The following is a 56,128-nucleotide window of genomic DNA, read 5'->3' as shown; positions in this document are numbered from 1 at the left end:
GAAGGGTTCAGATCAGGACATTGGGCAATGGGTTGAGGTGGATCAAATCGGGACTTTGAGGAACCGCTTAAGGAGAATTTGATCAGGACACTTGGCGAATGGGTTAAGGGGGATTTGATCAGGATGTTGGGGAACAGATAAAGGGGAGATCAGATTGGGACATTGGGAAATAGGTTAAGGGTAGATGGGACATTGGGGAACGGATTAAGGAGATTAGATGGGGATATTAGGGGATGGCTTAAAGGGATCGTTGGGGAATGTGTTAAGACCAAAAGACAGGACCAGAATTAGGTAATTTGGCCTATCGAGTCTGCTCCGCCATTCAATCATGGCTGATCCTTTTTTTCTCCTCCTCAGCCACACTCCCCGGCCTTCTCCCCATAATCTTTGATGTGTCCAATCAAGAACCAGTCAAGCTCTGCTTTAAATACACCCAATGACCTAGCCTGTGTTAATAAATTCAACAAATTCCCTATCCTCTTGCAAAAGAAATTTCTTTGCATCTCTGTTTTAAATAGATGCCCCTCTATCCAAAGGCTGTGCTCTTTTGTCCTAGATTCCCCCACCATGGGGAAGCATCCTTTCCATTTCTGCTCTGTCTAGGCCTTTCAAAATTCAAAGGGTTTCAATGAGATCCCCCCTCATTTTAGACATAAAGAAAATTGGGAAAGGTGAATGTGTAGCAACATTGCTAAACTTGAACTAAAAGAACTACTGATCGGTCAGTGTTCTGCTTTAATGAATTAACAAGTGGCACAAAAAAGCAGGAATAACAGGAGATGCAAACCTATTCTAAGTATTTTCTAGAGTGCACTTTGACTGTTCAGTGCAAGTCTCAACTCTTCCCCTCACCTTCTCAACTGTTTCCCTATTTGTTTCACTACACCTTTAACTATCTACCTTAGGGGTTCCTACCTAGGTCTATGGACACCTTGGTTAATGGTAGGGATTGTTGTTGTTCCTTTTTGCGCTTTGTGGTATATCGGCCATTTCCATAGCATTTCACTCTTCGTTAGAAGAGGCCCAGTTGCTAGCTCAATGCTCAACCCAGCATGGTTGGAAAGTGTACAAAGAGCCAGCTGGATTTGAACTCGGGACCATTTACTTCAAAGTCCGGTGCTGATGCCACTATCAGCCGGCTAAGTGATCCATGGCATAAAAAAGGATGGGAACTCCTGATCTGCAACAGCATGTTCTTGAATGTAATTAACTTTGCTTCCATAGCTGTCTTGGATAGAGTATCTTAAAGGTTCACAATTCTCTCAGAAGAAATTTTTCATTTTATTCTTAAATATGTGACTCCTTATTCAGAAACAATGCTCCCTTATTCTACATGTCCCCAATAGAGAAAAATTTGATCACATCTGTCTGAAATTGCCTTCCAGTTGGTTGTTTGTGATTCTAAGTTTTATTCCAAATCTGTGATGCCTATCGACATGGAGAAGCGAAGCAGGTCAGTGGCAGAACCACCGTCTTGAAGTTCTCGTCCAAGTCAAGCACCATTCCATATGAAATGCTTCATTTTAAAAATCATCACATGGTATAAATTTTGGACTGTTGTAACCAAAAGCCTGGTAGGAGAGATAACAAATAGCAACTGATCTAGTGGCTCCGAGGGAGATAAAAGACAGGCAATAAATGTTGATGATACTAGTGATACCCTTATCGTATAAAAAGTGTATGATAAAAATTCACTAGACAAATCTTTTTCTTACTGACCTCCTTCAACCAACTAACCAAACCAGGTCACAAGAATCAGTCTAGTAGAACTGCACTTGAAAGTGTGTATATTCTTTCTCAAATAAAGTCAGATCTGTTCATAATACTTTAGAAGTGATTTCAAAGTTCAGTTGTATCAAGATCTCCATACTTTACCATGAACAGTATCCACCATGGAGTAAAGTTTATGTAGCAGAGTTTATATATTTAGATATACAAAGGTATGAACACTTTTAGTAGTTGCACCCCAGCTGCAACTCTCAGGATCTCTGAGACATTAGGATAAGATCAGGGGAAGGAACAATCTAGACAGGATCTAAACAAAATAATAGCCAATATCCTTGTGGATACAGAACATAGAAGATAACAGCACAGTACAGACCCTTCAGCCCAAACTTTTAAACTACTCTAAGATCTATCTTCGCCTTTCCTCCTGAAAACCCCATGAGATTCTGCAGATACTGGAAATGCAGAGTAACACATACAAAATGCTGAAGGAACACAGGACTAATGAATGCTCTTGGCCCAAAATGTTGACTGTTGTTCCTTTCCATTGATGCTACCTGATCTGCTGAGGTCCTCCAGCACTATGTATGTGTTATTCTGAAATTGCCTTCCTCTTTTTGTCAGTGTGCCAAAGCACTTTATAAATGCCCTCTACCACCATCCCTGGCTGTGTGTTCCACATACTCACAACACTCTGTGTAAAGAGTCAATAATCAGCTCCTTGGTTTTGCTGACATTCAGTAGCTTGTTGTTTTGGCACCACTCAACAGATTTTCAATCTCCCTCCTAAATGCTAATGCATCACCACGTTTGATTTGGCTTACAACTGTGGTGTTGTCAGTAAATTTAAATATGACAATGGAGCTGTGGTTAGCCACAGTCAGAAGTGTAAAGTGGGTAGAGCATGGGGCTAAACACACAGCATTGTGGTGCACCTGTGCTGATGGAGATTGTGGAGATCAACAAGATTTTCAAAAGAGATTGCAGAATATAAAAGGAAATGGGATGGCTCGCAAAGTTGGGTGAAACTACAAAGATAGCTGTGAGAAAAGATGATATGTTAGTATCATCAAATGCAGTTTTACTGGACTGAGAAGTGATTTGACAAAAGGAGACTGGAAACAACTGTATTTGAAGTACAGCTTTCAGAGTAATGAGAGGCAACAAAGGAGAGTCGGGAGATGCAGGGTAAACTTTGCCATCAGAAGAAGGGTTCGGCTAGCAAGTTAACATGGACACCTATCGACGTGGACAAGAAAAAGCAGGTGCATGGCAGTACTGCCATCTTCTGGTCCTCATCCAAATAGCACTATTCCATTTGAAAGTATCCTTTTTTTCGTTATCACATGGTATAAATTTTGGAACATTGTACCCAATAACTGAAAGGAGACCTAACAAATGATAACTGTTCAAGCAGCTCAGTTTTACCACTTCAAGGGCAAAAAACGTAAGTGATAGTAGTGATACCCGCATCCTACAAAAAAGAGTAAACTACAGAAAAATTTTCAACATTTTCTGCATAAGACGACTCAATTTCTTCGCTTCTCCCACTGCAACCAACCAAATTTGGTCACAAGAATCGGTCCGGTGGACCTGTATTGAAGGTATGTATAAAAGGCTCTATCACATTATCCAAACAGTCTGAGGGAGATTGAACTACCAAATTTGTAGGCAAATATCTGGCAAGTTGAAAAGCATAGGGACAGTAATAGCATATTTCAATTATGCAGTATATTATACAGTACATATTATCATTATTATACAGTCATATAAAAATATGAAGGGCAGAGAATTTCTAAAATATATTGAAACTGTTTATAGCTGATAAGTTGAAAGCCCAACCGGAAGATTGGGGCAAGTTTCGATTTAGTTTGAGAGAGGCTGGAAAGAATATTAATGAGGGAGCATTTTGTGGTATTGTTCACTATTTTTGGACAGAACAGTAACAGAAAAAGTATAAAGAAACAAAGCAAAGGTTCAAATCTGAAGGCCAGTTTTACTGGACTGAGAAGTGATTTGACAAAAGTACTTGTATTTCTATTTAAAGTACAACTTTCTTAGAGTAATGAGAGGCAACAAAGGAGACTCAGGGAATGCAAGGTAAAAATACCTCTAATAATTTTATACACCTCAGAAGATCACCCCTTATTATCCTACTCTTTAAAGGAAAATATCCCAACCTACTCAATCTCTTTCCAGAATTCAGGCCTTCAAGTCTTTACAGCATCCTTGTAAATCTCCTCTGCATCCTTCCCAGTTTAATGGCACCTTTTCTTTAGAAATGTGATCAAAACTGAATCTAATATTCTAAGTATGGCCTCACTAGTAGTTTATACATTTGCAACATTACATTCTAATAACTAATCTTAGTGTCCTGACTGATGAAGGCCAGCTTGCAGAAGCATTCTTCAGCACCTGCCTACCTGTGGTACTACTTTCAGGAACCATGACTTTTCTCCCAGGTCCCTCTATGCCACATCATTACCCAGGATCTAACTATTCACTGTGAAAGTCCTCGTCTGATTTGTGTTCCCAAATTGCAATAAATATTAATTACATGAGAGGAGGAGTTCTTGGAAGTGAGATCATAGATTGAGGGAACAGTTAAGTGATGGGGTAAGTGAAATTGAGGAAGTTATCCCCTCTGGTTCAAGAGCCTATTGTCAAGATATAATAACTGTTCCTGAATCTGGTGGTGTAAGTCCTGAGGCACCAGTACCACATTCTTGATGGCAGCAGTGAGAAGAGAACATGACTGGGTGGTTGGGGGTTTAGGGTTCCTGATGATGGATGCTGCTTTTCTGCAACAAGGCTCAGCAAAGATGTGCTCAATGGTGGGGAGGGCTTTACTCATGATAGACTATGCCATATCCTTTACTTATTGTACGATTTTCTGTTCAAGGGCATTGGTGTCTCTATACCAGGCTGTGATGCAGCCAGTCAATATACTCTCCATCGCACATCTATAGAGGCTCATCAGAAAAAGGGTAGGACTACCAAAGCTAGAGCCACTTGCTGGCATTATGTGCAGAGGAAAAGGCAAACGAAATTGAACTGTAAATGACAAAAGCAAAAATCATCAGAGATCCCAGAAAATGCAGGAGAGAAAAATTAATGGGGAAATTGGAAGGCAAAAAGGGTGCGAGAAATATTTGATAGTAAAGTCAAACAATTCAGAGAACACATTTTCAATATGTAAGGAGCAAATGGATGACTGGGGTATGAGTAGACAGGATGGACCAAAATGGTAGGCTGTTTGTGGAGGAGGGCATTTATGGAGTGACGTTCAGACAACACAGCTAGAGGCTTCTTGGCCCACCATGTCCAAGTTGACTATTGTATCCCAAACTATACTAGATCCATTTATCTACATTACCCGGGACCTTACTATTCACTGTGAAAGTCCTGGCCTGATTTGTGTTCCCAAATTGCAACAACTCACACATATTAAAATTAATTCCATTTGCCATTCCTCGGTCCACTTATACAGCTGATCAAGTTACCTCCATTAAATTGTGATAACCATCTTCACTGTCACTGATCCCAATTATTTTAATGTCACCTTTAAACTAACATACCATGTCTAGAATAGTCTCATCTAAATCATTAATCTAGTTGACATGGATGACTAGGACAAATGGGTTAGTAAGTTTGCAAAGCTTGGTGGTGCTTTGGACAGTGTACAAGATTGCCAAAAGATATTGTTGTATATATCAGTTCCAGATATAGATGAAGAAATGACAAATGGAGTTTAAACTAGTAACATGTGAGGTGTGTAAGAGATAAAATGTAAGGCAATGGTACACAGACTTTTAACTGTGTTGACGTACAGAGGGATCTTGGGGTCCAAGTTGTTAGCTCCCTGAAAGTAGCTGCACTAATTGATAGAGTGGTAAAGAAGACATAGCCAAGACACTGACAACTCAAGAATCAGGGGGTTCTGCTGTAGCTTCATCAGATTCTGGTTAGGATGACAGTATTGTATTCAGTTTGGGTTGCCCCATTATAAGAAGGATATAGGAGCTGTGGAGAGGGTGCAGAAGAGTATTAGGAACTTTAGAAGGACACTACCTGAATTGGAGTTCAATTGCTACAAGGAGAGGCTGGCCAGCTTGGGTTGTTTTCTCTGGAGCCACAGAGGCCAAGAGCAGATCTGATGGATGTTTATAAGATTATGAAGGCACAGTGCTGATGGACAGTATCTTTTTCCCAGTGTTGACATGTCAAACACTTGGGCTTGCATTTCAAGTGAGGTGGATCAATTTCAAGAGATGAGCAGGGCATGTTTTAGTTTACATAGAGGGTGGTAGGTATCTGGAACGTGGGTGTTAGTGGAGGCAAATGTAATAGAAGTGTTTAAATGTTCCTTGGTCACATGAATGAGCAGAGAATGGAGGGATATGCACCTTGAGTTGGCTGAAGGGATTAGTTTATTTAGGCATTTAGTTACTGGTTTAATTCGTTCAACACAACATTGAGGGTCAACTTTTTTACAATTGGTCTCCAGTAAAATTGATATAGATTGTAAATGCCAGTCGCCTTCAACTAAACTTATTTTAACTTACTCCCAGTCACACCAATGTACTGCTTACTTTTAGGCCCTACTTTGTTCAGAAACCTATTCTCAGAAATCCAAATCTGAATTTCTATCTGGCTTGCTCGTTGCATCTTTAATAAATTATAATCTACTGAAACATAACTCTTTTTCATATAACTAAGCTAATTGCCTAATTTGGGTCCCGAAAAACAAAGTATACAAACAGTAATATGATTCTGAAATTATGCTACGCTTTCATAAATATTCGACCATTTCATCTATTAATGATTGGCAATATTTTTCCAGCCATTGATGTTCATTTACAATTCCTCGTTTCTGATTCTTTTCTTGAATTTCCTGTTCCGCAATCACTCTGAGTATTTTTCACCTTCACTCTATTGCCCCGTTCCGCTGTTGCTCCCGCCTTTGGCCCCCTTCTTCACTCACTTTTTTTGTCTCCCCCCCTCTCACACTCGTCTTTCTATCCTTTTCTCCCCCTCTTTGACTTTGCGTCACTCCCTCACTTTCTTCACTACCGTCTACTTTTTCCCCACCTTCATCCTTCCTGGTGTTACGACATTCCTCCCTTTGCCAAACCTCGATTCCCTTTCTAAATCATTTCCGTCCAATTCACAGTCTCCACTTACTGATTTTTTTAATCTCTCTTCCACCCCAGCCCACATGATTCGGGCTATTTTACTGAGTGCCCCAAATCTCTCTCTCTCTCTTGCTGTTCATTTCAATCCCCTTGGCACCGTTGTTTTCTCCCATTCTCACGCTTTCCCGCTGTTGATTGACGGATGATTCCACCTTGTGCTATGATTTGATTGGTTAGAATGTACGTGGGCGGACCTAACGTCGGCCAGACGGAGCGCGGCTCTGTGAAACGGATGTCCTGCCTCCGATTGTCCGGCCCGAACGGAGAGGAGGTGAGTTTACGTCGAGGTCCTGTATCTTGTTTTACGGCGGTTGGCATCCAGCTTAATGGTGCATTACCGCCACTCGTCGAGGTCCTTATCACCTCCTCCCGGTTACATCCCAAAGACCCGACCACTCCATCCTATGAACTCCTCCATTAGCATCTGCTCCCGCATCGGTCACTGTTACCCTGTGGACAGCCGCAACCCCAGCTGACCCTCATTCTCATCTTCGCATCCCACCACGCTTCCAAAACCCCACATACCCCCATCAACAACTCTTGCATTATCACAACGACCCCTCCGCAACCACCACCCCAGCATCAGCACCCCGTGTACTATCCCAACGACCTTTACCCCAGGCACATCTCCCATCATCAACTCTCAGTGCAGTGATCCAGTGCTCCCTTAGCGACCCCTTTAATCCATCCTCCAATTTCCACCGATGCCTACCCACCTCTTAATCTCTTCGCTTCACTTTCTCATCACCTTTGCACCTCTTCCCCTTACAATCCCTCAGATCCACGTCCATTTACTCTCATCCTGCCTCCTCTACCACAGAACATAGGAACTGGCTCATTGACCCTCCTCGTCCATGCTGACTAAATTGTCTACATTAGCTGGTCCCATTTGCCTGTATTGAGCCCGTAACCGTTTTCTACAGTACACCTGTCTAAATTTCTTCTCAACTTTGCATATGTACCTGTCTCTACCACTTACATAGCAGCTCGTTCAATATGGCACCACCATCATCACAAATGTGTTACCACACACATCATCACAAGTTTGGAAAACCTGCCTACCAAATCCTCTTTAAATCTTTTTCCTCTCACTTTAAACATTTGTCCTCCAGTTTTAGACTCCCCCACCCTGGGAAAAAGACTGTGACCATCCAACTTACCTATGCTTCATGATTTTATAAACCTCTCAACCTCATTCACCCTAGGGAAGACAGTCTTATAACTTGCCTCATCTTATAACTCAAGCCCTCCAGTCTGACAATGTTCTTGTGAATCTTTCCTGCATTCTCCATAGCTTAAATCACATCAGTTTTTATGGCTAAACTGCCCAGCACTGCTCACAGTATTCAGGGCATAGCTTATCATTGTCTTATAGAGCTGTAAGATGACTGTACTTTTACCCTGAGGTCTCTCTGTTCAACAGCACTCCACAGGGAGCTATCATTTACTCTATTTGTCCTACCCTGCACGAATTTCCCAAAATATTTACTTTGCACTTATCTGGGTTAAATTCTATCCTCCATTCTTTGCCTACATTCTCAGGAGATTGAGATTGTGTTGTCACCACCTTCACTTTTAAAAAACCTCCTGTGTGACTTTCCCAATCATCCTATGTTCCTGTTGAATACCATCAAAATTAACCTTGCACCAAGTTAGGACTTTAAATTATAGAGCAGACCTATCATTTTCCTTAACTATATTAAAACTAATAGTATTATGGCCGCTGCTGCCCCAGTGACAACCTCTTTTCCCATTGAAAAAGCTGTATCTTATCCTCTGTCTTGTAGGGTCATCCATCTACTGCTTGAGAAATCTTTCCTGGCCACACTCTGCTCCATCCAGTTCTTCAGCACAATGGCAGTCCCATCAATTTTAGAAGAGTTCAAGTCACCTGGTATCACAACCCTATTATTTCTACAGCTACCTGCAATGTTCTTGGATATTAACTTTTCTAACTCCCACTTGCTATAATTCCACTTTAGAGGGGTCTATAGTACAATCTCACCTTATTTCTATGCACTTGACTCAACTGGATCTCACCAGTTTTGTGGATTTGGCAACTAATCATGCTCTGAAGGACCGATGCAGGGGACAAGGATTCAGCTTATTGGATCATTGTGATCTCTTCAGGGGTAGTGGTGACGTGCATGGGAGGAGGGAACCAAGATCCTCACGGGGAAACTTGCTTTTGCCACCATGGAGAGTTTAAACTGGATCAGAAGGGAGTGGGACTGGAGATAGCAAAGTTTGTGAGAAGCAGCAAGAATGTAATCCTAGCAGCAAGGATAGTCATAGCAGATAGGACTACCATTCTAAGTTAAAATGCACGTAGCTGAACAAGGAGGGTGGGCAAATTCTACAGAATGGAATACTGTGACCATAACAGGAAATGTGGTTGTGAGAAAGGCAGGACTGGCAGCTCAGTGTTCTGGGATATTGAAGCTTTAGGTCTGAGAGAGGAACAAGTAAGGGTTGCCTTCTGATAAGGGTGGGCAGGAGAACAGTGCTTAAAGAGGCCATTCTTAAGACTGTTGGGGTAGACCTTACAAATAAGAAGGGAGTGTTCCCTTTGGTAGGGTTATATGGACCCCTCAGCAATCAGTGGAAACTGGAATAGTTACTGTGTCTGTGAAATGGCACAGAGTTGTTAGGATAGCAAGGTAGTGTGAGTGCAAGACTTCAATTTTCCCTGAACTGGCTGGGCCACCCAGAGTTCAAAGGGCCTGGATGGGGCAGAATTTGTGGAATACATCCAGGACAGTTTCCTCATACAATAGATATAGGAACCAATTGCTCAGGATGAAAGTACATCAAGTAGAGGGGACCCTAGCTGACAAGAGGTATCGAGGATGCTTAAGGGAAAAAAAGATCAGACATCAAGTATAGGCAGCTGGGGAAAATGAATACTTCAATGAATATAAAGACCTTAAGACCAGATTTAAGAGAGAAACCATGAGGACAAAAATAGGTATGATATGGATATGATGAGATGAAATATTTAGAAATAATCCTAACAGCTTTTTCAATGGTATGAACAGTAAAGGAAAGACTGGGGAGAGATAGTTCCTTATAATGCCAACAGAACTGTCTGTGTGGAACAACAGGAGTTGGCTGAGATTAGTGATGTTGTCTGTCGGTGTTTACCAAAGAGAATATCATGGATGGCAAAGAGATAAGGGGAATAAGCAGTGAGGTCTTGGATCATATGCATTTGATGGGGAAGAGGATGTCCACAGCCATGAAGTATATTAAGGTGAGCAAATGCTTTGCATCTACCGGAGTGCATCCCCAAAACTTATAGACGAGGAATGAAATCACAGTGGACCTTGATCCTTCCAGAGATATTTTCTTTGTCATTACCCAGTGGGGATATTCCAGAAAACTGGAAGCTGACTGATATTGGCTCATTGTTGAAGAGAAAACCCTCTTTCCCCACAGCTCCCCTTACCCGTCCCTTCACCTGTCCCCTCCCCCTCCAATCTCCTCTCTCCTCTTCAACTTCCTCCTCTCCCTCCTTCTTTCTCCATCCTCTCTCCTTGACCCTCCCCTTGACTTCCCACTCCCTTTACCTTCCCCTCTTGTCCCCTCCCCCTGCACTCTCCTCCCTCCTCCCTCTCCCTTCACCCTCCCCTTCCCCCACTGCTCCCCTCCCCTCCTCTCCCCAACCCCACCTCTCCCCTACCCCTTCCTCTTCCCCTCCCCTTTCCCCTACATTCTTCTCTCCACTCCCATCCCCTTCCACTTCCCCTTCCCCCTCACCTTTCCCCACACCCTCCCCTTCCCTTCACACTTCCCCATACCCTCCCCACCCTTTCCACATCCCCTTCCCTTTTCCCTTCCCCCACCCCTTCACCTCCCTCGCACCTTTCCCTTTGCCTTCCCACTCCTCTCCCCTTCCCACTCCTCTCCCCTTCCCTACCCCCTCCTCTCCCTACCCCCTCCTCTCCCTACTCCCTCCCCTTCCCCTTCCTCCTCCCCTTTCCCTTCCTCTTCTCCTCCCCTTTCCTATACACCCTTCTCCCCTCCCATCCCCATCCCCATCCCCTTCCCCCTTCCCCACTCTCACCCCTTCCCGCTCCACTCCCTGACACCCCCTCCCCAACCCCCTTCCCCTTCCTCTTCCTCCATGCTTTGCCCTTCCTCTTCCCCTCCCCTTTCCCCTACACCCTTCTCTCCCCTGCCATCCCCATCCACTTCCCCTCCCCCTCCCCACCCCTTCCTCTTCTCCCTCCCCACCCCTTCCTCTTCTCCCTCCCCACCCCTTCCTCTTCTCCCTCCCATCCCCTTGCCCTCCCCCTCCCCACCCCTTCCTCTTCTCCCTCCCATCCCCTTCCCCTCCTGTTCCCCACCCCACCCCTTCCTCTTCTCCCTCCCATCCCCTTCCCCCTTCCCCCTCTGCACTGCTTCCCCTTCTCCCTCCCATCCCATCCCCTTCCCCTCCCCCTCACCTTCCCCTTCCTCTTCCCCCATTTCCCCTTCCCCTGTCCCTTCCCCCTTCCCTTCCCATCCCCCACCCTCCCCTTCCTCTACCCCCTCCCCTCCCCTTCCCAATTCCATCCCTTTTCACTTTCCCTTCCCCCACCCTCTCCACCTCCCTTTCCCCTCCCCTTACCCTCCTCTACCCCTCCCCTTCTCTTCCCTTTCCCCTCTCTTCTTCCCTCCTGCTCGCTCCTTCCCTCTCCTCTCCTGTTCCCTCTTCCTCTTTCCTTCCCTATTCCTTTCCCTTTTCGTCCCATTCCACTTTGCTTTCCTACTTCCCCTTCCCCCTACTCTCCCCTATTCCCTTTCCCCTTCCCTCTTCCTCTCTCCTCTTCTTCCCTTCCCTTCTCCTTTCCCCTTCCCTTCTCCTTTCCCCTTCCATTCTCCTTTCCCCTTCCATTCCCCTTCCCCTTCCCCTTCCCCTTCCCCTTCCCCTTCCCCTTCCCCTTCCCCTTCCCCTTCCCCTTCCCCTTCCCCTTCCCCCTTCCCCTTCCCCCTTCCCCTTTCCCCTTCCCCTTTCCCCCTCCCCTTTCCCCCTCCCCTTTCCCCCTCCCCTTTCCCCCTCCCCTTTCCCCCTCCCCTTTCCCCCTCCCCTTTCCCCCCCCTTTCCCCCTCCCCTTTCCCCCTCCCCTTTCCCCCTCCCCTTTCCCCCTTCCCCCTTCCCCCTTCCCCCTTCCCCCTTCCCCCTTCCCCCTTCCCCTTTCCCTTCCCCTTTCCCTTCCCCTTTCCCTTCCCCCTTTCCCTTCCCCTTCCCCTTCCCCTTCCCCTTCCCCTTCCCCTTCCCCTTCCCCTTTCCCTTTCCCTTTCCCTTTCCCTTTCCCTTTCCCTTTCCCTTTCCCTTTCCCTTTCCCTTTCCCTTTCCCTTTCCCTTTCCCTTTCCCTTCCCCCCTTCCCTCCCCCTTCCCCCTCCCCCTCCTCCCCTCCCCCTCCTCCCCTCCTCCCTCCTCCCCTCCTCCTCCTCCCTCCTCTCTTCCCCTTCCCCCTTCCCCCTTCCCCCTTCCCCCTTCCCCCTCCCCTTCCCCCTCCCCTTCCCCCTCCCCTTCCCCCTCCCCTTCCCCCTCCCCTTCCCCCTCCCCCTTCCCCCTCCCCCTTCCCCCCTCCCCTTCCCCCCTCCCCTTCCCCCTCCCCCTTCCCCCATTCCCATTCCCCCCTTCCCCCTTCCCCCCTCCTCCCCTTCCCTATTCCTCTTTCCTTACATCTTCCTTTCCCCTTTCCCTTCTATTCTGCTTCCCTTTCCTCTCCTTTTCCTCTCCCTTTCCCCTTCCTCCTTTCTCCCCTTTTCCCTCCACTCCCCTTACCCTTCCCCATCGCCCTCCTTCCATCTTCTCTTCTCTTCCCCTTCCTCCTCCTCTCCTCATTCCCATTCTCCCTCCTCTCCATGACATTACCCCTTCCGTCTCCTTCCTTCTCCGCAACCCTCTACCCTCCCTTTCCCCTTCCATCTCCCCCCACTTTCCTTCCTCCCTCTCTTCCCATCCCCTTCATGTACCCCTTCCCCCTTCCCCCCTTCCCCACTCTCTTCCCTTCCCCCTCCAGTCCCCGACACCCCCTCCCCAACGCCCCCTCTCCCCTTCCTCTTCCTCCACGCTTTGCCCTTCCTCTTTCTCTCCCCTTTCCCCTACAAACTTCTCTCCCCTGCCATCCCCATCCACTTCCCCTCCCCCTCCCCACCCCTTCCTCTTCTCCCTCCCATCCCATCCCCTTCCCCTCCCCCTCACCTTCCCCTTCTCTCTTCCCCTTCCCCCATTTCCCCTTCCCCGTCCCTTCCCCCTCCCCTTCCCATCCCCCACCCTCCCCTTCCTCTATCCCCTCCCCTTCCCAATCCCATCCCTTTTCACTTCCCCTTCCCCCACCCTCTCCACCTCCCCTTGCCCTCCTCTACACCTCCCCTTCTCTTCCCTTTCCCCTCTCTTCTTCCCTCCTGCTCTCTCCTTCCCTCCCCTCTCCTGTTCCCTCTTCCTCTTTCCTTCCCTATTCCTTTCTCTTTTCCCTCCCATTCCACTTTCCTTTCCTACTTCCCCTTCCCCCGACTCTCCCCTGTTCTCTTTCCCTTTCCCTCTTCCTCTCTCCTCTTCTTCCCTTCACTTCCCCTTCACCCTTCACCCTTCACCCTTCCCCTTCCCCTTCCCCTTCCCCTTCCCCTTCCCCTTCCCCTTCCCCTTCCCCTTCCCCCTTCCCCTTCCCCTTCCCCTTCCCCTTCCCCCTTCCCCTTCCCCTTCCCCTTCCCCTTCCCCTTCCCCTTCCCCTTCCCCTTCCCCTTCCCCTTCCCCTTCCCCTTCCCCTTCCCCTTCCCCTTCCCCTTCCCCCTTCCCCCTTCCCCTTCCCCCTTCCCCCTTCCCCTTCCCCTTCCCCCTTCCCCTTCCCCCTTCCCCTTCCCCCTTCCCCTTCCCCCTTCCCCTTCCCCCTTCCCTTTCCCCTTCCCCTTCCCCTTCCCCCTCCTCCCCTTCCCCTTCCCCTTCCCCCTCCTCCCCTTCCCCCTCCTCCCCTTCCCCCTCCTCCCCTTCCCCCTCCTCCCCTTCCCCCTCCTCCCCTTCCCCCTCCTCCCCTTCCCCCTCCTCTCTCGTTCCCTATTCCTCTTTCCTTCCATCTTCCTTTCCCCTTTCCCTTCTATTCCGCTTCCCTTTCCTCTCCTTTTCCTCTCCCTTTCCCCTTCCTCCTTTCTCCCCTTTTCCCTCCACTCCCCTTACCCTTCCCCATCACCCTCCTTCCATCTTCTCTTCTCTTCCCCTTCCTCCTCCTCTCCTCATTCCCATTCTCCCTCCTCTCCATGACATTACCCCTTCCGTCTCCTTCCTTCTCCGCAACCCTCTACCCTCCCTTTCCCCTTCCATCTCCCCCCACTTTCCTTCCTCCCTCTCTTCTCATCCCCTTCCTGTTCCCCTTCACCCTCCCCCTTGTTCCCTTCCACCTTCCCTTCAATTCCCCTTACCTTCCCCATGCCCCTCACTCTTTTGTTCCCACTCCCCCTCTCTTATTTTCCCGCTGCCCCTCACTGTTTCACTCCCGCTGCCTCTCACTCGGCTGTTACCCCCCTTGCTCCACCATTCCCTGCTCCTTTCACTTCCAGTATCCACTGTCTGCTCACTGCAGCTCCCTCTTACATTCTTGCTGTTGCCTCCTCTCACTTTCACATTCCCAGTTGCACCACTCATTTACTTCCCCCTCCCCCTTCCCCCCTCCCCCTTCCCCCCTCCCCTTCCCCCCTCCCCTTCCCCCCTCCCCTTCCCCCCTCCCCTTCCCCCCTCCCCTTCCCCCCTCCCCCTTCCCCCCTCCCCCTTCCCCCTTCCCCCCTCCCCCTTCCCCCCTCCCCCTTCCCCCCTCCCCCCTCCCCCTTCCCCCCTCCCCTTCCCCCTCTCCTTCTCCTCCTCCTCTCTCCCTCTGCTAACCCCTTCTACCTCCCTCCACCTTTTATCCCCCCTTTTGTTGCCTCTCCCTTTGCATACTCTCTCCAGCTCCACTCACTCTTGCTTTCTCACACTCATACCCTCTTGCTTTCTTGATCTCTCTTTTTCTTCCTGATGCACACTTTTTTTTGTATAGTTTTACACATCTGTCTACCCTCTCTTGCTCCCTCAATACTCACGTTGCTCCTCTCTCATGCCTTTTCTCTTGCTCCACATGTTGTCTCACACCAAAGCCTGTTTGCTCCATTGTTTCCAGATCCCCTCAGTACCGCATTCATAGTCCCGCTCGCTCTCCTACTCTTCACATCCTATCATTGCAACACTTTCTCACTTTCAACATTCTTGATTTCTCATGCAATCTGAGCCCCTTTTGCTGTCCTAGTCTGTCGTTCTCACCTCTCTCTCAGTGCCGCTCACTCCCACACTCTTGTGTTGCCTCTTCGTCTCAGATTCTCCCTGTAGCTTCCTCGCGAATTCTTGCTCTAGCTTCCTCTTACTCCCCTTGCCAGATGCACTCACTCTCCAACACTCTTCTCTCACACTCGGGGTTACTCTTTGCTTCTCTCATTGCCCAGTAGTCATGCTGTGCAGGCAGAGCAGCTCACGCTTGCATTTGTGTTCCATCTCCCTCCTTTATTGCCATTCAGTTTCACTCTTGTATCTGCCCCATGCTCTCTTCCACTCCCTCCCCAAAAGTCTCTCTGGAATACAACTTATAATTCCTTAAAATTGGCATCGAAGATAGGTAGATAGCTTATGGTACATTGGTCTTCATGAATCAGAGTATTGAGTATATGAATTGGGATGTTATGTTGAACTTGAATAAGACATTGGTGAGGCCAAATTTGGAGTACTGTGTGTATTTTTGGTCACCTATCTACAGGAAAGATATCAATGAGGTTGAAAAAGTATAGAGAACATTTACAATCTTGCCAAAACTTGAGGCCCTGAGATAGGGAAAGGCTGAATAGGTTAGAAATTTATTCCATGGATTTAGGAGAATGAGGGGAGATTTATTAGAGGTATACAAAATTATGAGTGTTTTTGATGGGGCAAATACCAGCAGGCTTTTTAACTGAGATTGAGTTAAGACTAGAACTAGAGGTCATAGGTTAAGAGTGAAATATGAAATATCTATTAAGAGTGAAATATGAAATATCTATGGGGAACCTGAGGGCAATCTCTGCTCAGATGACAGTGAGACTGTCGAATGAGCTGTTAGAAGTGGTGGATACAGGTTTGATTGTAACACAGACAGACATAGAACAGTACAGCACAGGAACAGGCTATTTGGCCCAGAGTTGTGCCTAACCAGCTAAAAAGTAAATCAGAAACACCCAAACACTAATCCCTCCTGCCTACACCATGCCCATATCCCTCCCTCTTCCTCACATCCATGTACCGATCCAAATATCTCTTGAAAGCCTCTAATGTATTTGCTTCTACCATCATACCAGTCAGTGCATTCCAGGCATCCATGACTCTCTGAGTAAAAAACTTATCCTTCACATCCCCCTTAAACCTATTCCCTCCCACTTTAAATGCATTCCCTCCGGTATTAGACATGTCAACCCTGGGAAACAGATACTATCTGTCCACTCTATTTATGGCTCTCATAATCTTGTAAACCCCTATCAGATCTCCCCTCAGCCTCCAAGACTTCAGATAAAACAACTCAAGTTTATCTAGCCTCTTGTGATTGCACATGCCCTGTAAACCAGGCAGCATCTTGGTAAATCTCTTCTGCACTCTCTTCAAAGCCTCAATATAGCGGGGCAATCAGAAATGTATGCAATACTCCAGATATCAGAACTGTATGCAATACTCCAGACATTTAAGCAACACACGCACAAAATGCTGGAGGAACTCAGCGTGCCAGGCAGCATCTATGGAAAAGAGTAACGTTAACATTTTGGGCTGAGACCCTTCACCAGGAATGGAGACAAAAAGATGAGGAGTTAGAGTTAGAAGGTAAGGGGAGGGGAGGAAGAAACACCAGGTGGTAAGTAAAACCAGGAGGGGAGAGGAGTGAAGTGACGAGCTGGGAAGTTGATTGGTGAAAGAGATACAGGGCTGGAGAAGGAGGAATCCGAAAGGAGAGGTCAGAAGGCCGTGGAAGAAAGAAAAGGGGGCAGAAGCAGAAGAGGGAGGTGATGGGCAGGTCAGGAGATAAGGTGAGAGTGGGTAAAGGGAATGGGCAATAGTGAAGGGGGTGGGGCATTACCGGAAGTTCAAGAAATCGATGTTCATGCCATCATGTTGGAGGCTCCATCAGGTGTTGCTCCTCCAACCTGAGTGTGGCCTCATCGCGACACTAGAGGAGGCCATGGACTGACATCTCAGAATGGGAATGGGAAGTAGAATTAAAATGGGTGGCCATTGGGAGATCCTGCTTTTTCTGGTTGACGAAGCGTAGGGACTCTGAATCTATGTTGGGTTTCATCGATATTCAGGATACCACACCAGGAGCAGCGGATACAGTAGATGACCCCCAACAGACTCCCAGGTGGTGTTGCCTCACCTGGAAGGACTGTTTAAGACCCTGAATCATTATGAGGGAGGTCATGTAGGGGCAGCTGTAGCACATTCCACTTGCAAGAATAGGTGCCAGGAGGGAGATCAGTGGGGAGGGATGAATGGACAAGGGAGTCGCATTGGGAGCGATCTCTGCGGAAAGCAGAAAGTGTGGGGGGTGGGGTACGGAAAGATGTGCTTGGTGGTGGGACCCCTTTGGAAATGGTGGAAATTATGGAGAATTATTATCTCCTTCACCATTCCCCATTACCTTTTACCTCTCTCACCTTATCTCCTTACCTGCCCATCACCTCCCTATAGTGCTCCTCCCACTTTCTTCCATGGACTTCTGTGTGTGTTGCTTGGATTTCCAGCATCTGCAGATTTTCTTTTGTTTGTCTCCAGACATTTAGGGAGAAGTTTGGATAAGTGTGGAGGCCAATGGTCCAGGTTCAGGTCAGTAGGACTAGGCAGAATAATAGTTTGGCATCGACTACGTAGGTTGAACGGCATCTATCTGTGCTGTGGTACTCTATGACTCTATGGTACCACTCTCTATCCCAATCTGTGTCTCCCCCCCCCCCCCATCTTCATAGTCCTACTCTCCCACACTCCCAACAACTCTGTTGTCCCATTCACTTTCCCAACCTGTGATGCTGTTCTCCCTCAGTTATTCCCTCTCCCACATTTGCTGCTGCTCCCTCACGAGTCAGTCGATGTCACTTGCTTAGATTGTTCTTTAATTTGACAAGTAACTTTGACTTGTTAACCAGCCTCTCACAGCTGGTTAACAAGATAAGAGCCCATGTTATTACAGGAAAGATGCTAGCATGCATAGAAGATTGGTTGATTGGCAAGAGGAAAAGAGTCGGAATAAAGGTGACCTGTTCTTGTTGGCTGCTGATACTCCGGGACATCACCAGTGCCTAAGGATGTTTTAAATACCCTTGCAATTTCTGTACTAGCCTCCCACAGGGTTGGAGGGAACACCTTGTCAGGCCCTGGGGATTCATTCACTCTAATTTGCCTCAAGACAGCAAACACCTCCTCCTGTGTAATCTGTATAGGGTTATTGACCTCGCTGCTGTTTGCCTCAATAGATTCTGTGACCATCTCCTGAGCAAATACAGGTGCAAGATACCCAACACACATCAAAGTTGCTGGTGAACGCAGCAGGCCACGCAGCATCTCTAGGAAGAAGAAGCCTGACGAAGGGTCTCGGCCCGATACGTCGACTGTACCTCTTCCTAGAGATGCTGCCTGGCCTGCTGTGTTCACCAGCAACTTTGATGTGTGTTGCTTGAATTTCCAGCATCTGCAGAATTCCTCGTGTTTGCAAAATACCCATCTCTTTTGGCTCCATGTATAGATTGCCACTCTGATCTTTCAGAGGATGAATTTTGTGCTTTGCTCTGGGCCTGTACTCACTAGAACGCAGAAGAATGAGGGGGAAATTGCATTGAAAGGCCTAGATAGAGTGGATGTGGAGAGGATGTTTTCTCTTGTGGGTGAATCTAGAACCAGCAGGCACAGTGTCAGAATAGGGGGACGTCCATTTAGAGCAGAAATAAGGAGGAATTTCTTTAGCCAGAGGGTGGTGAATCTGTGAAATTTATTGCCACTGTTTGCTGTGGACCAAAATCATTCAGTATATTTAAAATGATTGATAGGTTTTTGATTAGTCAGGGCATCAAAGGTTAAAGGGAGAAGACTGGAGAATGGGGTTTAGAGGAATAATAAATCAGTCATGATAGAATGGTGGAGCAGACTTGATGGGCTAAAAGGCCTAATCCTCCTCCTATGTCTGATGGTCTCACGATCTAATTGGTTGTCAGGCGTGACTTGGGCAAAAAAAACATCCATTCTCACAATCAAATTGCATGTCATTATTGTACTCATGGCAATGCTCTCTCGCTCCCTTGTGTGTCTGTCCAATTTGCCCTCAGTCTCTCATTCCCGAACCCACTCATTCTCCCATTGTGTCTCTTATTCCCTCAATTTTATTGTCTCTCTTTTCCCTGCCCCATCTTTGACTGCTCTCTGAATCTTAATGCTTCTTCTTTCTCATTCTCACCTCCTCCCCATCCCACTCCTCTGACACTTCCTTTATCCCACACTTGTTCCCAGTTCCTCTTGTTTTCTCATTGCAGCTTATACTCGCACTTTTAGAATCCACTTTTTTGTCCCACTTTCTGTGGACTCATGTTTGAACTCCCACATGCACTATTTACAGCTCCATAACACTCTCTCATTCCTGGTTTCTCATGTGCTCTCATGGTAACCTCCCTGCACTCTCTCGTCCCATTGTTTGGCCCAATCTGTGGTCCAACACTGTCACATTCCAACAGTCCAGCTTTGCAGATCTTCCCAGTACTGCTGCCATTCGATCATGGGTCCTTCCCACCAGCTCCCTTGGTGTTCTCCTTGCATCTCCTTCATGTGCTCTCCTCACAGCTTCCCTTCCCCTCACTCTTTCATCCCCCTGGTTCAGTCCCTTCCGTCGTGTGCTCTGGATGTTTTCAATGCTTTCAGGTTCCCTGGTCCCCATCATCTTATTTTTACTACGGATGTCCAGTCCCCATACACCTCCATCCCCCACCAGGAAGGCCTCAAAGTTCTTTGTTTCCTTCTAGACACCAGACGCAACCAGTTCCGCTCCACCACTACCCTCCTCCGCCTAGCGGAACTTGTCCTCACTCTTAATAATTTCTCATTTGGTTCCTCCCACTTCCTTCAAACAGAAGGTGTAGCCATGGGCTCTTTGAATGGTCCCAACTATGCCTGCCTGTTTGTCAGCTACGTGGAACAGTCATGGAACGTGCTACACTGGTGACCGTCTCACACTTTTCCTATGTGACATCGTTGACTGCATTGGTACTGCTTGCTGCACCCATGTGCAACTTGTCGACTTCATCCACTTTACCTCCAGTTTCTACCTTGCCCTCAAATTTATCTGGTCCATTTCCAATACCATCCACCCCTTTCTCAATCTTTCTACTCTGTCTCTGGAGACAGCTTATCTACTGATGTCTATTACAAACCCACAGATTCTACAGCTACCTGAACTGTACCTCTTCCCACCCTGTTACTTGTAAGAACACTACTCCTTCTCTCAAATCCTCTGTCTCTGCTGCATCTGCTCTCAGGATGAGGCTTCTCATTTCAGAATGAAGGAGATGTCCTCCTTCTTCAAAGAAAGGGGCTTCCCTTCCTCCACCATCAGCGCTGCCCTCAATTCACGAATTTCCCATTTCACGCACGTCTGCTCTCACCCCATCCTCCAGCCACCCTACCAGGGATAAGGATTCTCTTGTCCTCACCTACCACCTCAATAGCCTCTGCATCCAGCACATAATTCTCCACAACTTCCGCCATCTTCAATGGGATCCCACCACCAAGCACATTTCTGCAGAGATCGCTCCCTACGTGACTCCCTTGTCCATTCGTCCCTCCCCACTGATCTCCCTCCTAGTACTTATCCTTGCAAGCGGAACAAGTACTACACCTGCCTCTACACCTCCTTCCTCAGTGCCATTCAGGGGCCCAAACAGTGCTTCCAGGTGAGACAACACTTCACCTCTGAGTCTGTTGGGGTCATATACTGTGTCCGGTGCTCCCAGTGTGGCCTCCTGTATATCAGTGAGATCCAACATGGAGTGGGAGACCGCCTTACTGAGCACCTGTGCTCTGTCTGCCAGAAAATGTGGAATCTCCCACTGGCCACCCATTTTAATTCTACTTCCCATTCCCATTCTGATATGTCTATCCATGGCCTCCTCCACTGTCATGATGAGGCCATACTTGGTTGGAGGAACAACACCTTATATTCTGTCTGGGTAGCCTCCAACCTGATGGAACAATGATTTCTCGAACTTCTGGTAATGCTCCCACCCCTCTCTTCAACATTCCCGATGCCCTTTTTCCTCTCTCACCTGATCTCCTTGCCTACCATTCACCTCCCTCTGGTGCTCCTCCTCCCCTTTTCTTTCTTCCATGGCCTTCTGTCTTCTCTCAGCCTCCCCGTGCTCCAGCCCTGTAACTTTTTTACCAATCAACTTTCCAGCTCTTTACTACATCCCCTCCCTCTACAGGTTTCACCTATCCCTTGTGTTTTTCTCTCCCCTTCCTTCCCCCACCTACTCCTCAGCATTTTTTTCTCCAGTCCTGCTGAAGGGTCTTAGCCCGAAACATCAACTGTACTCTTTTCCATAGATGCTGCCTGGCCTGCTGAGTTCCTCCAACATTTTGTGAGTGTTGCTTGGATTTCCAGCAACTGCAGATTTTCTCTTGTCTCTCATTCCCAATCCCATTTGCTCTCTGCTCTCACTCCTGCTTTCTTACACTCTCTTTCTTTTAATGAATTCCACGGACTCACCACCCTCTGGCTAAAGAAATTCTTCCTCATTTTTGTTCTGAATAGACATCCCTCTTTCTTTCTTGTTCTGTCTTTTATTCTGTATCCCACCCTTGCACACCCTGTGGTCCCACTCTTGGTCTACTGTCTCACTCCCACACTCGCTGCAGCTCCTTCTCTTACCCTCATCCAAGCTCTCCCTCACTCTCCAATTCACATTCCTATACTCGCTCTCCTACTCCCACTGTTTTCACTCATCAATGTCACTCTTTTCCCACACACGGCCATTCATTCTTGCTCTCCCATGCAGCCTCCTACTATCTTGTGGGTCTTGTTCCGCTGTTCTCTTTTACTTATTGTCCACTGTCTCTCATACCGTGCAGTCCCATCCTCTCTACAATCTGTAATCCCACTCAATCTCAATGAACCCACTCTCTTGCACTCCTATTCCTGCTCCCTCTCACACTCTGATTGCCTGTCCCTCTTGCACTCTCTCTCCAGTTGTCAGAATAAAAGGCAAGAATCACAGGTTAAGGGAAGCTCGGTTTTTGAGAGATATTGAGGTCCTGGTTAAGTAAAAAAAGGCAGTGCATAGCAGGTATAAGCAGGTAGGAACAAATAAGGTACTTCAGGAATATAAGAAATGCAAGAGAACACTTAAAGAAGGAAGGTTAAAGAAGAGATGAGATTGCTGCAGCAGACAAAGTGAAAGAGATTTCTAAGTGCTTCTAAAGATATATTAAGAGCAAAAAGATAGCAAAGGACCAAACAGGTCTTCTGGCAGATCAGAGTGGTATTCTATGCATGGAGCCATAAGAGGTAGGGATATCTTAAATGGATATTTTGCATCTACATTTACTTGAGAGAATGTCACAGAGTCTATAGATGTGAGACAAGGCAGCAGCAAGATCGGGGACCCTGTACAGGTGACAGAGGAGGAGTGGTTTGCTGTCTTGATGCACATTAGGCTGGATAAATCCCCAGGGCCTGACAAGGTGCTCCCTCAGACCCTGTGGGAGGCTGTGCAGAAATTACAGGGGCCTTAGCAGAGGTATTGTAAACATCCTTAGCCATGGTTGAAGTCCTGGAGGATTGGAGGATAGCTGATACTGTTCCACTGTTTAAGACTCTGAAAATAAGCCAGGAAATTATAGGCCAGTAAGTCTGACAACAATAGTGGGAAATTTCTTGGAAGGTATTCTAAGTGGCCAGACATATACTATTTGAATAGACATGGACTGATTAGGGATAATCAAAATGACTTTGTGCTTGGTAGGATGTGTCTAACCAAACTTGTATAGTTATTAAAAGAACTTACCAGGAAAGTTGGTGAAGTAAGACTGTGGATGTTATCCACATAGACTTTAGCAAGCTTTTTGACAAGATTCTGCATGGGTGGTTGGTCAAAGACTTCAGTCACTTGGCACTTCAGCTGAGGTAGTAAATTGGATTAGAGATTGGCTTCATGGGAGAAGCAAGAGAGTGGTATTGGATGGTTGCCTCTCTGACTGGAGGCCTAAGACTAGTGGTGTGCCACAGGGGCTGGTGCTGCGTCGGTTGTTGTTTGTCGTCTTTATCAATAACCTGGATGATAATGAGATAAACTAGATCAGCAAATTTGAAAATAGCACCAAGAATGAGGGTGCAATGGCAGTGAAAAAGACTTTTAGAGTTTGCAGGAGGACCTGGACCAGCTGGAAAAATGGGCAGATTGGATTTAATGCAGACAACTGTGAGATGTTGCACTTTGGGAGGACCAACCAGGGTAGGTCTTACACAGTGAATGGTAGGGCACTGAGGAGTGTGGTGGAACAAAAGAACCTGGAAATACAGGTCCATAATTCATTGAAAGTGTCATCACAGCTGCTTTTGGCACATTGACCTTCATAAATCAATGTATTGAGAATAAGGGTTTGAGTGTTATTTTAAAATTATTTAAAATGTTGGTGAGCCCTAATTTGGAGTATTATGTCCAGTTTTGGCCACTTACCTATTGGGAAGTTGTAAATATGATTAAGGAAATGTAGAAAAAATCTATGAGGATGTTGCCAGTACTTGAGGACCTAAGTTACAAAGAAAGGTTGAATAGGTTAGGACTTGTTCTCTTGAGTTTAGAACATTGAGAGGAAATTTGATAGAGGTACGCAAAATTATCAGGGGTACAGAGAAGGTAAATGCAAGTAGGGTTTTTCCACTGAGGTTGGATGAAGCTACAACTAGGGGTCATGGAATAAGGGTGAAAGGTGAAATGTTTAAGGGAAACATGAGAGGGAAATTTCTTCACAGGGTAATGGGAGTGCTTAACGAGCTGCCAGTGCAGGTGGTGGATGTGGAGTCGATTTCAACATTTAAGACAAAATGGATTGCAAGGGACAACATTGGTCCTCTGAAAGATTAGAATGGTGACCTATCTGTGGAGCCAAAAGAAATGGGGGAGATCTTAAATGGAATTTTTTGCATCTGTTTTTACTCAGAAGGCAGGCACATGGTCAATAGAAATGATGCAGAGCAGCAGCGAGGTTACAGACCTATACAGAGTACAGAGGAGGAGATGTTTGCTGTCTTAAGGCAAATTAGGGTGAATAAATCCCCAGGGCCTGACAAGGTATTCCTCAGATTCTGTGGGAGGCAAGTACAGAAATTGAAGGGACCCTAGCAAAGATATTTAAGTCATTCTTAGTGACCAGATGATTAAAAGATAGCTAATGTCGTTCCGCTGTTTAAGAAAGGCTGTTAGAATAAACAAGGAAATTATAGGCTGATGTGCCTGACATTCATAGTGGGAAAGTTATTGGAAGGTGTTCTAAGGGAGTGGATATATGAGCATTTGGATAGACGGACAATCCAAATAGTCTGCACAGCTTTGTCTATGATAGGACCTCAAGGGTGGCGTTCTCAGGATTGCTGCCAGTGCTACGTGACAGTGATGGTGAGAATTGGAGGAGGTGGCAGTTGAATGTGTGGCTGAGGAGTTGGTGCAGGGAGCAGGGTTTTAGATTTTTAGATCATTGGGATCTCTTCTGGGGCAGGTGGGACCTGTACAGATTGGATGGGTTGCACCTGAACTCGAGGGGGAGCAATATCCTTGCAGGTAGGTTTGCCAGCATGGTTCGGGAGGGTTTAAACTAATTTGGGAGGGGGATAGGACCCAGAGCAATAGAGCAGTGAAAGAAGTGCATGGAGCAAAGCCAGATCTAACATACAGAGAGGCTTTGAGGAAAGAGAAGCAGAATAAACGGTGTAAAGACAGTAAGGTAGAAGGGCTGAAATGTGTGTACCTCAATGCAAGAAGCATCAGGAATGAAGGTGATGAACTGAGAGCTTAGATACATTCATGGAATTATGATGTAGTGGCCATTACAGAGACTTGGCTGGCACCAGGGCAGGAATGGATTCTCAATATTCCTGGATTTCAGTGCTTTAAGAGGGATAGAGAGTGTGGAAAAAGGGGAGGACGGGTGGCATTACTGGTCAGGGATACTATTACAGCTACAGAAAGGGTGGGTAATGTAGCAGGATCCTCTTTTGAGTCAATATGGGCAGAAGTCAGGAACAGGAAGGGAGCAGTTACTCTGTTGGGGGTATTCTATAGGTCCCCTGGTAGCAGCAGGATGTCGAGGAGCAGATTGGGAGGCAGATTTTGGAAAGGTGCAAAAATAACGGGGTTGTTATCATGGGTGACTTTAACTTCCCTGATATTGATGGGCACCTGATTAGTTCCAAGAGTTTAGATGGGGCAGAGTTTGTTAAGTGTGTCCAGGACGGATTCCTGTCACAGTATGTGGACAGGCCGACCGGGGGAATGCCATACTAGATCTAGTACTAGGTAATGAACTGGGTCAGGTCACAGATCTCTCAGTGGGTGAGCATCTGGGGGACAGTGACCACCGCTCCCTGGCCTTTAGCATTATCATGGAAAAGGATAGAATCGGAGAGGACAGGAAAATTTTTAATTGGGGAAGGGCAAATTATGAGGCTATAAGGCTAGAACTTGCGGCTGTGAATTGGGATGATGTTTTTGCAGGGAGATGTACTATGGACGTGGTAGATGTTTAGAGATCTCTTGCGGGATGTTAGGGATAAATCTGTCCCGGTGAGGAAGATAAAGAATGGTAGGGTGAAGGAACCATGGGTGACAAATGAGGTGGAAAATCTAGTCAGGTGGAAGAAGGCAGCATGCATGAGGTTTAGGAAGCAAGTATGAGATGGGTCTATTGAGGAATATAGGTAAGCAAGAAAGGCGCTTAAGAAGGGGCTGAGAAGAGCAAGAGGGGGGCATGAGAAGGCCTTGGCGAGTAGGGTAAAGGAAAACCCCAAGGCATTCTACAATTATGTGAAGAAAAAAAGGATGACAGGAGTGAAGGTAGGATCGATTAGAGATAAATGTGGGAAGATGTGCCTGAAGGCTGTGGAAGTGAGCGAGGTCCTCAATGAATACTTCTCTTCGGTATTCACCAATGAGAGGGAACTTGATGATGGTGAGGACAATATGAGTGAGGTTGATGTTCTGGAGCATGTTGATATTAAGGGAGAGGAGGTGTTGGAGTTGTTAAAATACATTAGGACAGGTAAGTCCCCGGGGCCTGATGGAATATTTCCCAGGCTGCTCCACGAGGTGAGAGAAGAGATTGCTGAGCCTCTGGCTAGGATCTTTATGTCCTCTTTGTCCACGGGAATGGTACCGGAGGATTGGAGGGAGGCGAATGTTGTCCCCTTGTTCAAAAAAGGTAATAGGGATAGTCCGGGTAATTATAGACCAGTGAGCTCTACGTCTGTGGTGGGAAAGCTGTTGGAAAAGATTCTTAGAGATAGGATCTATAGGCATTTAGAGAATCATGGTCTGATCAGGGATAGTCAGCATGGCTTTGTGAAGGGCAGATCGTGTCTAACAAGCCTGATAGAGTTCTTTGAGGAGGTGACCAGGCATATAGATGAGGGTAGTGCAGTGGATGTGATCTATATGGATTTTTGTAAGGCATTTGTCAAGGTTCCACGTGGTAGGCTTATTCAGAAAGTTAGAAGGCATGGGATCCAGGGAAGTTTGGCTGGGTAGATTCAGAATTGGCTTGCCTGCAGAAGGCAGAGGGTGGTGGTGGAGGGAGTACATTCAGATTGGAGGATTGTGACTAGTGGTGTCCCACAAGGATCTGTTCTGGGACCTCTACTTTTCGTGATTTTTATTAATGACCTGGATGTCGGGGTAGAAGGGTGGGTTGGCAAGTTTGCAGATGACACAAAGGTTGGTGGTGTTGTAGATAGTGTAGAGGATTGTCAAAGATCGCAGGGAGACATTGATAGGATGCAGGAGTGGGCTGAGAAGTGGCAGATGGAGTTCAACCCGGAGAAGTGAGGTGGTACACTTTGGAAGGACAAACTCCAAGGCAGAGTATAAAGTAAATGGCAGGATACTTGGTAGTGTGGAGGAGCAGGGGGATCTCGGGGTACATGTCCACAGATCCCTGAAAGTTGCCTCACAGGTGGATAGGGTAGTTAAGAAAGCTTGTGGGGTGTTAGCTTTCATAAGTCAAAGGATAGTGTTTAAGAGTCGCGATGTAATGATGCAGCTCTTTAAAACTCTGGTTAGGCCACACTTGGAGTACTGTGTCCAGTTCTGGTCGCCTCACTATAGGAAGGATGTGGAAGCATTGGAAAGGGTACAGAGGAGATTTACCAGGATGCTGTCTGGTTTAGAAAGTATGCATTATGATCAGAGATTAAGGGAGCTAGGGCTTTACTCTTTGGAGAGAAGGAGGATGAGAGGAGACATGATAAAGGTGTACAAGATAATAAGAGGAATAGATAGAGTGGATAGCCAGCGCTTCTTCCCCAGGGCACCACTGCTCAATACAAGAGGACATGGCTTTAAGGTAAGGGGTGGGAAGTTCAAGGGGGATATTAGAGGAAAGTTTTCGACTCAGAGAGTGGTTGGTGCGTGGAATGCACTGCCTGAGTCAGTGGTGGAGGCAGATACACTAGTGAAGTTTAAGAGACTACTAGATAGGTGTATGGAGGAATTTAAGGTGGGGGCTTATATGGGAGGCAGGGTTTGAGGGTCGGCACAACATTGTGGGCCGAAGGGCCTGTACTGTGCTGTCCTATTCTACGTTCTATGTTTATGTCCTAACTAATCTTAGAGAGTTTTTCGAGGAGGTTACCAGGAAAGTTGCTGAAGAAAAGACAGTGGATGTTGTTTGCATGGACTTCAGCAAGACATTTGACAAAGTCCTTCATGGGAGGGTGGTCAGGAAGGTTCAGTTGTTTGGCATTTAAGATGAGGTAGTAAATTGGATAAGCCAGAGAGTGGGGTAGTAGATGGTTGCCTCTGACTGGAGGTCTGTGACTGAGGGTGTGCTGCAGGGGTCAGTGTTGGAACCATTGTTGTCTGTCATCTTTATAAATGAACAGAATGATTATGTGGTTAACTCAATAAGCAAAGTTTTGGATAGCATCCGAAAATTTGAGGGGTTTGTGGACAGTGAGGAAGGCTATCATGGCCTATAGAGGGATCTGCATCAGCTGGAAAAATGGGATGACAAATTGCAGATGGGATTTAATGCCGACAAGTGTGAGGCGTTGCGATTCGGTTAGATCAACCACGGGATGTTTTACACAGCGAAAGGTAGGGCACCGAGGAGTGTGGTAGAACAAAGGGATCTGGGAATGTAGGTCGATAGTTCATTGAAAATGGCAGCACAGGTAGATAGGGTCGTAAAGAAAGCTTTTGGTGCATTGGCCTTCGTAAATCAAAGTAGTGAGTGCAGGAGATGGGATGTTATGTTGAAGTTGCATAAGGCATTGGTGAGGCGTAATTTGAAGTATTATGTGCAGTTATGGTCACCTACCTGCAGGAAAGATGCAAATAAAGTTGAAAGAGTGCAGAGAAAATTTTCAAGCATGTTGCTAGGACTGGAAGACCTGAGTTATAAGGAAAGATTGAATAGGTTTGTGTTTTATTTCTTGGAACATAGAAGATTAAAAGGAGATTCAATAGAGGTATACAAAATTATGAGAGGTATAGATTGGGTAAATTCAAACAGACTTTTTCAACTGAGGTTGGATGCGACCACAATTGAAGGTCATGGACGGGGGGGGTGAAAGGTGAAATGTTTAAGGGGAACATGAGGGGAAACATCTTCACCTAGATGGCTGTGAGAGTGTGAAATTAGATGCCAGCGCAAGTGATGCTTAAGAGATCAATTTCAATGTTTAAAAGAAGTTTAGATAGATGCATGGATGGGAGGGGTATGGAGGGCGATGGCTGGGGTGCAGGTCGATGGGACTCGCGAGTTTAAATGGCTCAGCATGTACTAGATGGGCTGAATAGCCGGTTTCCGTGCAGTACTTTTCTATGATTATGACTACATGGATGGGAGGGGAATGGAAGGCCACAGTCTAGGTGCAGGTCACTGGTACTAGGCAGATTAATGGTTTGCCATGGTTGAGATGGGCTGTGCCGTAGTGTCCTACATTCCCAGTTCCCCTCACTCTCGGTCACACTCTCTCTCCCTGTTATACCAAACTACTCTCTCACAATCTTATTCCTGCTCCACTCCTTCTGCCTTTTTCTTTGTCTCATTCTGTTTTGCACACATTTGCAGTCTCTGTCTCATTCCCTCTCACACTCTCTCCGGCACCACGCGTCGTCTCACTACCAGGCTCACTCACTCATTGGCCTACTGTCACTCCCCACACTTCCTTGTGACCACACTTTGCTTCTGGTGATGCCCTTCACTCCTGCTCTTTTTTGCTCACTTTTTCCATTCCTGCCCACTCCCTCTATCCCAGTCCCCCGCGCTCCCTCTATCCCAGTCCCGCGCGCTCCCTCTATCCCAGTCCCGCGCGCTCCCTCTATCCCAGTCCCCCGCGCTCCCTCTATCCCAGTCCCCCGCGCTCCCTCTTTCCCAGTCCCCCGCGCTCCCTCTTTCCCAGTCCCCCGCGCTCCCTCTTTCCCAGTCCCCCGCGCTCCCTCTTTCCCAGTCCCCCGCGCTCCCTCTTCCCTAAACCCATTGGCCCTCTTGTGGCCTCTTCCTTCTCAGAATCTCATTTTTGCTTTCTCATGATCAAACTCTCTCACTTTCTCATTCTGCTTCACCTTTTCTCTCTGTCCCATTCTAGTTTGCACTTTCTGCCCTGCTCTTCCTCGCTCTCTCTGTCCCATTCTCTCATGGTTACCTGACAGTCTTGCACACTCCAAATCCAGGCATTGTCTCCCTCTCAGTCCTGCTTACACGTTCATTCTGCCTTTCTCTTCCTCTGTGTCTCACTCTTATTTCACACCCTCTCTTGCATCTTCCATCCTGCTTTCTCACACTTTCTGCCTCACTCTCACACCCATACTCTATTGCAGTCTCTGTGCCATTTCATCTCGTTCTCTCAGTCACACTCATTCTCCTATCCTCTGGGTACCTTTCTCTGCTCCTGTCCCTGGCTCTACTCGCGCTCGCTCTCTTGTTTCCCTCTCTCTCACTTTATCATTTTCCACTCTCTCACGCCTTCATTTCCCACTTTTTCTCTGGTTGTGAAGCATTGCGGGGGTGGGGTGGGGATTCAACAGATTGGAGAAGTATAGATAAAGTAAAAGAGAAAAGTGTGGATAAAGATAAAGTAAAAGCAAAAGTTTAAAAAAAGTAAGGAGGAGTGCAGAAAAGTTAAGTGCATCAGAAACAAAGATTATTAGATTTTAAAGGCACAATGAGTGTAAAGTCACTTTATCTGAATGCCCGTAGTATTCGTAACAAGGTCAATGAACTTGTGGCTCAAATCATTATAAAGGGGTGTGATTTAGTTGCCATTACAGAAATGTGGTTGCAGGATGGAGAGGATTGGGAATTAAATATCCAAGGATATCAGGTAATGTGGAAGGATAGACAGGGAGGTGGGGTAGTGCTCTTAATTAAGGATGAGATCAGGGTGATAGTAAGACACCATATAATATTTAAGGAGCAGAATGTTGAATTCATCTGGGTAGAGATTTGGAATAGTAAAGAGAAAAAGTCACTGAGGGAGTTGTCTATCGGCTACCAAATAATAACACTACAGAGGCACAGGCAATAAACTGAGGAATACCTGAGGCATGTAAGAATGGAACAGCAGTTATTGTGGGGGATTTGAACTTGCACATAGATTGGGTGAATCAAGTTGGTCGAGGCAGTCTTGAGGATGACTTCATAGAGTGCATATGCCACAGCTATCTTGAATGGCATGTTACTGAACCTATAAGGGAGCAGACTCTCTTGGATCTAGTCCTTTGCAATGAGAGAGATAAAATTAGCAATCTTGTAGTTAGGGATCCTCTTGGAAAGAGTGATCACAGTACGATTGAGCTTCTCGTACAAATGAAGGGTGGAAAAGTTTGATCTAAAACCAGTGTATTATGCCTAAACGATGGAGACTACAATGGGATGAGGGAGGAATTGGATAGGGTAGACTGGGAACACAGGCTATATGGTGGGACGGTTGAGGATCAGTGGAGATTCAAAGAGATTTCTCACGGTGCTCAACTAAAGTATATTCTAGTTAAAAGCAAGGACAGTAAGGGTGGGGAGAGCCAGCCTTGGATAACTGAGGAAATAAAGGAAGGCATGAGGCTAAAAGCTCGTGCGTACAAAGTCACCAAGAGTAGTGGTAAACTGAAAGATTAGCAAAACTTTAAAAAGCAACAAAGAGCCACTAAGTGAGCAATAAAGAAAGGAAGATGGATTATAAAAATAAACTAGCACAAAATGGATAGTAAAAGTTTTTATGATTATATAAAGTGGAAAAGCATGGCCAAACTGAACATAGATCCCTTGGAGGATGAGAAAGGGGAATTGATATTGGATAATGAGAAAGTGTCCGAATGACTATTTTGTGTCCATCTTCATGGTGGAGGACACGTCTAACATGCCAAAGAGAGATGATACAGTTGTGATGGGAGGTGAGGACCTCGATACAATAGCTATCATTAAAGAGGTAATTTTGAGCAAACTTGTGGGCCTAAAGACAGACAAGTCCCCTGGTCCTGATGGAATGCATCTCAGGGTACTGAAAGAAATGGCAGAGGTTATAGTAGAGGCTTTGGTGATAATTTACCAAAATTCTCTAGACACTGGGCAGGTCCCAGTGGATTGGAAGAAGGCAAATGTCATGCCACTGTTTCAAAAAGGATGTAGGAAAAAGGCAGTTAACTGTAGGCCAGTTAGTTTAACATCTGTAGTTGGGAAAATGTTTGAAGCTATCATTACAGAAGAAATAGTGAGGCATCTGGAAAGAAATGGATCCATCATGCAGACATAGAACAGATTCCGGAAAGAATCCATTCATTCAAAAGTTTGTTTGACAAACTTACTGGAGCTCTTTGAGTATACAACAAGCGCAGTAGGTAGAGGGGAACAGATGGATATTACTTACTTAAATTACCAGAAGATGTTCGTAAGATGCCATATAAAAAGACTTGCACGTTAGAGTTGGGGGTAATATATTCGCATGGATAGAGGATTGGATAACCAATAGAGGGCAGAGAGTTGGGATATATGAGTGTTTCTCTAGTTGGCAATCAGTGGTGACAGGTATGCTACAGGGGTCAGGCTGGGCCTGCAACTGTTCACGATATAGTGTATCTTAGTTTGTCGATGATACTAAATTGGGTGGAAAAACAAATTGTGGAGAGTCTGCAGAGAGATAGAGATAGGTTAAGTGAGGGGCAAGGATCTGGCAGATAGAGTACGATGTTGGCAAATGCAAGGTCATCCACTTTGGAAGGAAAAATGGAAGATCACATTATTATTTAAATGGTAAGAAATTGCATCATGCTGCTGTGCAGAGGGAATTTGGAGTGCTTGTGCATGAATCACAAAAGGTTGGTTTGTAGGCTATCAAGAAGGCAGATGGAATACAGTATTGGCCTTCATTACTAGAGGGATTGAATTCAAGAGCAGGGAGGTCATGCTGCAACTGTACAGGGCACTGGTGAGGCTGCACCTGGAGTAATGCATGCAGTTTCGGTCTCCTTACTTGAGGAAGGATAGATTGGCTTTGGAGGTGGTGCAGAGGAGGTTCATCAGGTTGATTCCAGAGATGAGGCGATTAGACTATGAGGAAAGATTTAGTCTCCTGGGACTGCACTCACTGTAAATCTGAAGGATGAGAGGAAATCTTATCGAAACATAAAATTATGAAAGGGATAAATAATATAGAGGCAGGAAGGTTGTTTCCACTGATAGGTGAGACCAGAACTAGGAACATAGCCTCAACTTTCAGGGGAGTAAATTTAGGACAGAGATGAGGAGGAACTGCTTTCCCCAAGAGTGGTGAATCTGTGGAATTCTCTGCCCAATGAAGCAGTGGAGGCTACCTCAGTAAATATATTTAAGACAAGTTTGGATAGATTTTTGCATAGTAGGGGATTAAGGGTTATGGGGAAAAGGCGGGTAGGTATAGATGAGTCGATGGTCAGATCAGCCATGATCTTATTAAATGGCGGAGCAGGCTCAACGGCCCAGATGGCCTACTCTTGCTTCTATTTCTTAAGTTCTTATTCATGCTGTTGGGTTTTGCTTTGTATGAAACCCATTCTCACTCTTCCTTTCTCATTCCCACTCAGTCTTTCTCTTTCATTCCCACTCTATCACTTTCTTTTCCTGCTCTCTCACTCTCATTTCTATCTCGCACTTATCTCCCACTCTCTTGCTTTTTCGTTTTCCCTCTCTCTTGCTGTCTCATTTCCCAATCTCTCTCTTAATTCCCATTCTCTTGCTCTTGCATTTCCCAGTCTCTCTCTCTCTCTCTCTCTCATCTCCCACACTCTTTTCCCACTCCCTCTCTCTCATCCCTTGCTCTCATTTCCCACTCCCTCTCACTCTCTTTCTCAACTCTCTTGCTCTCCTATTTCCCTGTCTCTCACTCTCATCTCCCTCTCTCTTTCTTTCATTTCCCTTTCTTTCTCTTATTTCCCATTCTCTCGCTCTTGCATTTCCTGTCTCTCTCTCTCTCTCATCTCCCACACTCTTTTCCCACTCTCTCTCATTTCTCACTCTCTCACTCTCCCCTACTCTCTCCCCCTCATTTCCCTCTCTCTTGCTGTCTCATTTCTCATTTCATCTCACTCTCTTTCTCAAATCTCTCTCTCTTCCCACTCTTCCTCATTTCCTCTCTCATTTCCCATACTCTCACGCACTCATTTCCCACTCTCGCTCACTCATTTTCATCTCTTGCTCTCTCATTTTACACTCCCTCTCTTCCCCCTCTCTATCTTTCATTTCCCACTCTCTGACTCTCTTATTTCTCACTACCCCTCACTCTCTTTCTCAACTCTCTCGCTCTCTTTTCCCACTGTCTCTCCCTAATTTTCCACTCCCTCTCATTTCTCATTCTCACGCTCTCATTTTCCACTACCTCATTTATCTCTTTCTCACTCTCTCATTTCTCTCTTGCTCACTTCCACCTCTTTCTCTCTCATTGTGCACTCTCTTTTCCCTCTCTCTATCTTTCATTTCCACTCTGACACTCTCATTTTCCACTCACTTTCACTCTCCCTTTCTCAACTCTCTCTCGCTCTCTTTTCCCACTCTGTCCCTCATTTTCCACTCTCTCACTTATCTCTCTCTCACTCTCTCATTTTGCACTCTCTTTTCCCTATATCTCTCATTTCCCACACTCTCACTCCTTCATTTCCTATTCACTCTCATTTCCCTGTCCTTCACTCTCTCATTTCCCACTGCCTTACTCACTCATTTTCCACACTCTCTCACTTATTTCCCACTGTCCGTCACTCTTACATTTCCCACTCCCTTGCTTTCTCATTTCTAGTCTCGCTCTCATTTCTCACTCCTTCACTCTCATTTCCCACTCTATCTTTCTCACACTTTGTCTTATTTCCCATTCACTCTTTTCCCAATCTCTCTTATTTCCCGCACTCTGTCGCATTTGCCCCTCTTGCTCTCTCATTTCCCCATCCTTCACTTTCTCTTTTCCTCACTCTCATTTCCTAGTCTTCCTCTCTTTCTGAGTTCCCACTTTTTCTTTCTCATTTCCCTCTTGTATCCCACTCGCTTGCGCTCTCTCATTTCCCACTACCTCTCACTCTCATTTCCCTTTGTCTGTCTGAATTCCCACTCTTTCTTTTCCTACTCTCTCTCACTCTCTCATTTCCCACTGTCCCTTATTTTTATTTCTCACTCTCTCATTTCCCACTCTCTTGCTCCGATTTGCCACTTCCTCTTATATCCTGGTCTTATTTCCCACTCTCTTACTCATTTCCCCCTTCCTCACTCTCTTATTTGCCACTCCCTCAATTCTAGTCTCACATTCTCTCTCATTTCCCACACTTTCCTGCTCTCTTATTTCTCTCTTGCTCTCTTATCTCTTTCTCTGCTCTCTAATTTCTCCCTCTTATTCTCCTATTTCCTCTCGCTCTCTCTCACTCATTTCCCACTGATTTTCCACTTTCTCGCTCTCTCTCACAGTTCCCACTCAATCTTTCTCATTTTCTACAGTCTCTCACTCATTTCCCATTTTCTCTCTCAAAATTCTCATTCTTTCCCACTCTTCTCTCTCATTCCCCACCACTCTTTCTTATTTCCTATTCTCTGTTGCTCTCTCACTTCCCACTATCTCTCACTCTCTCATTTCCCAATCTCCCTCTCTCATTTCTCTCTTGCTCTCTCATTACCCTCTCCTTCACTCTCTCATTTCCCACTCTATCCTTCCCTCTCATTTCCAACACTCCGTCTTAATTCCTATTCTCTCCTCATCTCCTGCTCTCTTTCCCAATCTTTCATTTCCTACACACTCTCTCTCGTTTTTGCTCTCTCATTTCCCTCTCCTTCGCTCTCTGTTTTCCCACTCTCTCTCGCTCTCTCATTTACCACTCCTTGGCTTTCTCATTTGTCACTCTCTCTCACACTTATTTCCTACTCTCTCTCTCACTCTCTCATTTCCCACTTATGCACATGCTCACATTTCCCTTCCTCTCTGTCACAATTTCCACTCTGTCTTTTCCCACTCACTCTTCTTTCCCATTCTCTCTCGTTCTCTTATTCCCATTCTCTCTGTCTCTCTCTTGTTTCCCACTCTCTCTTGCTCTCTTGTTTCCCAATCTCTCTTATTTTGCACTTTCACTTGCTCTCGCACTCTCTCATTTCTCACCATCTCTATCTCTGTCATCTCCCATGCTCTCTTGCAGTCTCTTTTCTCACTCTCTCTCATTTTCTACTCTTTCTCCTCCTACTCTCTCTCTCTCTCTCTCTCTGTCATTTCCCACTTCCCCTCTGACTCTCATTTCCTTTCTCACTCTCTTTCTCACGCTTTCTCTCTCATTTCCCACTATCACTCACTCATTTCTCCCTCTCTCTCTTTCCCCACTCTCTCTTTACAAACTCTCTTGCTCTCTTTTTTTCACCCTCTCTTGCTGTCTTTTCCCACTCTCTCTTCTCTCTCATACACTGTCTCATTTCCCACTCCTTTTTACTGTCTCTTCTCCATTCTCCTTTGCTCTTGTTTCCCACACTCTCTCTCATTTCCAACTCTCACAATCTCATTTCCCATTCTCTCTCATTCTCTCATTTCCCACTGTGTCTCTCGCCCTCCCATTTCCCATTTCCCTTGCTCTCTTATTTTCCTACTCCTTTCCCATTCTCTCTCACTCTCTCATTTCTCACTCACACACTCACTTGAATTCCCCATTCCCTCTCTTTTGCTTATTTTGCATGCTCCCTTGCTCTCTCATTTAGCACTCTGTGTCTTTTCCTGGTCTCCCCCCCACCTCTCTCTCTTTCTACTCTCTGTTTCCTCTCTCACTCCCCCATTTCCCTCTTTCTCACTGTTTTCTTTCCTATACTGTTGGTGTCTCATTTCTGTGTCTCTTGCTCTCTCTATTCCCTCTCCCTCTCTCATTCCCCACTCTCTGTGACTCTCCATCTCTATTTCCCACTCTCTCTCTCTCTCATTTCCCTCTGCCTCATTCATTTCCCTATGCCTCACTCACTCATTTCCCTCTGTCTCACCTCCATATTTCCCTCTCTTTCACTGTCTCTCATTTACTTCTCTCTCGCTCTCATTTCTCTGTCTCACTCTCTCATTTCCCTCTCTTTTGCTCTTTCATTTTTTCACTCATTTCCCATCTGTCACTCTAATTTTTCCACTCTCTCTCACTGTCTTATTTCCCACACTCTCACTCTCATTTCTCACTCTCTGTTTCATCTTTTTCTCCCTCATTTCTCTGTCTTGCTCTAGCATTTTGCTCTCCCTCACTCTCTGATTTCCTTCTCTCACTCTGTCATTTCTCTCCCTTCATCTGTCATTTCCCTCTGTTTCGCTCTCTCATTTCCCATTGTCTCTCATTTTTCACTCTCTTGCTCTCATACTTCCCACTTTCCCTTGCTCTCTTATTTTCCCACCCATTTCCCTTCTCTCTCATTCTATTTCCCACTCTCTCCCTCTCATTTCCCACCCTCTCTCACTCTGATTTCCCTCTCTCTCTGTCTCTCTTATTTCACGCTCTCTCATTTGGCACTCTCTCACCTTTTCCTGTCTGTTTTCCCACTCTATCATTTTCCTCTCTCCCTCCTTCTCATTTCTCCTTCTCTTGTGCTCTCATTTTTTTCCTTTGTCGCTTTGTCAATTCCCTCTCTTTCACTATTTTTATTTCCAACACTCTCATTTCTCTCCCACCCTCTCTCTCTCTCACTCTCTCATTTCCAGCTTTCTCTCATCCTTAGTTCCCACTCTTTGTTTATCTTATTTTCCACTTTCACTCACTCACATTTCCCAGTCTCTCTCTCAATCTCATTTCCCACTCTCTCACACTTTGTCATTACCCACTCTCTCCCTCACTCATTCCCAAATCTGTCTCATTTCTCAATCTCTCTAATTTCCTACTCTCTTGTTCTCTTATTTTCCATTCTCTCTCTCTCTCAGATTCCCTCCTCTCTTTCATTTCCCTGTCTCTCACTCTCTCATTTACCACTCCCTCATTTCCTTTTCTCTCATTTCCCACTCTTTCTTGCTCTCTTTTTCCCAATCTCTCTATCTCTCATTTTCCATTTTTGTTCTCTCATTTCCTATTCTCTCCCATTTTTATTTCCACTCTCACCCTCTCATTTTCCTGCTCTCTCATTTAACTCTCTATCACTTTCTGATTTTTCTCTCTCTCACTCTCATTTCCCACTCTCTCAGTTCCCTCTCTTTCACGCTCTGAGTTCCCACTCTCTCTTTGTCATTTACCTCTCTCTTGCTCTCTCATTTCTGTCTTGATCTCATTCCCACTGTCTCTCTTTTCTCAGTCTTTTGCTATCTCATTGCTGCACTCTCTCTCTCTCAGTTTCCACTCTCTTTCAATTACTCTTTTCCCACTTTCCCTCACTCTCATTTCCCACTCTTCCTATTCTCTATCATTCTCTCATTTCCCACTCTCATTCTCTCTGAGTTCCCACTTTCTCTCTCTTTCATTTCCCACTCACTCACTCTGATTTCCCACACCCTCTCCCTCTTGCTCTCTCTGTCTTATATTTCACACTTCTCATTTGGCACTCTCTCTCTTTTCTGTTTTCTCTCTCTTTTCCCACTCTCAATTTCCTATCTCTCACTCGCCCATTTTCCATTCTCTTGTTCCCTCATTTCCCTCTCTTGCACTCTCGTTTCTCTTTCTCTCACTCTCTCATTTTTCTCTCTGTCACTGTCATTTCCTTCTCCTTCGCTTTTATTTCCTACACTCCCCCTCATTTCTCTGTCTCTCGCTCTCTATTCCCACTCTCACTCATTCTCTCATTTCCCGCTGTCTCTCATTCTATTTTCCACTCTCTTGCTCCCTTATTTCATACTCTAATTTCTCTGTCTCCTGCTCTCACATTTCTCATCTCTCATTTTCCACTTTTTCTCTCCCTCATTTCCCAATCTCTGTCTCATTTCCAACTCTCTTGCTCTCTCATTTTACACTCACTCTCCTTTGGATTTCCTACTCTTTCAATCTCTCATTTCCCTGTTTCTCACTCTCTCATTTACCACTCTATCATTTCCTTCTGTCACTCATTTCCCTGTCACAACTGTCTCATTTCCCACTCTTTTTTATTTCCCACTATCTCTTTTCCCAAACTTTTATTTCCCAGTCTCTAACTTCCCACTCTCTTTTACTGTCTCATTTCTTTCTCTCTTGCTCTCTCATTTGCTCCTCTCTCACTCTCATTTCGGTCTTGCACTCTCATTTCTCTCCCTTTGTCATCTCCCTCTGTTTCACTCTTTCTCTCTCACTCTCATTTCCCACTCTCTCTGGTTCCTCTTTCCCCATTCTCCCTTGCTCTCGTTTCCCACACTCACTCTCATTTCCAACTCTCACAATCACTTATTTCCCACTCCTCTCTCTCTCACACACATATTTCTCACTCTGCCACACTCATTTCCCACTCTTTCTCTCCCACTCTCTATTTCCCACTCTCACTCTCTTATTTCTCCATTCTCTCTCACTTGCTCTTTCATTCCCCACTCATTCTCTAATTTCCCACTCTCTCACTCTCTCATTTCCCCATTTCACTCTCTCGTTCCCACTCTCACTCTCATTTCCCATTCTCCCCCACTCTCTCTCTCCCACTCTTTCTCTATCTCTGACATTTTCCACTCTTTTCCATTCTCTGATTTCCCAATATCTCTCCCTCTCTCTCTCATTTACCTCTCACTCTCTCATTTCTGTCTCACTCTCTCATATCCCTTTGCCTCACACTCAATTCCCTCCCTGTTGCTGTCTCATTTCCCACTGTTGTTCTACTACTCTCTCTCTCTCTCTCTCTCACCCTAATGTCCCATTCGCTAGCCCTCTGATTTTGCACTCTCCCTCTTTTCCCACTTTATCTCACTGTCTCATTTCCCACTTTCTCATTGACCTCTCTCTCGCTCTCTGATTTCTGTTTCGCTCTCTCATTTCGATCTCATATCCCACTCTCTCTCACTTTCCACTCTCTCCATCTATTTCCAAATCTCTTGTCCCATTTGCCACTTCTCTCTCACTCTCATTTCCCACTCTCACGCTTATTTCACACTCAATCTCTCTTTTCCCACTCTCTGTTGCATTACCATTTCTCTTTTTCGCTCTCATTTCCATCACATTTTCCACTCTCTCACTGTTTCATTTCCCACATTCTCTTTTTCTTTTCCCACTCTCCCTCATTCCCCATACTTTGCTCTGTTATTTCTGTCTTGCTCTGTCCTTTCCCTCTCCCTCACTCTCCCATTTCCCTCTGTTTTGCTCTTATTTCCCCCCTCTCTCTCTCTCTCTCTCATTTCCCACTGTCTCATTACCTATTTCCTCTGTCTCTTGTTTTCCACTCTCATTTGCTACTATCCCCCTCTCTGTCTCTTTCATTTTGAACTCACTCTCACTCTCTTATTTTTGACACATTCTCTCTCTCTCTCTCTCTCATTTCCCTGTCACTCGCTGTCTCATTTCCCACTTTCTCCCTTTCTCCCATTTCCCACTCTCCTTTGCTCTCACTTCTGTTTCCCTCACTGTCTCATTTTCCTCTCTCACTGTCATTTCCCACTCACACTCTCATTTCTCCCTCCCTTGCTCTCTTATTTCCAACTCTCTCTCTCTCTCTGATTTCCCTCTCTCTTACTCCCTCATTTCTCTCTCGGTCCCTCATTTCCTTCTCCCTCGCTCTGTCATTTCTCTTACACACACTGTCATTTCTCTCTCACTCTGTCATTTCCCTCTCTTTCACTCTCATTTACTTCTCTCTCTCATTTCACTGTCTGTTGCTCAATTCCTTCTGTCTCACTCTCATTTCCCACTCTTGCCCTCATTTCTCTCTCTCTCACATTTCCCACTCAGCTTTTGAATCTCATTTCTCACTCTTTTGCTCTCTCATTTCCCTCTGTCTTACTCGTTCATTTCTCCCTCAGTCCCTCATTTCCCTCTCCCTCACTCAGTTCCCTCTGTCTCACTCATTTTCTTCTCTCTCATACTTTCTATGCTCTCTTTTAATCTTATTTCCCACTCTCTCACTGACTCCCATTGCCCATTATTTTGCTCTCTCATTTCCCTCTCTCATACTCCCTCATTTCTCTCTCTCGCTCTGTCATTTCCCTATCTCTCACTCTCATTTTTCACTCTCTCTCTCTATTTCCCTCTGTCATTTCCCAGTCTCTTGCTCTCTCATTTCTCTGTCTCTCTCGCTCTCTCATTACCCACTCTCTCACTCCCTCATTTCCCTCTCACTTGCTCTCTCATTTCTCTCTCTCGCTGTGTGATTTCCCTCTTTCGCTCTCTCATTTTCTTCTCTCTCTCATTTCCTACTCTCTCTCTTTCTCTCACTTCCCCCTCTGTCCCTCTCTCATTTCCCTCTCTATTTCCCACTCTCTCTTGCTCTCTTACTCTCCCCTCTCATTTCTCTCGCTCTCTCATTTCCCCCTCTCTCACTGTCTCATTTCCCATTTTCTCTTGCTGTCTCATTACCCAGTCTCGCCCTCTCATTTCTTGATCTCTTACTTCCTCATTTCCCACTCTCTCTCTCACTCTTGCTCTCTCCTTTCCCACTTTCTTGCCCTCTGATTTCTCTCTTACTCTTTCATTTCCCTCTCTTGGTCTCTCCTTTCCCATTCTCTCTCACTTTACATTTCCATTTCTCTCATTTCTCACTTCTCATTTTCTGTCTCTCACAGTTGTTTTTCTTTCTCATGCTCAGTCTTAAATGCACAAAGTTGCTTGCTTGCCATCTCTTACAGTCCGTCTCAATCTCTCATTCACACTCTCCCTCAGTTTCTAGCCCAGACCCTTCGCTTCCTCACACTCCCTCTTGTACACACCTTTGACCAGAGTTCGTGTCACTGTCCCAACCCCTATCACTCAGTCTCTCATTCTCTTTCCCTCATTACCACTCTCTGACTCTCCTATGTCTCACTTTTTTGTGTTGCAGTTTTGAGCACGCAATGTTCTCTTTCTCTTTCGTTTCAGTAACACTCTATAATGCTCATTCTGTCTTACAGCCGACCGTTGTATTCTTGCTATTCTCTTCATTCGTGTTCTCTATGCTACTCTTGTTCCCATTCTCTCTAGCTTTCTCATCACCTGTGTCACTCTACTGCTGGCTCATTCTTCTAACTTCTTGCCACTTTTTTCACATTCTGCCTTTTGCTCCTGCTTTCTCTCACTTGCTCTCTTTCTTTCCATTCTCTCACTATTTTCTCACGGTCGCTCCCTCAGACGGCTCTCATGCCTTTATCTCAGTTCTTCTGTCATACTCGCTGCCTTGGTTACTCTGGCTTTTTCCATCCTGTAGTTTTGCTCACTCACTCCCCCTGTCCTGGCTTTTCCCTCTCTCTGTCTCCTGACTGCTCTAAGATTCTTCTGGGCTCTTTCCCTATCGTCCCATCTCTCCTGTATCTTCGTCCTGTTACCTCCCATTCTCTGGCCCTCCTTACATTGATATGCCCCGACTACTCTGTTCAACCCTTCTCTCTGTCCCTTCTTTCTACACTCTCCTCACCACCCCTCTCCACTTCCCACTGCTGTCCAGTTTTGCTTCTCCCTATAACTTTCCTCTTTAATAACTTTGATGAATCGGACAAAAATCGCCGCTTGTTCTGACACACTAAACATTTGGCAAATAACTTTCCAGCTTGCTTCTATCCCATCAGACATAGGAGCTGAATTAGGCCAGATAGGCCCCTCAAGTCTTCTCAGCAATTCCATCATGGCCGCTTTATTATCCCTCTCAATCCCATTCTCCTACCTTCTCCCTGTAACCTTTGACACCTTAAATCCCCTGGTTTGCAAATAGTATATTTTTTACTTTATTTTTTGGTGCCTCCACCAGAAAACCATGGTTGGCTGTTGAATGGCCTTCCCAATTTGTTCTGTGAACTTGTGTGTACCTAGAGCCTTAGGAACCTCAGATCCTTTCACCTTTTAAAATGAGGCCTCCATTGGGCAGGGTTGACCATGGTTGCTTTGTTCTTGCTGTCTATAAATGCAAGCCTGGGCACTACTATATGGAGAGCAAGCTGTTGCCCATGTAGCAAAGTCCACACATCTGATGAACCCAAAGGAACGGCAGAGAACGATACAGTTTTGCACCAGCAGCATCGCAGGATCTCAATGCAAGACTGCCTTAGGGACTCCAGCTCCAGATTTTCCCCTCGGGGTTTACTCCTGAAGCCTTCCTCGTGAGTGGGTATAGCATCAGGAGGTTTGAGATCAGAGGTTTCCTTCTCCTAGATGAGCTGCCAGCCCCATCTGCCCGATGCACTAGTAACTTGCCTTTGTCCCTTTTCCTGTCAGTAGAAACTGTTCCACCGGGCTTAGTAGCTCAGCCACATGTGAAAGCCAGGAGATGGACTTGGTTGTCAGAGGCTATTTGAGGTGCACACTATTGGGAACATTTAAAAGGCAGTGGGAGCTCATTCCCACTATCACCCCGGGCTGTAACAACCTTAAAATGATATCATTTAAATAATAGTCCTTCTGCTCCATGTCAAAATCAATATACCTCTTATTTCACCTGTCACATTACTCATTTTATTATTATTTTCACTGCTTGCTACCGTTATGTTATCTTCAGACTGTGAAATTCTAACATTTTGGTGTCCAAATGCAGGTCATTTCCTTTGTCAACTGGAACAAACGGCTTCAAACCGGAAACATGAACTTTGTTTCGCAACCTACCATTGCTGTCTGACCTGCTGTGTTTTCCCAGCATTCTGTTTTTATTGAGCTTCCAATACGTGCAGGTGTTTTTTGATGTTCCTTAAAAGAAAGCTTTATTCTTTTTTTACAAGACATTTGCAGATGAGCATCACATCAGGGTCTTCCAGCCTCTTCATTGTCCAGGATCGGTTTTCTATTGACCTTGGAACATGGCAGATAAAACTGCTGCACACAATGGAGAGAAGCCGTATATATGTTCAGTGTGTGACTGTACCTTCAGTCGGTCTTCCAGCCTGGCAATACATATGCGCAGTCACACAGGGCAGCAGCCATACAAATGTGGGGACTGTGGGAAGGGATTCAACTACCCGTCGGAACTGGAAACTCACCGGCGCAGTCACACCGGCGAGAGGCTTTTCAGCTGCTCGGTGTGTGGGAAGGGATTCACCCGCTCATCGCACCTGTTGACTCACCGGCCCGTCCACACCGGGGAGAGGCCGTTCACCTGCTCAGTGTGTGGGAAGGGATTCACTCAGTCCTCCCACCTTCTGACGCACCAGCACATTCACACTGGGGAGCGACCGTTCCGGTGCACCGTTTGTGGCAAGGGATTCACCCAGATGTCCAACCAGCTGCGGCACCAGCGCGTTCACGCAGGGGAGAGGCCATTCTCCTGCTCCGCTTGTGGGAAGCGATTCACTCAGTCGTCCACCCTGCTGAGACACCAGCAGACTCACACAGGGGAGAGGCCCTTCACCTGCTCCGTGTGTGGCAAAGGGTTTACTCGGTCCTCCCATTTACTGGCTCACCAACGCATTCACACTGAAGAGATGCCAATCAGATGCTCGGCATCTTGCACCGAACGGATCTTTGGCTCAGGTAGCACAGGGACCCAGTCAGTTTCCCAGAGTTATATGGCAACTTCTGGAGTCTGGAGCGAGTGGGAGAGGGGTCCTGGGATCTGGGAGCATTGTGGCAAGAGTGTCTTGGAATCTGAGAGGACCGAAGGCTACTCTGGGATGGGATCGCATTGGGAGAGAGACCACTGGATTTGGAACCACTGGGGATGGTCCCAGGATGCGGGAACACTGGAAGGTGATTCTAGATGTTTGTGAGCACTGGAAGGGGATTGTGGAAAACTCGGGGCTGGTGAGTGGAGGAATCAGTTTCTGTTGGCAGCTAGGAGACTTCCAGCAATGTGCCCAAAACCTGCTGTCACTGGGTTGACCAAATCCCACCATCCTGCTATGACTATTCCTTTGCAGGAATGTCAGCTGCCTGTGTCCAGTCCATTCACATTCCCTTCCCTCCCCAGTGTATATTGATTAATGCTTTCCTCTTTCCCGCTGATTTACTCAGTCACAGAATTGTTCAGCACAGAAACAGGACTTTCAGCCCTCACCTTTCCACCTCCTTGACCATTGTCTCATCTGATCATATTATCTGTTTTACTGCCTACCACTACTTTGGAAAGTAGTTTAAATATCCCCAAAGTGATATATAAATATCCACAAAGATTACTTCATGAAGTGAAGTTGTTAGATATTACAAGTACTTCATAATTGCATCATTTGCAGAGCACTGGGGCCAACAAGTTGATGAGATTCATATGCCATATTCGTTATCTATTAGTCCATTGGGGAATACTAACATGGTTTCCAGCTCTCTGAATAATGTTACATTCTCAGGATAAAGCTGAACCACGCTGGTTTCCTTGGCTGCGTAAGTCTAGGGCAGACACTCTCAAGTCCTGCAAAACTTGTGAGATTGAGATGGCTCGTCCCACCCCAAACCCCGCTTTGTATGGACGCTGTGTAATTTGCCACACTGTTGCAAAGTAGTAACAGTGTAACAAATAACAATCAGTACACTGCATACGATTAAAGGAATTATATTTATGAATCTAAACTTAACTAAAGGGTTAGTCAAAAATAACGAAAAGAAAACAGCCCATTCTAATTAAAGAGTCAAATGTGCATAAGGTGGAGCCGATCTTGAACTTCTCTGTCACTCGTGCACTGGACCCTCGGTCAACGTGAAAGCACACACCACCTTCCGAACATCGCTTGCAACCCACCTCGAACAAACGTGTCTCCCACCGGGTTGTATGCTACGACCGGTTCTCCCAGCGTCTTCTCTCTTCATCTCCTCTCGAACAAAAGCCCCAAGCCCAGCTTTATTGTCTCTCACCAAGAAAACCTCCCACTAATTGGCTGGCACACATTCCATACCATGCCTTATCTTTAACAATAACCCAAATAGGCTGAAAGCAGAACAGGCATGCTGTTACAGAGCTGCTAAATGAATTACCTACAGCATAACTGTAAAGATGTGAACCAGGGAAAAACCTTTGTGCACTGTCTATTCTTAGTGATTGTGCTTTAGAAAGTGGAGGTCAGCTAATCTCTTGCCCATATAGTGAAGGAAGACCTGCACTGGCATTGCCAGATCTTAACACAGCAATGCTACAGGTGTCAGAAGGGAAACCCAAGTCGCCATGTACTTACTTGTCATTATCCCTTGTATGTTGTTCAGATGTAGTTTTGGGAGGCAGTTGTAGATAAGTAATGCTGCTCACTTCATTATGGTTTACATTTCAATCTTAGAGTCATGGTGTAATACAGAATGGTAAACATGTCCTTTATCCCATCAAGTACATGCCAACTATCCAACCTAAACCCATTTTGTTATTTTAACATTCTCATCAGTGCCCTCTAGTTCTAGTACTTGACAACTGATAGTGCCAAGGAATCTCTGTCTTTGAGTTATAGGAGGAAACTGAAGCACTGGCAGGAAGCCCACACTATCACAGGTAGTTATGCCATGATGTTGCAGCTAAAAATACCGTGACTATTGTACCTTTTCCCCACTTCGGAGCAGCCTTTTGTCTCCCTGTCCTATCCTTCCAAAATCATAAATACACACAGACTTGCAGTCCTCTTTCTAACTATGAGAAATGTTCAAATTTGTATTTTCATATGATATCTGAAGCTGTCCTATCTTGATAAACTTTAGGACAAAAGAAATCCTTTAGATGCTGGAAATATTGAGAAACACACACAAAATGCTAGAGGAACTCCAAATTATTGTACTTCTCCCACTTCCTGTCAGGCTGGATCAAGGATCTCAGCCTGAAATGTCAACTGTTGATTGCCTCTCCATAAATTTTGCCTGAATTGTTGAGTTCCTCCAGTATTTTCTCTGTGTTGATAAACTTCAGTGTCATTTCCACAAGGCAATGCCCATACTGCTTAGAAAATCTCCAACATTAGAGATCACTTTGGTATTTTATTTAATGTTCTGGACATCTAAACCTCAAGGTTTTTAAATACCTTTGAACTCCAGTTCAGTTAGCTATTGTTTCTTGAAGCTAAATGGATTTATCTTCAATAGGGTCCAAATTAGAAAGTGATGACCACACAGACAGCAGCCAATGAGTAGCTCAATGGTATTTTATTTTCCTGTTTGATTTAAATCATTTGTAAAAATTAATTTTTTGCACAGTTAAAAGCTACCTTAATTCTATTTTGAGATTTCAAGGAAGGAAAGCAGGGATTCTGAAAATGTACAACTTAAATGTACAGCTTAATTAAAATAAAGATTTGAGAATTCAGTCCTCAGTTTGTTTTCAGTTTATTGGATGAATATGGTGAACTCTCCTGGTTTTGAAAAAGGGAAATCGTATTTGACAACTTTGCTGGAATTCTTTGAGGATGGAACAAACAAGGTGCATGAAGGGAACTTGTAGATGTTCATTTGGATTTCCAAGGGTCATTTGATAAGATACCACATAATACTACTCCAGAAGATGAGAATACATGGGATTGGAGGCAAAACATTGGCATGAATGAGGAGTAGCTAATGGAAACCAGGATATCAGGTCATTTTTACGTTGATACCCAGTATCGTGTAGTGTGCCACTTGGATCAATGCTGGGGTCTTACAATCTGTATTAAAAAAAATACCTAGAAGAGTCTGATTGTTGTTGATAAATCTGCTACTGATGGGTGTTTAACAAGTTGTGAGGAGGACACACAGCCTGCAAATTGAGTGGGTAAACACTATCAGATGGAATTTCCTTGAGAAAGTGTCCATGTAGAAGAAAAAAAAGACGAAAAAGCAAATTATTATTTCAAGCTAAGAGAAACTACTGAAGGTTTCCATACAAGGTGATCTGACAATCCAAATGAAACATAAAAGGTTAGCAAACAAGTACAGAAAATAATTTGGAAGACCAGGCTTTCTGACAAGATACAGGTTGATTGCAGCTTTGCAGGACATTGGTAAGATGCACTTGGAGGACTATGTGGAGTTTTGTTTTCTATGTTTGGTACTTTACACGAACTAGAGGTTTCGATATTTTAGGTTATAGAACACTTAGAGAAGAAGGTAAGAGTAGTTGCACTACTAATCTGAACAGTATCACAGCCGCACTCAGAGAACACATAATGAAGGGCTCATCCATTGAGTATAGGTGGGTACAAATCAAACATAAGGAATGTGCAATCACTCTGATGGGCTGATACTATAGACCAGCCCGCCCTCACCATTAGCCAATGGGATAGAAACATAGAAAACATACAGCACAATACAGGTCCTTCGGCCCACAAAGCTGTGCTGAACATGCCCCTAGCTTTACCCATCGCCCTCTATTCTTCTAAGCTCCAGATACAGAGGGTGTGCAGGTAGATTAGAAAATATGTATGGGTGGTTTAGTACACAGATATGATACAGAGATTGGTGCCACTTTAGATAGTGTAGAAGATTGCCAAAAGAGAAATGGCAAGTATGAAGTGTTGCCTTTTGGGAGATGAAATATAAAGGGAAAGTTACACAGTTAATATCAGGACCTTAACAACACTGATGTGCAGAGGAATCTAGGGATCCAAATCATAATCTACCTCAAAATAACCACACAGGTTGACAGGATGGTAAAGTAGGCTTATGTATTCTTGCCTTTATTGGCTGAGACATTGAGTTCAAATGTCAGGAAGTCATGTTGCAGCTTAATAATACTTTGGCTAGGATTATAGGGCACATGCTATAAAGAGAGGATAGGCAAACTAGAGATGTTTTCTCTAGACTGGTGGAATCTGTGGATAGACCTGATAGAAATTTAGAAAAGCACAGACAGAGAAGACAGCTGGTATCTTTACCCCGGAACAAAGTGTTGAACACTACAGTGCATGCATTTAAAGTAGAGGGAAGAAATTTTAAGGAGATGAGAATATAAATACAGGTATGATCAAATGGCAGAACAGATTCAATGGTCAAATATCTTTATTCTGCTCCTACAGCACTGTGTAAAAGTCTGAGGCACATATGTATAGGTAGGGTGCCTAAGACTTTTGCACAGGACTGTATTTGTCAACCTCGAGCAGAAAGTGAGTTTGTAAGTGGCGGGAGCAAGGGATGTTGGAAATAGCTTGGGTGGAGCATCGTGAGATGGGTGTGGGACAGGTGGCAGAGAAGGAATGCAAGGGGTAGGGGGGTGGTTGGTGGTGCAGGTGCAGATGCGTCAGCCCTGAGACACCAGGCAAGGTCACAACCATGATCCCCTCTCCCTGCCCCCTTCCCACTCTCAGTCCACAATGGAGACCCATTATCAGAATTATGTTTGTCATCACTCACATATGTCATGATTTTATTTTTGTGGTAGCTGTACAGTGCAATACATAAAATTTCTACAGCACCGTGCAGTAATCTTTGGTATATATATATATATATATATATATATCTGTGTCGAACATTGTTGCACAGTTTGTATGTCTTCTGGCCTTGTGTGCAAGGATTGCTTTTAGAGAATAATGTGTGTGTGTGGAAGGTGCTGTAAGGGTTAATGCTAGCAGCAGATATGACAAATGTATTTAGGAGGGACATGATAGGTACATGTATAGACTGCATTCAGGTTGAAAGCATTAGCTGTCATTAGCTTACTAGCTTGGCACAGCTTCATGGGTTCCTGTGCTGTTATGTTCTGTTAAAGAAGCATGTGCTGCATTAGAGATAATGTGGCAGAGAAGGTGGATTGCTGGGATGAAGGGATTGATGTTTGGTGAGAGGTTGGGCAGGTTGGTTTAAGATGTGATCTTATTAAAAGGGATGACTAGTTGGAAGCTGAGTGGCACTATCCCTGCGTGGGGATTTCTGGAAATAAATGTTAAAACTTCAGAATAGGGTGTCGCCTATTTATGATGCAGATGAGGATTTTTTTCCCCGATGATCGTCAGTCTTTCGAATTCTGCATTGCAGAAAGCTGTAAAGGTGCACTCCATGTATACATTCAAGGCAGGGATGGACAGATATTTGAACTACAGCAGAATGGAGATGAGGCCAGCACCAGATTAATACATCTAACTGGAAGGCAGAACAGGCTGCAGAAATTTGCCATCTTCCTCCTCCTGATGTTTGTTATGTACTTAAGAACAAAGTTTGGAGGTTCCATGGAACTGAGACTCAGTTCTGTTCCACTCAGAGTCACAGATTGGCACTAGGAAATCTAGTTGATCAACATTTGAGTAAGAGCTGCAGAAATGGCACATTGATAGGTTGTGCCAACCAGAGAAAGGAAAATATCCACTGCACCCACCATTGTAATCAGGACTAGTGCTCAACAGAAAGTCTGTTTTATTTCTTTGACTGTTTGACCACACCATTCCACACCCGAGTAAAATGCAATCTCAGAGCTGACAGCGGGTGGAAAGAAGCAGCTTTGGAGCTTTATCCCTGTCCTTTGTTCTCTGGATAATCATGGAATTCATAATTTGTCAAGCATATCAGACCTTATGCATTTTTGTTTCCAACAGTATTAGTTCCTGTAAAAATTATTATTGAAATAATCCATCTGATACAAAATATGATGGCATCCACGAGCAAAAAAAGTACACACTTTAGCAGAGAAACCCTTTTCAGAAGCATAACAGAGACAATGCTAGGTATACCCAAAGTACATTATTAATAACACCTGTTCTGAAGTAAATTGTGGTAAACTATCACCACAAACAATGAAGAGGTGAATGAAGGTGAAGTAAATTCGAGGGATGAGCTGTGCTGGTGCTTTGCAAAATTGGTGCAGAATGAGCGATTCAGAGAGGAGAAGTCAAGGCAGGGGAGTTTCAATGCCCTTCTGAACTAACCCGGGTGTGAGGTTGGATCGCTATAAGTGCTGAACCAATTTAGAAAGGTCAAGAACAGTTTTGGGCTGGCCGATGAGGCACAGAATGAATTGTTGGGTGAAGTGGTCTAGGCCCAGAGCATTTTGGGTATTAATGTGAGGCACAATCTGCTGTTTGGATAATTTGAATGCAGGCCCAGATATACTGGGAAGGCAGGGTGTTGGGACCGGAAGCGAGAGTTGGAGTGATTTCACTTGCTCTCCTGCAATGTTCACTCCTCTTTCCACAACGCTGAGGCTGTGAGACTGCCCCGGCTGCAGCAATTTGCTCCCCTGATACGATGAGCTGAGACCGGGGCTTGGGCCTACTCTGGAGATTCATATCTGACTCAAATGGTTCAGAGCGCTATTTCTCACTTCTATTGTTTGCATGATTTGTGCACTTTCCTCTTTGTGCATTGGGTGTTGGTCTTTTTTTTTAATTGGGCTCTTTCAGGTTTCTTGCTCTGTGGCTGCCTATAAGCAGACAAATCTCCAGATTGTATAATTTATACATTCAATGATAATAAATGTACTTTGAATCTTTGATCTACGTCTATCTTAAACAGGTAAGGTTTTTCTTTACAGCAAATAAAAATACAACAAATTACAACAAGCTTAAAAAAAAGTATACAGAATCAAGTGATGAGTTATAGCTGCATGATATGGGAGCTGGTGGACCCCATCATGGTTCCCGGTGACCACACTTCCCGCAAGCAATGGCTGCTCAAGGATTTCAGGCTCAAAATTGATGACCTGTAACCTGAACTTCAAACACTGAGGAATAGGAATAGAAGAGTTAACTGGACAATCAATTTCAGGAGACAGTCACACCCATTAGACTAAATACTTACAAGTTGGTGTGTGGCCAGGGACAAGAGGTCGTGACTATGAGTGAGGCAAGTAGGGGTATCGAAGAGGTAGTGCTGGAGCAACCACAGCTCTTGTGCTTGCCCAATATGTCTGAGATTGTTGGTCCCTGTGAGGATAAGAGTAGGGGCTATAGGAAGGTTTAGCAACTGAACCATAGTCCATGGATCCATTCAAGAGGGGGAAGAGAAATATAGTTGGAATTTGATATGGTACAGTCAGGGAGTAGACAGAATTCTATGTCAGAAGGCGAGAGAATCCCAAAGGCTTTGCTGTCTGTCAGGTATCTGGGTTCGGGACATCTGAGCTGTAGAGGAACTTTGTGTGGGAGGAGAAAAATCCAGCTGTCGCACCCCACATGGGCACCAATGACAAAGAAAGAGTAATGAAAGAGACATACATCAAAGTTGCTGGTGAACGCAGCAGGCCAAGCAGCATCTGTAGGAAGAGGTGCAGTCAACGTTTCAGGCCGAGACCCTTCATCAGGACTAACTGAAGGAAGAGTGAGTAAGGGATTTGAAAGTAGCTGGAGATTAGAATAAAATGCAGAGCCAAATCGGTAATAATCCCTGGATTGGTTCTGAGCCACATGCAAATTGATAAAGGGTTACTAAGATCAGAGAGCTAAATGCGTAGCTCAAAGATTGGTGCCGGAGAAGTGGGTTTCAGTTTGTTGGAGATTGACACCAGTATTTGGTAAGGTGGGTGCTGCTATGTTGGGTTCACCTAAACCATGCTTGGGACCAGGACTAAACAGTGAGGAGGGGTGTGGGGGTGGGTTCAACAGCTTGGAAAAGTAAGGATAATTTAAAAGGGAAGGGCAGTACGGGAGAAGTTACCAATGTTTCCAGAATAAATAATTACACAATGTTTGCATAGAAACATAGAAAACCTACAGCACAAATACAGGCCCTTCGGCCCACAATGCTGTGCCGAACATGTACTTACTTCAGAAATTGCCTAGGGTTACCCATAGCCCTCTATTTTCCTAAGCTCCATCTACCTATCCAGGAGTCTCTTAAAAGACCCATCGTATCCACCTCCACCACTGTGGGGGAAAAAAATTAAACTTCAGGCAACATGGAGACAAAATTGAGAAGGGGGGTGATGAATACAAGACTGAAGGTGTTATATTTGAATGCACACCATATATGAAATAAGGTAGATGATCTTGTCACAGAAATAGAAATTGGTAGCTATGATTGCATGGCATCTTTGAGTCATGCTTGAAAGATCACAGCTGGGAGGTTGATATCCAAGGATATACATTGTATTGGAAAGACAGGCAGGTAGGCAGAGGGGGTGTGGTGGGCTTTTCTGGTTTAAAGAAGATCAAATCCTTAAAGTGACATAGGATCAGAAGATGTGGAACCCTTGTGGACAGAATTAAGAAACTGAAAGGGCAAAAAGATCTTGATGGGAGTTATGTACAGTACAAGCCTCCAAACCATAGCCGTGATGTGGGTTACAGGACACTAGGAGGTAGAAAAGGCATGGTCGGGAGATTTCAATATGCAGGTAGATCGGGAAAATCAGGTTGGTGCTGGATGATGGAACTGATGGATTTGTAGCTAAGTTTCCAGATGATACAAAGATAGGTGGAGGGGCAGGTAGTGTTAAGGAATCAAGGAGTCTGCAGAGGATTGAGACAGATTAGAAGAAATGGAAAAATATCAGATATAATCCAGTGCAGGGTCATATACTTTGGTTAAAAGAATGAAAGTGTACACTTTGAGCAAATTCAGAAATCAGAAGTGAAAAGGAACATGGGAACATGCAGATTGAGTCAGTAGTAAGGTAGGTAAATGTAATATTAGCTTTCTTTTCCATAGGACTAGAATATAAAATCAAAGATATAATGCTGAGGCTTAATATGCATTGGTCAGGTGACATTTGGCATATTGTGAGCATTTTTGGACCCCATATCCAAGAAAAGATATAGCATTGGAGAGGGTCCTGATGTTTACAAGAATGATCCCGGGAATGAAAGAGGTAACAAATGAGGAACATTGATGGCTCTGGGCCTGTATTCACTGGAGTTTAGAAGAATGAGGAGGGGAGTGCAAAGGCTGAGATAGAGTGGATGTGGAGGGAATGTTTCCAATGTTAGAAATGTCTGGGAGAGGGTACAGCCTTAAAAGTGAAGGATGTCCCTTTACAACAGAGATGAGGAACTTCTGTAGCCCAGTGGTGGTGAATCTATGGAATTCAAAGTTATGGAGGGCTGTGGAAGCCAAGTTGTTGGGTATATTGAAAATGCAGGTTAATAGTTTCTTGATTAGTCAGAGCCTCAAAAGTTACAAGGAGAAGGCAGGAGATTGGAGTTGAGAGGAAAACATTAATTAGCATTTCCAGTATCTGCAGAATTTCTTGTTTATTAATTAGCCATGATTGAATGGTGGAGCTGATAGGCTGAATGGCCTAAATACTGCTCCTATATCTTATAATCTTATGGTCTTGTATCTTCAGTCAGTTCTTTATTCTTTCCTCAGAGCCGTGCAGATGATCTCTCACATGGGAATGGTTATGAAGTGCTATGGGACTAGGCAGAATAATAGTTCAGCATGGACTAGGTGGGCCAAAGGGCTTGTTTATGAGCTGTACTACTCTATGACAAACTGAGAAAAGGTTTATTCTCATTGTCTCATATGATTTCAAATTTGTTTTGCAGCAGCAGTGCAAAGACACAAAATTGCGATAAAGTACAAAATACATAAATAGTATAAAAAGGAATAATGAGGTAATGTGCATGGGAGCATTTAGAAGTCTGGTGATGGAAGAGAAGAAACTGTTCCTGAATTATTGAGTGTGGATGTTCAGGTGCCTGTACCTCTTCATTGATTTTAGAAATGAAAAGATGGCATGACCCAAATGGGGAGGTTCCTTAAATGATTAAATGCCTTCTTGATGAGCACATGTTGAAGATGTCCTTGAAGATGGGGATGATGGTGTCCATTATGGAACTGGCTGAGTCCACAACCCTCTACAGCCACTTGCCATCCTCTGTACTGGAGCCTCCATGTCAGGCTGTGATCCAGTCAGTCATAATACTGTCCACTGTATATCTATTTAGCAATTTACAGGAGTTGTTGGTGATATACCAAATCTTCTAAAACATCTAATGAAGCATGGCCACTGGTATACCTTCTTCATAAATGCATCACTGTGTTGGGCCCAGGACAGTTCCTTGGAGATGCTAACATCCAATTCAATTCCCTATTGAATAGATCAACCGATTCTGAAGCTAGCTACTCTGAATGAAGAACTTTCTTTTCATCTTCTTGCGTCTTTTAAATCTTTGTCTCCATGCCCTTCAATTATCAACAAAAGCCAAAACCATCTGCTGATTAACACCATCAAACTGAAACATTTACTCTATTTCTCTCTTTCAAATGCTGGTTGGTCTGCTAACTATTACCAATAGTTTGTATTTTTATTTCACATTCCCAGCATCTGTAATATTTGGCAGTTGTCTTACTTGTTAATGCTTAGCAGTAAGGGATTTGTAAATATCATATAAAGTTACAAAAATTTTATGAAACCTTTGCAGTTACCTGGTTTTCTGCATGAATTACTCATAAAATGTGGTCTGATGTGGCTTCTTCCATGGTGGCCTTCTATGAACTCTATTCTTCTTCAGTGTTTTTCTTATAAAGGGCACATGAACAGAGATTTCAGCAAGTTCTAGAGATTTATGCAGGCCTTTTTCTGTTATCTTTGGGTTCATTTTCACCTCCTTCAGCATTGTGATCTCTTGGTGTGATCTCTGAGGGAGAGGAGCAACAGTATTGAATTTCCCACATTTGCAGACAATTTATTTTACTGTGGAATGATGAACACTCAGGTCTTTCAGAATAGTTTTGAAGCTGTTTCCTGCTTCATGCACGTCTGCAATTCTTCTTCTAAGGTCCTCTGAAAGTTGTTTTGATCAAAGCAACGCAGACATAAACATAATCTTGAGAAGAGCGGCTCCAATCTCATCTCATTAATTGGAACACCTGACTCCAAATAGCTTTCATAGAAGGCATTACCCCAGAGGTTCACATACTTCCTTGAATCAGGATTGTCAATGGTTAAATGGTGTAGCCAGTAATGATGAGAAGAATTACAATTGTTTGCATGTTATTAGTGTAGGCAGATTATTTTTAACTATTATTGTGACTTAGATGAAGATCAGACCACATTTTATAAGTAATTAATGCAGAAGCCCAGGTAATTGCAAAGGGTTCACAAATGTTTCTTGCGACTGCATATTGATGTTTCTTTAGCACAAGCACAAACTTACACACACATTTTTCTATCTGATACATATGGCTTAAGGAACTTCTTACAAATCTTCTCAGTACTGAAGCATTAGGCCTTGGTCAAAACAAGAGGAAGATTTTATTGGCTAGGTACAAACCCCATTTCCAGAAAAGTTGGGATAATTTCCAAAATGCAATAAAAACAAAAATCTGTGATATGTTAATTCACATGAACCTTTATTTAACCGACAAAAGTACAAAGAAAAGGTTTTCAATAGTTTTACTGACCAACTTAATTGTATTTTGTAAACATACACAAATTTAGAATTTAGAACCAGAGAAATATCGCATCAACCAGGCATTCAACTAGTTTGCAAAAGGCAACAAACTGTGAAAGTAGAAAAAGAAAGAAATAATAATAATACATAAATATGCAATAAATATCGAGAACATGAGACGAAGAGTCCTTGAAAGTCAGTCCATAGTTTATGGGAACAGTTCAGTGATGGGGCAAGTGAAGTTATCCCCTCTGCTTCAATAGATTGATGACCGAGGGGCAATAACTGTTCCTGAATTGGGT

The 56,128-nt window shown here is 45.0% G+C and overlaps 1 protein-coding gene across 2 annotated transcripts; it reads left to right on the top strand.

Annotated features, from left to right (window-relative positions):
- Positions 1-7,163: 7,163 nt before the first annotated feature.
- Positions 7,164-46,829, top strand: LOC134353277 (zinc finger protein 239-like). 2 transcript variants are annotated; one of them, XM_063061309.1, is made up of 3 exons: positions 7,164-7,191; positions 17,723-17,773; positions 43,232-46,829. In XM_063061309.1, the coding sequence occupies exon 3, from the start codon at positions 43,491-43,493 to the stop codon at positions 44,394-44,396; it is 906 nt and encodes a 301-aa protein (XP_062917379.1). In that variant the 5' UTR covers positions 7,164-7,191; positions 17,723-17,773; positions 43,232-43,490; the 3' UTR covers positions 44,397-46,829. The 2 variants fall into 2 exon arrangements, with proteins under 2 accessions (XP_062917379.1, XP_062917378.1); XM_063061308.1 differs by lacking the exon at positions 17,723-17,773 and having other exon boundaries at positions 7,172-7,191.
- Positions 46,830-56,128: the final 9,299 nt, after the last annotated feature.

Source organism: Mobula hypostoma, chromosome 10 (genome assembly GCF_963921235.1).
Source record: "Mobula hypostoma chromosome 10, sMobHyp1.1, whole genome shotgun sequence".
Lineage (NCBI taxonomy): Eukaryota > Metazoa > Chordata > Chondrichthyes > Myliobatiformes > Myliobatidae > Mobula > Mobula hypostoma.
The sequence above is the reverse complement of the archived record's forward strand: the minus strand, read 5'-3'. Positions and strand labels throughout refer to the sequence as shown.

Excerpts from the sequence above, each read along its gene's own strand:
- LOC134353277 (XM_063061309.1), top strand. The coding sequence starts at position 43,491 with ATGGCAGATAAAACTGCTGCACACAATGGAGAGAAGCCGTATATATGT.